Below are 61,289 nucleotides of genomic sequence, written 5' to 3' on the forward strand. Positions count from 1 at the left end.
TGCATGGAACATTAAAAAATTCTTTTTTTTAAAGAAATTTAAAAAAGATTGTTGTATTACTCGCAAGACCTGCTCCCTTCCAGGAGCAAAAAAAAATAATTAAAAAAAACTGACATCAGAGAACAGAGGGTCAGGCTTTTTTTTATACAGTGCATCAGGCCTAGTGGGGCATCTCTCCTTATAGTTTAATCAGGGAAGACTAGTTAACATGAATGCAGAGGCTTTATTTGTATAAATAGCAGTCTACTGTAGATTCCCGTAGGGAGGTGAAGATAGGGCCTTGACATTGGTAGTGGTGGGGTGGTTTAAATATTTTTCAGCTAAGATGATCATACATCAGCTAATAGTTTTATTTTTAACAAAGACATATAAGAGGATGTTCAGGAAAGTAGTATATGCAGTACAACCACTTATCACTTGATGACAACTGAGCAAACCTAATTCAGTTTACATAACTGCTGCAAATATTCAATAAACTGTAAATAAAGTTTTTCTCATTGCGGCACCTTTATTTTTTACATACACACATGTTTTAACTTTTTAACAGGTCAACAAACTACAACAGTCACTACATGCAGTTACTTTCACCTTCCTGAAGTCAAAAACAACTACATTGTGGTTTTACATATTGCGGAAAGACAACCATTATTGAGAAGAAAAAACAATTTAAAAAAAGCAACTTGGTAAAGTGCATGTTTTCACTCTGAAGGAAGTGTTGTACAGCAGCCCTCCTGCTCACTTGGCAACACACAGTCTATGGCTTTATTTTTATAGCATGACCCAATCAACCAAGACTTACATACTGGACAAATCCAGGCACTTCCACTCTGATGTGGTTTCTTCTCTTTCAACATATCCCTGTTTTTTCCCATTCAAAGGCAAATTATTAAATTACATTATATACACATTTTAGAAACCAAAAGTAAAATTTCATTTCATAAAGGGGGATGTTTCTGGAATAAGCCACTCGTACATACCCATTGGATGTAGTTGAGATTTCTACCTCTCTTTTGAACTACAACCATGTGTGACATTGAAAGAAGCAGAGAACAGACCCCAACCCACATATGCATTCAGTGCAAGACAGAAATGTTATTATGAGGTCTCAGATAATTTGTGAATAGTCAACAAAGTCAGGATTCTGAGTTTAATTAGAAAAAGCAGAAATAAAGCTGCACATCCTGATTTTGTTTTTAGTGTACCTGACATAACAAATTCCCTCTAAGCTCCACTTTGATGTTTTAAAAATCAAAACACTTCGTAGTTGGGGAAATAAAAAATAAAAAAATAAAAAAAAAAATCCATGAAAAAAAATCTAATGATATATCAGCTGAATCAGAGCCATTGTTTTACATAAACACATAGCATTGACATTTCTCATAAGAAGCCCTTAAATTTGGTTATTAAAGAATAGTGACCAGGATATGTGCTCAGTGGGACATTTTATAGTGTAAAAATAAACTTCACTGTAATGGAGACTGTTTCTACAAGACCTCAAACATATATTTGGCATTTCTGTACTGACATTTGTTAATTAATAGATGGCATATATGCTGGTACACATATTTGGAGGGTGTCTTTAAAGTGGGAATCCCAAGAAAAGGTCAAAATTCTGAATTTTGACTGGAAATAAAGTCAGATTCTGAGATTTAACTTGGCAGTCTGGCCTCAATTGTTTAACAATTTGCATATGGTCCTATTGTTTTTTTGTAGCCATGCTAAATATTGTGACTGACTAATATAATTTATAATGGGTTCCAGTTAAAAAATCAGTCTTGTGATAATCTATATATACTTCTTGTTAACAACTTATGTGAAAAGACCCAAACCAACAATGAATATCTCCTACTAACAAGTATTGTGTGTGTATCCAAAGCCTGATATATCTTATTTTTCTGTGCCATAGAGCTCCATTATTGCAATTGAATATAGTCCCCAACAAATGCACTTCATTCTCCTGTTTGATTAATGTTTAATAAAGACTACAGTGCCCAGCAGTTGAAAGGAAACTACTCAGACTTTTAAAAGGAAATAAAACTATGTATTTGTGAGGTGTTTTTAAAGATTTATGTCTTTAGTAGGACCAATGGGCTTGGAGCTGGAAGCCACAGAGAAAGTAAGGAAGTCAGAAAGTGGTGGGGGATGGATAAACACATTGATGGTTTGGCTTTGCACATGGAATTTGTTGACAAAAGAAAAATGTAGAATAACACCAGCCTTAAAGTTGCAACATACAGGTATCTTATATTTTCTGCTTCGCTGTGAAACTTGCTAAAATCTATTCACTTAATCCACAGTCTAAATAATCTATCCTCAAAAAAAATTAAATGTATGGTCATTCTCAGAAGGAATATTAAATGGGTAAACAGGTAGTATCTAGTTCAGTTGCTATCAAACCGAACTGCTTGAATAACTACCAATCAGTATGTCAGGTGTCCACTCTGACACTGAACTGTAACAAGAAAAAAAAAACCTTCTGACTTGTGCACAGATAAAATAAGCTCTACTTAGTGCTCATGGAACTAAGCGTTAAGATTGAATAGTAGTTTTCTTTCTTGTCATTTCAACTGTAACCATAAGAGAAAGTGTGAACATGTCAATACAAGTTTCTTTCCCATTGCCATTTCAAATAACCTCCAACTGAACTAAGATCAGTTCTGATTGCTTCATTCTCTGCATCATTCTCTGAAAAAAGGTTACAATTTCCCAATATACTTCAACAGCTGGAGGAATAAATTATTTTGCATCAGTTCACTGAATTATCCTACTAAAATAAGAAAAAGTTTCTTCCACTCGCTCATATGGTCTGCCTGTTACTTCAGCATGGCACTCTTCTAGTTCCCAATGTACAGTATATACAAAACCAAAACTACACAAGTTCTATATGGCAGAGTTATGTGGAATTAAAAAAAAAGGACAGAGTAGAGTTTCTGACAGAAGCCGTATGAGTCACTTAACAATGTCAATAAAGATGCAAGGAGAGCTCAGACTGTACTTCTGTCCTGGAGTCACATCTATCAGCCATATGGAGACCTCAGGTTTATTGTTCATTTGCATATCACCATAAATGATTACATCAGGAAATACACTGAGGCAATGTTTACTTCCCGAGTCTGGCTTTATCTTTTTTCATTTGTGTGATGAGTCACCAGCTGATCACAGTAATCCCATCCTGAACACATGTCCACACATCCATATCAACACCACCCAGTAACTCCTTCCACTCACGTCAGACATTCAAACTATCCATTTTATTTCTACTCTTCTATTGAGAATACTGTTAACTATTTCCTCCCATTATCTTCAAAATACAGAAGTGTGTCTACTAGAGGGGAAACTTCAGGAGGTGTACCAAATGTTCCTCTGATGTTGTTTAATCGTCAGGTGGATGCTCTGTCTGGTTTACTTGCTGTGGTGGAGGTACTGCTGGGTGAACATGTTAAGCTCGCTGTCCAGCCAGCCTGCCTTGTTCCTAACACAGCAAAACAAACACAAACATTAATAATATCCACATTCATGTAATAAAGTGTATGTCTGAAAGTAAATATAGGTTAATGAAAAGAGCTGTGTTGTGTAACTCTACTAATTTAAATGAGTGATCACTGTGAGAGTAAGAGGCAACAGAAAGTTGTCTTCTTAACTTTACCAGCACACAGCTGCCAACCTATTCTTAGCAGACACACACTATTTTGTTGTTCTTTGTCCACACTACAACATGAAGCCAGCATTTTCAGATTAATCCACTCTTGCGACTGTTTTTACAGAGTTCTTTTTTGGGAGATGTTGTTTTGTCTTGGTGTGGATGGTGGTCCAAAACAGAGAGAAAATATGTGCTTTCAAATTTAGCTGGTTTAAGGCTCCTACACGCTGGGTGTGGTGATGTTCTTACCGCAGAAGCTTAGCCTTGCTCTGCAGGCTGTCCAGCAGCTCGATCTTCCTGTTCATGTCAGTGATCTCATCCTCGAGGTTCTGACGGGTGACATCTACCTGCTGGCACAGCTGAGCAAACACACCCGCCAACTCCCTGATAACCACAGCAGCAGCACAAACAGGGTTAGAAACATAATAACAAAGAGTCTGGAAAAAAAAAAGGGTTGACGGTTTAACGTTTTATGAGATTGAAATCACAAAATCTTTCTTTCAAATCACTAATTAAACCAAACATCATACTGCTCTGGGGTGCACAGTTATAGTGTGTGTGGTCAGTTAACATGCTCACTGCTGGACTTGGTGGCTGCAGTTGGATCCTGTGTAGCTGACGATGAGCTGCAGCTTCTCACTGGCATAGTCCACAAACTGTCTCTTAAAGGCTCTCTCCTTGGCTTTGGTGGTCCAGGTGAGCCGCTCGTAGATGTAGAGAAGCCCGTAGAGGCCCACTGAAAGGGCGATCAGACGCCAGCCCACTGCCTTCCAGATCTGCACACAGAAAACAGCTTTAGGTCTGGCTAAACCCTCCCCCATCTGAATGCAGAAACACAAGATACCATAGGATGGATTCAGCTCCATCAAGTTTACGGTTGGATGGCGATTTGTCCTGGTGTCCAAAGACTGTTGGTGGGTAATGGCTTGAACTCAACCAAGCATGTAGAAATAAAGTCAATATTAATGTACTGAGTCTGGAGTCTTCATAATAAGATGCGTATTATATAATAAAAATAGTAACTGAATGTCCATACGTGCATAATATTCATATCAAATCTACAGTCAGGACTCTTGTATAACATACAGTGTGTAGTATAATGATGGATATTTGTACTTTATAAATTATATGATTTAATTTTTTATAAATATTACAACTATATGATACTGTTATTTATATTTATGTTGACAGTGTCAAATACGTAAAAATATCAATGTGATCAGTGTCATTAAGAATATATATCTGACACAGAGTAATAACCACCGATGGAGGTTCTACCATGGTTGAGTAATGTTTAGATAATAGTAATATTTTTCATGTCTGTTGATTATTGTCGACCACTATTGACCACCCAAAGCGCTTTACACTACTGCCACATTCACCCATTCGCACACAAATTCATACAGCGCTTTTCTATACATACGGTGCTTTCTACACACACACGCCAACGATACATTGGTGGCAATTTAGGGTTCAGTATCTTGCCCAAGAACACCTCGACATACGGACTGGAAGAGCCGGGTATCAAAACCAGTGGACGACCCGCTCTACCACTTGGGGCACAGCCATAAGTATACTGTGTATTGGCATTTTTCTTAAATGGGACACACCCGTCTACTACCTGGTGGCACTTGAACACACACTTTAATGCTCAAGACCGTAAGTGTTGGAAAAGATCCCTGGTCTATCTGACCAGTTGTGTTCGCTGAACTAACTTTTCTTCATGTAATCAGATCACATGGCAGCAATCAGATTGCATGTCACTAATGAGATCACATGAAAGAGCAATCAGATAAAATGACACACATGTAAGAACACATGACAGAAATCAGATCACGACAGTCATATGGTTCACATGACACAGGCTGAATCCAAAGGTCCAGCCTCTGGATTTGCAGACCAAGCCCCCGCAAACACAGTGTGTTTCCATGGAGATTAACTGAAATTTCTGACCCTGTAACTCATTTCAAAGTATTTTTCTCTATGGTTCTTAATGCTATGATATTGACAAATGTGTTTGATATGCGCAGGTCTGCTACATTAGTCCATAACACATATGGTCACAATGAGCAGTAAAATATTCCCTTTACATGGGCTGCAAAACACAATATTAAATGAACATTAAACCTTTAACGGAGGTTCCTCACACCAGAGATGGACAAAAAAAAACCTTTGCATGTAATTTGCAGATCAGCCTATTCATATTCTGTATGTGCAATATGAATCCTTACTACATAAATAAATAAAAAAAATGAAAAAAGGTAATGTCTTCAAAATTTATTTTTGGTACATCATATTACTAATATTGTAATTTAAAATTTTACTCTGATTTTTCTACATCCGTAACCATATCACTATGGACAGTCGGCTGAAGTCTGCACCCTAGGCAGACTCTCTGGAGGTCCACAGTAAGTGTGCTTGAGACCCTTTGTGGATTTGATGAATTGTGGATTTGGACAGCACTCAGGGACTTCCAGGGAACGTGTCCATGAAGTCCACAAGTATGAAGTCTGGACATTTGGATTCAGTCACAGTTACATGACAGTAATCACAGCACATGAAACAGTAACCAGATCACATGACACAGTAACCATACTTACAATAGTTAGTATGGTGACAATAGTAATCGGATCACATATAGAGTTCTAATTTATATACTGTTTTCTTTGCTGAATCCAGTGACTGTTTTTTTAAGCAGGGAACACCTAAACAAACAAACAAACAAAAGAACTTAACTCAAAGTCCACTACAAGCTTTCGCCAGAGCACTGAACCAAATCTCCCTTTTTCCTCTTTCACCCATTCCCTTTAGCCAAAGGCTTTTATTATTCATGATTCACATTTCTTCCGTATCGGATCTAATGTGTGTGTCTGTGTGTGTGTGTGTGTGTGTGTGTGTGTGTGTGTCTCCTCACCACGCCGCCAACCACAAGGATGCCCATTGAAGTACGTGAGGTAAGGGAGGCAAGACCTGTCACCATAGAGACCATCAGCTCCTCCTGGGTCATAGAGTTTTGTGGGAATGGAGGCATGCTGGTGCTGACTGGAGTCAGGGCCATGGGGCGAGGGACCTATAGGGAGAACACAGCTGATACAGCACCTCTGTGGTAGTTAGGTTTAGGGTTAGTAGCAATCCGCTACAGTAGGTGTCTACAGGACATTTTGCCATGACGACACACAGACACACACAGACTCAAGGTGAAAACAATACCAGCTCTGCTGTCATGACTGGTAACAAGGGTTGACTAAAGCATGATGCTAAAGCGTGATGCTAGCAAGACTGCTAGCATCACATACTAAATGTACATAGATTAGAGGAATAAACAAAGCTTCAAATACTAAATTTGAAATAGCATCAAACAAATAACTAAATACATTTAACGCACAATTAAATAAATGTAACAAATACTTACATATTTCAGACCGGCCAATTTACTAAGATGTTTGTGAGAGTTTTTTTTTTTTTTTTAATTTTGTTTATTTTTTTGCAGTATTTTGTCATTTACATCTTGTACTGTTCAATGGAAAATTCTCACAGTCCAGCAGCTGCCTCAGGATCTCTAGGCAGGTCTTTGTCCAGGTGAACACTGTCTATTATTAACTCTTGACTACCTCCCATTTTAGTCATTGACCACTTTGCTTAAGCAGGACATTTTCTGTAATGTAATGAGAGCTCACTTTATTTATGTCCCAGTATGATTCCGTAACACAGAACTTGACAGGTTTTCGATTCTCCTAATATGACTATTCACACTGCAAATTTGTACTGTATCTGACTTGAAGCTCCTTTAGAGTTACTGTGCAAATGGTCAAATCACACAATTGCGCACCTATGAATGAACAAGCGGCATGAAATTTAAATGTGATTTACAATAAGTTTGTGTAATTAAATTTATTTTTTTTAATTCAATTTGATTAATCTAACTTGAAACTGTTACGATCAAACCTTATGGAAAATAATAGGTTTAGGAGAAGATTACAAAAATGTTGTTGCATAAGGTCCACTGTGATTTCAGTCCATTAGGGGTGCCATCTGCCAAATAAGCTCTTGAGGGACAAATGTTCTCTACTCTCTAGAGGCTTCACTGACTCAGTCTCAGAAGAAAAATTCAGGTGCTTAGACACTGGTCAGGGAGAGGGTCCTTGAGGTTTTTACCTGGTCGTTGTAGCCCATGAGGGCCCTTCGGGTATTCTTGGGCCCCAGGAAGCGGTTGACCAGCATGGTCCAGCCCAGAGAGAAGTGGAAGCTGATGTCCTCCTGAAAGTCACTGCAAAGCTTGTCACAGGCCAGGTCATAACTGAGGCTGAAGCACTGACGAGGAACCAGCTTATCTACTTGCTCTCTGACTGGGCTGGGCAGCAAAGGCTTCAGACCCTCTGCACACACACATGGACAGTAAACAGCTCAGTGTATGTGTGTCTGGATGAATGATATATATTCAGTCAAATTTTACCACAGATGTCCGTAACTGGGCTTCCATCCGAATGTAGTGCAAACTTTAACCAAATTTTGAGAAGTTTTGCAAGAGAAAATATAAATTAATGCTTGTTTCTACCCACTACTCTTATGAGTATACTAGGAACTGGTTCATCAAGATGAACCGTTGGTGGCGCTAATTCTCCAGGCATGTGCCATTAATCCATTTCAGGAAAAAAGGGGTGCAATAAGATGACATAATTAAAATAGCGCCAATTAAGTAAGAACAATATAGAAACATGATGAAAATATGGCATTTATGTTTGGTTTATGTATTAGTTCAAGAAACGTAAGATTCTACTTATCGCTCCACATATATTTGAAGTTTTATTTTGCCAGGTAGATGTTAGACTCCAAGGCTAAGGAGTTGGTACATCATGTCACATGACCAATTTGTGTGAACTTCATGACCTTACGGGAAATCCACTTCATACTCAGGATTTACTTTCTAGTATTCTTGCTTTGTATGTTTCTGGACTTTACTGACCTCCGGAAAAAAGATCCTGGTAACGTTACATAGCTGTCACTGTGTGGGATCTGAAGCTATATCCGATACTAAAAGAATGCCTCCTTTGCCTTGTTTCTGTTGTCCGTTCTTCTGGGATTCTACCTATCTTATATATATTGGTTGAGTCTATGTGGTCAATAGTAATCAAATTTTTGTACACTGAGAAATAGTTCAATAGTTTTATTCTGTATGTACATATTTCACTACATATATTATTAATATATATAAGGGACAAAGGATCTTGACAGATAAAGCAATACATTTCGATCTATACGTTTTCTGTCAGGGACACTGCTTTTAGTGTTAGTAAAGGGAAGAGTTATAACCACACTAAAATGTGACGTGACACAATATATTAATATGGTCATGTTGTATTATTATATTCATGAATGCTTCTGGAGTTCAAATCATATGGCGTAGTATCATCTTGAATGTGCTCTCACTAGTATTCATATTTAGATATGGTTGTAATGGTCTGGATACATCTTTTTTCAAACATCAGTGCAGCAACATGATGAAGTGGAAAGATTTGAATAGAATTACAGAGAGTTATCTCCATGAAAGTGAACCATCAATAACATCGTCTACATTATAACTAACCATCAACTTAGTGCGCATCTAAATAAAATTTGCAATTGGACATCAAATTATGCTGCATTTGACACCATTGACCATTATATCCTATTAGAGAGACTGGAATATTTAATTGGGAGTAAAGATTCTGCACAAAACTGGTTTAAGTCCTATTTATCAAATCAATTTCAGTTTGTACTGGTTAACAATGAATCCTCCATGTATGCAAGTCACAAGGTTCCGGGGGGGTGCAGTTCCACAAGGTTCTGTATATGGGCCAATTTTATTGTCCTTCTATATGCTTGCATTAGGCAATATTATTAGGAAACACTCCATCACCCTGTAATGTTATGCGGATGATACCCAATTATATTTATCAATGAAGCCAGAGGAAATCAATCACTTAGCTAAACTTCAAGCAATACTGCATACTTCACTGCAATAATCAGGCACATCCTGTCTCAAAAAGTTGCAAAGAAACTAGTCCATTCACATGTTACTTCTATGCTGGATTGTTGTAATTTCTCATTAGCAGGGTGCCCATACAGTCTCTAAAAATTATGCAGCTGATCCAGAATGCTGCTACGCAAGTACTGACGGGAACTAGGAAAAGAGATCATATTTCTTCTGTTTTAGCTTGTCTGCAGTGGCCCCCCTGTAAAATCCAGAATAGAATTTAAAATCATTCTCCTCATCTACAAAGCTTTTAATGGTGAGGCACCATCTTATCTTAAAGACCTCATGGTACCCTATTACCCCAATAGAACACTAAGCTTCCAGAATGCAATCTTAATTGTGGATCCTAAAATTTCCAAAAGTAGAATGGGAGGCAGAGCCTTGAGCTATCAGGCCCCTCTACTGTTGACCCAGCTTCCAGTTTGGGTCTGGGAGGCAGGCACTCTCTCTCTACATTTAAGAGTAGGTTTAAAACTTTCCTTTTTAATAATGCTTATAGTTAGGGCTGGCTCAGGCTTGCCTTGAACCATCCCCTAGTTATGCTGCTAAGGAGGGAGCAGACTGCTCATTGGACTTCCGATGAGTCACCCAGCCCCTCTCTCCTCCTCTTCATCTATAAACAATCATATCCCATTATGAATGGAGTACACATCAAAATGGGAAGTGTTGCATATATCAACAGTTACTTCTATAAGCACAAAACATGTCTCAGTAGTTTCCTATGGTCCACTGAGGCTCTGTGCACAATTTGGTGCCAATCGACCACTAGGTGGTGCTTTTGTTATAAAATCATGAAATATGCTAAAATTGGTATTTCAGACTACTCTTAGGCTGCATGAAAATTTGCACGTAACTTCTATGTACTTTCATGATCTCAAGATATTAAGAGAGTTTTTTATACTCCAAAAAAAAAGCCAAACTTGTAAAGGAAAAACATTGCGGTTCTCTGCAAAATATGGTGTATATTGGCCACTGGGTGCAATTTTAAAAAAAATGTTGAAAAATATGCAAACCCAATTTTTTCAAACTCATCTCAGGTTGAAGACCAATCTGCATAAATTGTTGCACGTAACATCTAAAGGCACTAATGATTGTCGGATAATGTACCCTAAAACTTGGGGTAAGTTGCATTAGGTTCACTCGACCCCCGAGTCCAGGGTTTATGCCAAGCTAGGTTAATCACCCTTTCTGGAATACCCCACTGAAATACCCCTCAGAAAGATGCTAGTTTAACCATGCTTTCCCTGCCAGAAACATTCCAACCTTAATGGAATGTTTTACAATGTCTGCTCTGCTCTCAACCTTAGACTTTCGTTGCAACTAAGGGCCTGCAGGTCCGAATTGCATCGCCTCAATGGTCCGCCAGGTGCAAATAGCACCTTGGACCCTGTTAATACCTGCCTGCAGGTCTAGTTTGTTTTTTTTTGTTTTTTTTGTTTTTTTAATTCTTCTGTTAGTAAAAGTGGTACTGCAGCAGTAAAAGTCATGTAAGTGAAATTTTCAGGAAAGGTACATAATGGTGCACACGTCAGACACCAAATATGACATTGCACATTCAAAAACTTTACATGCACGCATTCCCTGAATTCAGCTGAAATTACATGATATAGCCCATGCCCATTTTCACATTTATTTTTTTTTACAAAACTGCAAAATATGTGAGACCTACTTTGTCAAACTCATCTTAGGTTGAAGTCCAATCTGCATAAATTGTTTCATGTAGCATCTAATGGTCTTTATGATTAAAAGTTATTAAAAGTTTTAGAGTCCACAAAATGCAAAAGTTGTAAAAGATTATCTTCCTCTGGGTAATAAGAAGTGATGTTATTCCTTGGCAATGGTCAGTCAGTCTGATGAACACAAAACTTGGGCCTGTAGTTTGTCATGCCCCACTGAAACCCATTGGTTGGTTATTTAGTTCTATTATCATGAAACATGCAGAATCAATCATTACATTTTCTGCTTATTTTTTTTAAACTTAATAAAAATATAATTCAATATCCTCTTTTTATTTAATTACACTTTATTTATTATTACATTTATTTAATCACTGTGTCATATTAACGCTTTCCCTGACCTGGAGAATCACTAATTTTACTGAAAAACTTGACTTAAAACCTAAAGTTGACCTAACTTGACCTAAAACTTAAAAGGGGTATCACATGGATTTATTTCATCGCTGGAGTAATAAGCTGTTAAGAAACTCACAGGCAAATGTAATTTTGCATCAGTAAGGAAAATACTTGAAACGATTTAACATTAGTTTAAGCCATTTTCTCAAAAAATGTACACGCCTGATTAACAATGTTAGATGGCACATGGTGCAACTATACGTTATCATAGCAGCAGCGGTGCATAAATAACTTATCCGCCTGTTAATAAATATAGGCTATCATCCTGACTTTAGCTGACTTGCCAGACATATTCAGCAGAGGCACTACGGTACATAGTAGGTTTCAGAACGTTGCTCTAATGGATGCTCCCTCTTCAATTTTTCTTTAAGTTGGAGAGAAAAAAAAATGGACAGAGGAGGTTGATGCATTCTCTGCGTTCCAGCGATGGACAGCTGCTCCAGGAGTCTGCAGAGATTCGCAGATATGCAGCAGGTTTATTGCAGGTCTATTACCCCCTTTCCAGCAACGCAAACCTTGTGCTAGTTCTGGGCTGGTGCTAGTGCCGGTTTGGAGTTGGGTCAACTTGCAAACATTCTAAGAACCAGTTTGCTTTTCCACGGGCTTGAAAGCCGCCACAGAGCCAAGTCATTACTTCATGGTATATATCTGTATACCTCTCCACTTTCACAGCAATGCTAGACAGTTACCTCCAGGTACTCTGGTTTCCTCCTACAGTCCAAAGACATACAGGTTAAGTTAACTGGTGACTCTAAATTGCCCATAGGTGTGAATGTGAGTGTGATTGGTTGTTTGTATATGTATGTCAGCCCTGTGATAGACTGGCGACCTGTCCAGGGTGTACCCTGCCTCTCACCCAATGTCAAGCTGGGATTGGCTCCAGCCCCCCTGAAACCCTCAAAAGATAAGCAGTATCCTCAAAAGATATCTTATGGGACGGCCGGGGGTCCCGTTGAGGGGGCAGCCACCCTCCAAGGCAATGGTAGGGGTGTGAGTGGTTCTCGGTTCTAGACCAGCAAAGTGCTGGTGTCACTCTCCAACCAGTTTTCCTGGCCAAAAGCCGGGTCTTTGATTATCAAAAATGCATAGAATCGTTTCAAGATTAGGCACTGGCTCCAAACTGGCTTTCAAACTACCTTGGTGGAAAAGGGGTATATAAGGAATTTTTTCAAACTGAATACACTGAGAAACCAGACATGTTGCTTTCTTTCCTTACTGGTCGCCAAAGGTGTCAGTAAATGCTAACAAGTAGCTGGAGACTGTCATTCCCTGGCAGAACTGTTTGAAGCACTGCGAAACCTAGAAACTGGGAGAGCTCCTGGCCTAGATGATCTGCCGTCAGACTTCTACTAAGCTTCTTACTCAGTGATTGGTGGAGATCTGCTGAGCATTCTCAGGGACAGTCTCGTGACAGGCTGCTTGGAACTGTGTTGCAGTAGCGCAGTCCTCACAATCCTGCCTAAAAAAGGGGACCTGCAGAATATAAGGACCTACCAGTTGGTCGCCCTTGTCTGTACTGATTACAAACTCCTCTCCAAGGTCTTAGCCAACAGGTTGAGAAAGGTGATGGAGCAGGTCATTCAGGTGGACCAGACACACTGTTTACCTGGCAGGTTGATTACAGACAATATAAATCTAACTTAGGATGTTATGGACCTCTTCGGTTTTTTGATATGATTGGGCTGAACAGGCATATCTTTGGCAGATGAACAGGCATATCTGTGGCGGATTTTGGAAGGTTTTGGGTTCATTTCACGTCTTATTGCCAAGATTCAAGCCTTGTATAGAGACATAGAGAGTGTACATAATATTAACAGAGGTTTTAGTGCTCCTTTTAAAGTGCAGAGGGTGTCAGACAGGGCTGCCCCCTCTCAGTCATGCTGTGCTCCCTGGTAAATAGAGCCTCTCCTCCAGAAACTGAGAACAGGTCTCACTGGTTTTAATCTTGCAAACTGTAACTCTGTGTTTAAAATATCAGCGTATGCTGATGTTATTATTCCTGTTAAAAACAGGATGACAGTAACTTTTTACTAAGCAGTGTTCTGAATTTTGCTGCCAAAGTAAATTGGGGAAAATGTGAAGCTCTGAGGATGGGGTATGGGCTGGAGGAGGTTAAACTGCTTAGTGGACTCACCTGGAAAAGGGAGGGTTTAAATATCTTGGGAATTACCTGGGGTATCAAGATACTGTTGACAAAAAATGGAAAAATATTTTAGAAAAAGTAGAAGGGAGGCTCAAGAAATGGAAATTGGTTTTACAGAAAATATCTTTTAGAGGTCTGTTTTAATTATTAATAATTTAATGAGTTCTATGTTGTGGCACCGTTTGTCCTGTGGTGACCCTGCTGGCTAAATTCCAGGCAGTGATTCTGAACTTTTTCTGGGACTGGCTACAAGGGGGTTCCATAAAGTGTCCTGTTTTTACCCAAAGTATAAGGTTCTCAGGGACTCATCCAATCTGACCAGTAGGAGAACTGTTTTCCAGCCCCAGTCCATACAGAGACTGCTGGCCGGCTCTGCAGTCCTGGCATGGAGGCCCACAGCCTGCACTGTTCTAGATCAGTGCTGAGGACTTGGACTAGGGGAATCCTTGTTTTTAACCTTGTTTTTATGGACCTGAGGAATCACAGACTAGGGTGTTTTCTAAGACTTTATCAGTCTTTTTTTTTGTTTTTGTTTTTTAAATCTGAGGACTTCTAATAAAAGATACTGCACAATTTTAACTCACTTTTCTGGATTTTAAAAGAACCTGTCAAGTATGGAACACATTTTAATGTGAGCTGTACTGTGGGTTACTATGGGACCTTCTGTTCTAGAAAAGTTCCTTGCAGCAAACATCACTACACTGGGAGATGTGGTGGACCTGTGTGGACCAAACATACAATGTTGCTGCTCTCTCCTCTGCCATCTTTTCAGTGAGACTAATCATTAAAATGCTGAGAGTCTGGAGGGATCAGGTTGCATCAATAAACGTTCCATCATTGTGTCTTATTCTGAAGGTCTTTTAAAGACTAACAATTCAGATCCCCTTTACCGTAGAGAGCTTGTCTCCTGATTTTAAAGACTGTTCTGGCTCTCTTTTAGAACATGGTGTGTTGGTACCTATAAGTCTGTGTGACTTAGTAGGAAAAAATACGCACAAACTGCTGGTTAAAATAACAGACAAAGACCGATAATTTTGTAAAGAACCTCAGTGTGGCATGGCAAACTAATGGCCTAAGTTTAATGTTAATCGGACAGACCTATATAAAGATACGACATCACTTCCTTTGTATGAGTACAAGTCTTTCCCTTCTAACTTTTGCATTGGAGTATCAAAACCCTTAATAACTTTTGATCATGAGAGTACATAGAAGATACACTGTGAACAACCAAAATCTATTAATTTCATCCTTGAGTCCATGTGATTGTGCTAAATTTCAAGAAATTTTCTCAAGACATTCCTGATATATCCCGTTCACAAGAATGGGACGCACGTGAGGTCACAGTGACTTTGACCTTTGACCACCAAAATCTAATCAGTTTATCGTTCAGTCCAAGTGGACGTTTGTACCAAATTTGAATAAATTCCCTCAAGGCATTCCTGGGATATCGAGTAGAGAATGGGACGGACGGATGGATGAACAACCAGAAAACATAATGCCTCCGGCCACGGCTGTCGTCAGTATGGAGGCATAACTAGGTTAAACATTGATTATAACTACTATAGTATGATGAATTATTTAGAGACGTCTGAGTGTGTCTGGTGTATGGATGAGATTTTCTGTTTTCTGTCTGTTTTCTTTGAAAGAAGGGAGGCTTGTGTTTGGAAAATTATTGGTTTAGTAAATAATTATTTTTCCTTCCAATTTTTTTAATTGAGTTTAAATTGTTTTCTTTTTCACTCATTCAAATATTGTAAATACAGTTTACTTAAATAAAGAGTAGAAAAATCAACCCCCCCCCCCCCCCCTTCTCTCTCAATCAAACTAATTTCATCAAATTCCCAAACTTATTCTGGCTGGAGAACTCATATGCAGTGCAGTATACAGTACATAAAGTAGACTGGACTTATCAGTATAGAAACTTTTGTCATTCAGGAGCAAAGTAAGCAAAGTCTAGCAATGTAACCGAAACAGCAAGAATACTATGAAGCAAATCACAAGCATGATGCAGACAGGCTGTATAGTCATGACCTATGTGTTGGTTGGTTATGTGACTAATGTACCCGCTCCTGAGTCTTGGAATCCAAAGTCTACCCTGTATTTAGTCTTTTCAGTGGAGCAAAAAGCTTCGGTGGACATTCAGGTTATAGGCTTTGTGTACATCACGATTTTTTCAATAAGTCTGTTTTCATTGCACTTTGATATTGAGTATTTTTTTCCATTTCCTGCAATCCCACTAAGGTTTTTGTATGCAGAAATTGAAAATTTGCATGAAAACGGGTAGTTGGAATCCCACCTAGGGACACAGTTGGGCTACATACAGTTAGTTATATAAGTATTTGGACAGTGACAATTTTTGTAATTTTGTCTCTGTACACCTTCTAGAGGAGGTAAGCGTATCATTGTAAAAGCCTACAATCAAGAGACGCCTTCATGAATGTAAATACGGAGGGTTTACTACAAGGTGCATACCACTGGTAACACACAAGAACAGAAAGGCCAGATTACACTTTGCCAGAAACAATCTAAAAAAGCCTGCCCAGTTGTGGAACAAGATTCTTTGAAGAGATGAAACCAAGATGAACTTATACCAGGATGAATGAGAAGAGTATGCAGAAGGAAAGGAACAGCTTATTATCCAAAGCATACCCCATCAACTTTCAAAACATGGTGGAGGCAGTGTTATGGCATGGGCATGTATGGCTAACAATGGAACTGGGTCACTGGTGTTTATTGATGATGTGACTGCTGATAGAAGTAGCAGGATGAATTCTGAAGTGTATAGGGTTATACTATCTGCTCAGATAATGAGGGACTATGTATAAAAATGGCTGTAATTCCTTAACAGTTAATGCGATATTTTCGTAAACCCCTTGAATTGAAGTTGAGAGTCTACACTTCTGTCATTTCTGTGATTGCTTTGTTTCAAATCCATTGTGGGGATGTAAAGCGGAAAAATGACAAATGACAGAAATTGTGTCACTGTCCAAATACTATTATACTATGTACTATGTACTATATACCTTACTGTACGTTTCTACATGAGAAAAACATAATATAGCTCACAAATGCATAAGTTATTAATCATTTCTACACATATACACATGCAAACTACAGTTATAGTAAATAGTGTAACATGCATGTGGCCAGAAGTATTATGCTCGTAGTAAATTTAAGCTCATCAAAGCACATTGGAGCCTGTCCAGTGACAGCCATAGACAGGGTATCTGTGGTCAGAAATCTCAGGTGTAAAAATCAGGAGTGTTACCGATCATGTCCGTCTGTGTGGTCTGCAGGGCACTAGTGATAGAGGTGGAGCACCTCTCTGACATGTTTTTGCCCAGACCCTCTTCTATGTGCCGATGAAGCTCCTAGAAAAAAAGATATTTTAAGAACGGACAGACAAGGAAAAAAAAACAACAAAAAAAAAAACAGCTGCTGCTGCTGCTTAGGTTCCTTATACTTACATCCACACTACTGCTGTCGGATCTGCTTGACCACTGAGCCAGAAAAACATAGGATGTCGACTACAGACTAAATGAAATCTACATTTCTGCCTACCATCACCCAAACCTGACAGCATGTACCGTGTGGGTCAAAGGTAAATATGTGAATAAGGTACTGTGCAAAAGTTATAGGCACTAAAAGTAAAGTGAAGATGCTTTCAAAAATAATGTTGTGAATAGTTTGTATTTATCAATCAATTTTATTTATCAATTAATGTTTTCAAGATACTTGGCAGGTAGGTTGTTCCCAGCATCTTGGAGAACTTTCCACAGGTCTTCCGTGGATTTAGGCTGTCTCAATGTCTTCTGTGTCTTCAAATAATCCCAGACTGACTTCATGATGTTGGGATCAGGGCTCAGTGGGGCCAGACAATCTGTTAGAGGACTCCATGCTCTTGTCGTCTCTGAAGATAGTTGTTTATGACCCTGGCTGTATGTTTGGGCTTGTTGTTATGCTGCAGAATGAATTTGGGACCGATCAGATGCCTCCCTGATGGTATTGTGTGATGGATAAGAATCTAAACATTTCAAGTGCCTAAAACTTTTGCACAGTACTGTATGACAAATTTGACTTACATCTTATGCCTTTATTAGAATGTTAACAATGAATATAACAAGAAATGAGGGAAGAGAGGGGAGTAGTGACATGTTACAAAGGACCCAAACCAGACTGGAACCTTAACTCCTACTCCATCAAGGCATCCCGGCTAAGAATATGCTTCTTACTGATAAGTCTCTTCACTCTCCCTCTTTCATATTCTGAGTAATAATTGACTCCTTGAAGCCTTATGCTAAAACTGTTTTAATTCATTTTTTCCCTCATCAATCTACATTCGATACCGTATAATGGCAAAGCGAGAACAGAATTTTAGAGATTTTTGCAAATTTAAAAATGAAAAACTGAAATATCTCACTCTCATTAGTAATTAAACTTAGATATTTAGATCAGGTGCCTCCCATTTCTCTTGATCATCTTTGAGATGTTTCTACACCTTGATTCAACTGATTGGATATGATTTGGAAAGGTACACACCTGTCTATATAAGGTCTCACAGGTGACAATGCATATCAGAGCAAAAATCAAGCCATGAGATTGAAAGAATTACCCACAGAGGTCAGAGACAGCATCATTCTGTGGGGGTGTTTTCAGCAGCAGGGACTGGGAGACTAGCCAGGGTTGAGGGAAAGCTGAATAGAGCAAAGTACAGGGATATCCTTAATGAAAACTTGGTCCAGGGCACTCAGGACCTCAGACTGAGCCGAAGGTCCACCTTCCAACAGGACAATGTTGGCAGGAAGCCAATGCTGGAGTGGCTTAGGGACAACTCTGTGGATGTCCTTGAGTGGCTTGAACCCAATCGAACATCTCTGGAGAGACGTAAAAATGGCTGCTCACCAATACATCCGCAAGGAAGAATGGCAGAAAATCCTCAAATCCAGGTGTGTTGAACTTGTCGCGTCATACTCAAGAAGACTCCAGGCTGTAATCACTGCCAAAGATGCTTCCACTTAGTACTGAGTAAAGGGTCTGAATACTTATGTCAATGTGATATTTCAGTTTTTCCTTTTTAACAAATTTACAAAAATTTCTAAAATTCTGTTTTCACTTTGTCATTATGGGGTACTGAGTGTAGATTGATGAGGAAAAAAACGAATTTAAATGATTTTAGCATAAGGCTGCAATACAACAAAATGTGAAAAAAGTGAAGGGATCCAAATACTTTCTGAATGCACTGTAAAGAGGGAATAGTCTGACATTAACTTAAAGGCTAAATATATAAACCAAAGTACTCCATGACTAATATGAGAAGCAGTCATGTGACAGTCAGATATTAGACAGGATGATATTACAGCCTATGAAAAGTAATGTTACACTGCCGGTGAAAAAGAGGATACTGGACAGACACCTGCAGAAAGACTGAGGTGGAGAATTTTGCTAACAACTGTAAGATGCTGTGCAAAAAAGGGAAGTGAAAATATAAAATCTAAAAACAGCTATGATGATTTTGATATGGTGAATATAATATTAATTTTACATGAAGTTTTTTTTTTGTCGTACATTTTATTCTATTAATTTCTGTATGATATTTAAACTCATTCAGATTAAGGTACGTGTAATAGCCATGTGGTGAGCAGTCTGTACATGACTCATATGACAGGTCTGGATCACTCATGAATTTTGTTCGTTCCAAAGAAAAACTCGAAGTATGATAAAATTGGCGAATGCCACACAATCACTTGACGTGCCACATAAGAACTAATCTGTGGTTCTTGGATTTGGCCCAATGACTCTAAATGAGTGTGACCTATCAGCATTGCTATGCCTACTAATATGGCCATACATAGTAACTGTCACAGAGTGAAGTGAATGAATGCAAAAATGAATAATCATGACAGTGGATCAACTACTTTCGTCATCCATGGAGCCAAGTGCTTTATATCAAAAATACTAAACATCTAGACTTGGTGCCTCTGTCTGGTTCAGGTTTCCAGCTATTAGACTTTGGGCTTTTTTAAAGTGAAAGGAGAAATGTTTATGCAGGTTAGTCTGACCTCATGTTAACTGGCCTGTACTTTTACTCGTCAGATATGTTATAGAAAAGCTTAGGCAGTATCTGCATTTTTTGCCTGTGTACCCATCAAATGAGATTGCCTAATTGATTGAGTACATCATGACACAGTCTGGACTGCTCTTAAATTACACTTTTTTTTTTAGTTTTTAAAGAAATAGAAATAGAAATCCAGCATTATTCATTATGCATCAACATTAATTATTATTGTTTATTCACAGACCAGGACATTTAATCTTAGAGACAGTTTTGTGCATCACACTTATCTAAAATTACCAGCACTGACACTGGGTCAGTGACACATGACGGGCTTACAAGTTACAACTACGCTACCAAGTTGTCAAAAAAAGTCAAGTGTCTAGAGTAACTTCCAAATTTGCAAAGAGGATACTCAAAAAGTTGAGTGCCAGATATTCAAAAGGAAACAAGCATGTCACAAATCTACAACAAGCTCAGCAAATCACCTGAAAACTATAGCTGCTTAGCCATCTTGCAACTGCTAGAATTCTGTTTTTTCTATTATGGCTGATGTTAGGGTGACCTGCATGCTAACAAAGTATAATGTTGAAGTCCGATTTTTATCCTCGTCTCTTTTGCCCCCCTACTCTACAGTTACCTTTTGGCTAATTGGCTATTGATATGCAATACCCAGATCTGACATGCTTTTAGCAAGCATCTGTCCACAAGTCAACTTGCCTATAAGTATGGAAGGTATGGCAGCTATGAACACACCAGTCTAAACAAAACACATCTGAATGGCCAGCAAAAAAGTGGTGGGTAAAGAGAGATAAAATGCTTGTGCACATTTCTCTGATGTTCACTGAATATGCCAAATGTTGTTGGGCTCCATTCTGGCCGGCCCAGTGAAGTTCACATTAAAGACAAAGAATTCTGTTGAATGTGTATGTTAAACTCACATTCTTGTAGACCTTGAGCACCACTGTTGATGGGTGGAAGTCCATGTGAAAGTCATCCACCAGCACATGAAGCTTCCTGATCTCCTCTGCCATGGCATTAGATACCTGAACAGGAGCAAAGAGTAAAGTGAAAACTTCCTCCCCCTCAATTTTCCCTCTGTTATAATCCGAAGGACCCAGGACAATTAGCAACTGCATGTTTCGTGAAACATGTTGAACTTGAAAATAGACTTGAAATTGAGAGTTTTTTGAACGGGTTAGTTTTGAATTTTATATGATAAGTGAGAAAATAATTAGATCCCATAATTCCATCAAAAAGTGATCACAAATCACCAGGATTTGTGATCACTAAGAGTCAGGGGAGAGCTTAAAGCCCAGCTGTTTCCCTGCAGCTGCTGAGAAGGCAGGTACAGTGCATTCATCATACTTGAGCCACAGTTATGCTTCTCCAGGCTGCATATAATCGAACGTGCATGGGTGTACAGTACAGGACATTTTGAAAGTATTCAGACCCCTTCAATTTTTTCTCATTTTGTTATGTTACAGCCTCATGCTAAAATAAAAGGACCCCCCCCCAATCAATCTACACATAGTACCCCAAAAAGACAAAGACAAAACAGAATTTTAGAACTTTAAAATTTATTAAAGACGAAAAAGTGAAATATCACTGAAATATCATTGAAATAAGTATTCACACTTTTTGATATGAAACTTGAAATTTAGTTCAGATACCTCCCATTTCTTTTGAACATCTTTGAGATGTTTCTGCAACCTGATTGGACTGCCTGCAGAGCTAAGAGACAAGCTTGTGTCGAGGCACAGATCTGGGGAAGGCTACAAATAAATTTCAGCTGCACTGAAGGTTCCTAAGAGCACAGTCGCCTCTCCATAATTCTTCAACGGAAGAAGTTTGGAACAACCTGGACTCTTCCTAGAGCTAGCTGCCCGGCCAAACTGAGCATCGAGGGAGAAGGACCTTGGTAAAAGAGGTGAACCCGATGGTCTCTCTGGCTGAGCTCAATAGACCCTCTGTGGAGATGGGAGAGACTTCCATGAGGACAACCATCACTGCAGCACTCCACCAATCTGGGCTTTATGGCAGAGTGGCTAGATGAAATCCTCTCCTCAGTGAAAGACAAATGAAAGCCGCTTAGAGTTTGCAAAAAAACACCTACAGACTGAGAAACAAAATTGTCTGGTCTGATGAAACCAAGATTTAACTGTTTAACCTCAATTTCAAGCATCAGGTCTAGAAAAACCAGACATGATGCTTGGAATCGGTTGTCCTTCTGGAATTATGTACTATGTATTCCTTATGTTAATGTGATATCTCAGTTTTTCCTATCTAACAAATTTGCAAAAAATCCTTAAATTCTGTTTTCGCTTTGCAACATAACAGAATGTGAAAAAAATTAAGGGGTCTGAATACTTTTCGAATGCACTGTGTTTTATAATGTCATGTTGGGATTCACCTGTCTCTCCACCTCCTCAGTAATCTTCTTGATCTTGGCTTTACAGTCCATAGTCAACAGGTCCAGCTGCTTATCTATAAACTCCAATCGGTCCTGACGGTCCTCCTTGGTTTCAAGGCAATAGGCCCTAAACACCCCAACACACAAACACACATTGTGTTATACAAATTTGTTTATTAGTCTTTGGTTCACATACAGTCTCAGTCCATATTTTTAATTCTTGACTCACCTCTGCTCTTGTGCAGCAATATGTACGGAATCCATAATATGGCGCAGGGCCTCAGAGATCTGCTTGGCCCTCACTGTGTGCTGCTCAAACTTGGTCTTCACTGCTGACTGTGAGATACACTCCTACAAACAGCACTAGGTAACAGTTATTTTTGAATCGAACACTAACTTTTGGGGATAATGCTTGTTTGACATCTTAGCCAAGTCATCGCTGTGTGTCCAGTGCAGAGAAAGGCGCAAAATTTGTTTTTTAACTAGCTTAGCACAAATATTGAAAGCAGGGGAAATCTGCTAGCGTACTTCCATAAATGTGTGTGAGTGATTCTTAAAAATTAAATATAGATACTGATGGAAGTGTTTGATGTGGTGATGACAGCTTTATCATTCCAGTCACAATGATAAATAAAACGGATACCCAGTAAGACTAGGGAAGTAAGCATAACTGATGACTTCATTCATAACTGTATCTGAGTATTCAAATCTCTGACCCATTAAAACCCATTTAAATCTTACTCCTAGCTGTTACATGGATGAGGATCTTACCTCGAACCGCCTCTCAAAGTTCTGGAACTCCAGCATTCTGGCTTGAAATCCCTCTGCAAGAGCTCCACCTGGAACAGGAAAACAAAATGTAATACTGTACAAACCCGGTTTCAGTGAAGGGCTGGGTCTTGGGTATTGTTTGAAACTTTTCAAAACTCATACCGATATGATACTGGTATGATACCTGAGACCAAAACGATACTTTTTCGATACCAAAGTTTGATTAAATAAATATGTTTCTACCAAAAAAATTAAAATTATAAAAATAATAATGACGGGGGGGTTCTTCTGCTGGCCCGTCCTGACTGTCTCCCACTGGTTCACCTGTCCCCTGGACCAGTCTGCCCTCACTCCTCATTGCTTTACAAACTAAATATTAATTAATATAGTAGTTACTATTATATTATATATTATTGTATTATATATAATATTACTGTACTTATATTACTATTAATATAATATATTATTATATTATTATTATAACGATACCGGTGCTACACCATATATAAACTGTCACAATAATAGTTACACTACGTTTTTTTCCATGGATCCCCCACACATGCCATATGCCATATTCCATGCACTAACCTGTCCAGGACCACTATACACGAATGCATATCACTACGTTTCATACAAAAATCCGAACAAAAACACACACATACTCTCAAACACACACACACACACACACACACACACACACACACACACACACACACACACACACAAACACACACACATTTGGATTGTTTGGTCTGATGTAATACATCACAATGAAACACAGTTCATTGCATTAGAAGTAAGTTTGATTGTTTTAAATTATTCCTAATACATATGCCATATTCTGATCAAAAATTCATTAATTATATTATATATATATATATATATACATACACACATACATATATACATATACACATATATATATACACAGACACACACACACACACTTTCACAGTGCTGCCTCTCCATGTTCCAAATGTCAAATATTTTTCCATACAATCCACATTTATACATATGGTCTTTTCAAGGCTAAGGTATGTAGCCTGCGATTTAGAATGCAAGTGACTCCAGACAAAACAACATACTACTGTGAGCTAATGCACCTGTGTTCATATTACTTCAGTATTCATTTGTCTACTTTAGCGTTGCATGATTTAATACAGGTCATGTTTAAGGCAACTATTCACTAAACAGCATTAAAATATGTATGTAAAATATGTATATTTTTTTAAACAATTTTACTAAACCTTTTGTGATTTCACATTCCAAAACTTTTCCAGCCCTGGTAAACAATTTTCCAGGTTTTCATGATTAATGATTCCACACCGACTACCATATTCACCTGCTTCAGGCATTCCTTGAGCTTTCTGCACTCGAGCCTGGAGTACTTCCTTGGCAGAGACGAAGAAGATGCGGTCACTGGCCTGGGTTCGGTCCACCACAGCCAGCTCATCCACCAGGAAATTGGTGCAGCGGTCCATATGCTGCCTACGAACCTGACACAGGAACAGCACACTTTAATGAATATGGTTTGCAACAAATAATGCAGTAAGGGTATAAACCCCACAAGGACAGCAGAATAAACAATGGCATTGTCTAGTTTAGCTCAGGAATACTTTAGCTGACCACACTATAATTCAGCACCAAACCTGAGAGTAGCAGAGTCAACAGAAATGAGGGTTACGGTACATGACGCTGGTTCTGCTGGTTTCCTTCACATTTCTCCCTATTTTTATCATATGTAGGTTTAAAGGTATGTTATATTGAGAAGACATTTTTTTCTAGAAAACTTTAAACCTATGCTGTTTTCCTGTGTTGTTTGGTGTGCTGTGAAGGAAAAGTCCCATGTTTTAACAGACAACATGTGGTTCAAACTAGGTGCTCCTCCAATGATGGATTGAATCATCAAATTTTAGGGTATGAACCTCTTTTCTGAGGTACTGTCAGCTCAAACATAAACGTATTTCACTTTGACTAATTGGTTGGGCCTTATGCCACCTGTCCTAAACTGACACACCAGATTATGAATGCTTAAAATGTTTTTGTCTCACACATTTTATCTAGCAACCTAAAACACTAGTGAGTGTTTCTTGTAACCATATCACCACTTCTGCTAAATCACTGATTGTACCAACTAAGTAAAGCAGAAACTTTAGACTCAGAAATAAAAGAATCATCCAGATTCCGACTGCACGAATCCAATCCATCCAAACAACCAGACTACATTTCACATATACAGGTAACTTCTCATCACGGTTTGGTCCATTTAAAGACTTATTTAGTTAATAATGTTAACCTCAGCAGTTCTGAACATACCTGCACTAACCTTTCATTCATTTTAATAGTTCACAGTAGGAGTAACCTTCTCCTGAAGCAGTCAACAGTTTAAAAAGTCTGATTCTCTCCTCCATTCGGTCGACATGTGTCGCAGATTGGCCATCAGGGCCCTGCATTAAAAGCTGAGATAGACAGTACCGACCAGATTCTAGATAGGAAAGCTAATAATACTTTGTTTCTTTCCTGAAGAGTCTTCTGTCTGTCTTTAGCTTACCATCATGGATATTATTTGGTTATGGTAATTCCTGAATCCTACAATCCACAATGGATTTGAAACAAAGCCATCAAGATGTGACTGAAGTGTAGACTTTCAGCTTTAATTCAAGGGGGTTTAACAAAAGGCTCAAAATTAATTGGACAATTGACAGTTAATCCGTTTCTGGGTCAGTTGTGGCCTGTTCCTTCGTTATTTCACGTCAAATTAAGCAGATAAAAAGGTCTGGAGTTGATTCCAAGTGATGAATTTGCATTTCGTAGCTGTTCATGGACACTCTCAATATGCATTTTAATGAGGTGTTGATGAAAATGAAGGAGGCCATCATTAGGCTGAAAAAACAGGCCATCATTAGGCTGAAAAAACAAAACAAATCTATCAGATGGCAGAAACTTTAAAGTGGCCAAATCAACAATATGGTACATTCTTAAAAAGAAGGAATGAACTGGTGAGCTCAGTAACACCAAAAGGCCTGAAGACCATGGAAGACAACTAAGGTGGATGTTAACAGAATTCTTTCCTTGGTGAAGAAAAACCCCTTCAAAACATTTAGCGAGGTCAAGAAAACTCTCAAGGAGGTAGGCGACTCATTAGCTAAAGTTATCCTTCATGTATGTAAATACAGAGCGTTTACCACAAGGTGTAAACGACAAGAACAGAAAGGCCAGATTAGACTTGCCAGAAACCATCTAAAAAAGCCTGCCCAGTTTGACCAGAACAAGATTCACTGGACAGGCAAAACTGAGATTAACTTGTACCAGCAAAATGCTGCAAAACTGATAGGATGGTGCTGCACAGTACAGGATGGTAATGACCCAAAACATACTGCGAAACCAACCGAAGAGCTTCTTGAGGCAAGGAAATTGAATATTTTTTAATGGCCATGAAAATTGTGTCACTGCCCAAATACTTATGGACCTAATTGTATGCTTGCTTGAGGCAATGTTGTCAGGAAAAACTCCACAAACGCCCACTGTTATGCAGATGATATCCAATTGTATTTGGCAGTGAAGCCAGATAAAAAACGGGTTGGCTAAACTTCAAGCATGCCTTGAACTGGATGACCAGCAATTTTTTGCTACTAAACTCAGACAAAACGGAAGTTATTATACTTGACCCTAAATACCTCAGAAACACATTATCTAAATTACACTTAATCTAGATGACATTGCCCTGGCCTCCAGCACCACTGTGAGAGTTTTCTTTGATCAGGATATGCAACATTGTGAAAATCAGGCACATCTTGTCTCAAAAAGATGCAGAGAAAATTAGTTTATGCATTTGTTACTTCTAGGTTTGATTATTGTAATTCCTTATTATCAGGGTGCCCCAACAAATCTCTAAAGATCCTCCAGTTGAGCCAGAATGCTGCAGCATGAGTACTGACAGGAACTAGGCAGAGATCATATTTCTCCTGTGCTAGCTTCTCTGCATTGGCTACCTGTAAAATCCAGAACAGAATTTAAAATCACTCTCCTCACCGACAAAGCCTTCTTACTTTAAAAGACCTCATGGTACCCTATTACCCCAAGAGAACACTGTGCTTCCAGAATGCAAGCTTAATCGTGGTTCCTAGAATTTCAAAAAGTATAATGGGAGACAAAGCCTTCAGCTATCAGGCTCCTCTACTGTGGAAGCATCTTCCAGGTTGGGTCCGGAGGGCAGACAACCTCTCCACATTATAACAGTAGGCTTCTCCATCTGTACACATTCATATCCCATCAATGCTCGTTACTACCTTGACTTCTCTCTTCTATAGTTCCGTGAGTACTCGGCTCTCTCCTCTCTCCTCCTGTTAACAGGGGTTTCTGCCTCCGGAGCTGCAGAGTTTGGATCGGTGACTGCAGACCACCTACTGCCCCCATGATCCTGCTCAACACCCACTGCTTCAATTATTAGGGGTCCAAGCCCCAAATGCAGTGTGGCTCCCAGTACCATCGGTGTTGGGAGCTCTACTGTATTCGCTCAGATTTTTTTTTTTCCCCTGTGGTACTCCAGCATACATTAAAATTTACGCTATTAAAATTTTCCGGGAAGGCATACAATGGTGGACGCCTGTCCACCACCAGGTGGCGTTATAATCAAGGAAACGGCGTTTTGGCCAGAAACTCCCACATTTTACATTCCACATCAGAAACCTTTCATGCACGCATTCCCTGAATTCAGCTGAATACCCATCAGAAACATTCCAGAATTGTTGAAATGTTTTCCAATGTCTGTACTGATCTCAATCTGAGACTTGCATTGTGCCCGTGTGCCTGCAAGTTTAGTTTTTTTTAGTTTGTTTGTTTGTTCTACCGATGGTGAAATACACACTACACTACGGTATGTAAGTGAAATTTTCAGGGGAGGAATGGAACAGTGCACACATGCGCATTTTGGCCAGTAACTCCCACATAGCATATTCGAAAACCTTACGTGCATATGTTCCCCGAATTTTGCTGAATCTTGTCATACAGGCAACGCCCATTTTGCAAAACTTACTTTTTCACACTCCTCCTAGGCTTTGGGTGTGATCTGCATGAAGCTTTGCACATACAATCTATTTACTCTCGTGATAAAAAGTTATTAAAAGAATTCTGATAATCCAAAAAATGCGAAGTTATAAAAGGAACAACTTTCTATAGTTTGCAGTAAAAACAGGAAGTGTTGCATGTCTTAGCAACAATCACTCCTATTAACACGAAACTTGATCCACTAAATTATCATGCCCTTCTGAGGCTCTGTGGGAAATTTGGCACCAATTGGCCACTAGGTGGAGCTTTTGTTGCAAAACGATGAATAATGCTAAAATTACTTTGCAAAACTACCCTTAGGCTGTAAGTGCGATTTGCATAATGCTTTGCACAGATCATTTATGTGCTTTCATGATCACAAGTTATTAAAATAGTTTTGATACTCCAGAAAATGCTAAAGTTATAAAGGAAAAACTTGTACTCATACAAAGGAAGTGATGTCATATCTTTACATAGGTCTGTCGGATTAACACAAAACTTGGGTCAGTAGTTTGCCGTACCACACTGAGGTTCTGTACAAAATTAATTTGTCCGCTGGTAAAAGTGGTACTGCAGTATACACTGTAAAATTTAAACCAATCAAATTTTCAGGGGAGGTATAGAGTGTTCCACATATGTCAGACACCAAAAATTACATATGTCCATCAGCAGACAGCGCTATAATCAAGGTGAGCACAGTTCGGCCAGTACAAAGTACATCGCAAATTCAAAAACCTTACATGCATATGTTCCCTAATTTTGGCTGAATCCCATGGTATAGGCCGTGCTCATTTCAGCCTATAATTTTTTTGGGCTAAAATGCGAAATATGCAGGCTCTACTGATTCAAACTCCTCCAAGGCTGTGGCTGTAATCTGCACAAAAATTTACAGATGGAGTCTAATGACTCGCATGTTCAAAATTTATTAAGGGAATTTTGATAATTCGAAAAATGCCAAAGTTATTAAGGAACAACTTCCTATAGGTTGCGGTCAAAACAGGAGGTGTAGCATATCTTGCCATCAATCACTCCTCACGAAACTTGGCCCTGTAGTTTTCATTGCCACACCAAGGTTCTGGTCAAAATTTGATGCATATTGCCCACTAGATGGCGCTTTTACACAAAGCTTAAAAATAACCTGCCAGGTGCGAATTGCACAGAGGGTTTGGACCCCGTGAATACCTGCCTGCAGGACTAGTTATTGTCACTACTACATCTTTCCATTATCTTTCATATGTTTTTTTTGACTTGCTATTAGTCACACACACTTGCAGTTATAAACATGGTTCCAAAGCTAAAATGTTAAGCATGTTCAGGAGATATGTGCTATTACTTTTGGTGCAGATATCTATAAGGGTTGATTTTTGATGAATTTCATTGAATGGTTTTCTATAGGGAATAAGCTAAGCATGATGAAACATGATAAATATCTCAAATCCTATAAAGGCTACTATACTGAAACTTGGTGACGCATACTTCAGTGTTTCACATGCTTAAAAATGGTAGCGATAGAGCCACTATGTGGTGAGAAGTGACCTAACAAATATTACAAAATTTTTGGCTAATATCTTCCAACCATTACACGTAGAAAAAAAATTCTGATATCTATGGATTCAGTGGATGATACTGAAGAGATTCAGTACAATCCAAAAGGTCAGCGTCACTGTGACAACTGGGTGATTGATACACCCAATTGCGCCATAAGATTTTTTACGCCATTTTGAATTTCTTGCTTGACATACTTTTGACACCCTATCCTACAGCCTTCATCAACACTTCACCATACTTGGAACATACCATGTTTGGACAACCCTTGAACACGGACCACGTTTGATTTAAGATATTATGTATCGTTTTTCCATGACTAAAGTCAGTCTGTCCAGACTCATAATATATATAGTGAAGTGTTTTAAGGAAATTAAGATCTATCAATCACCACAGTTTCAAGGTGGACACCCAAAATTAGTGTCACCAATTCAGTATCCGAGCAAATGGGAAATATGGACACAATCTCCTTTTCTTTTCATATGGCATGATCCTGGCGTTGAATAATGAAAAGAAAATTGTTTTGCAGAAAATTATGATGTCACAGTGACACTAACCTTTTGGATATAAAATGCCATTACCTCATCATTTTATCCTATTAGACATTTGTGTTGAGTTATGGCCAAAAAAGTGTTTTGTGAGATCACAGTAACCTTGAACTTTGACTACCAAAATCTAATCAGTTCATCCTTGAGTCCAAGTGAACATTTGTGCCAAATATCAATTCCAGAGATATCGCGTTCACGACAATGAGACGGACACACAGATGGGCTTACAACCCGAGAACATAATGCCTCTGGCCATAGCTGACACAGGCATGGAGGCATAAAAATAACTGTGCCCTTAAATTTTCGGTTGTGCCCCTAATGTTTTTCATTTTGGGGCACCAGTGCCCCTAAAAATATAGAAGCACAGAATCCTGCAAAACCTTTTTTTTTAAAACCACATGCCACCTTGACATCTGTCAATGCTAAACAAGGCTAACACAAAGTTTACCTCCTCAAGTAGTGAGAAATAACCATTGTGTGTCCTAAAACAACTGACAGCACAGGTTAAAAGTAAAGAAGCTACCATCACGCAGAGGACTGCAGTGTAAACAGGCAGAGCTTCACTCCTGAGAAAAACAGGATTTAATCAGTATTACTGATTAGACATAGAGGATCGTGAAAAGAGACCGCACACCTGTTTAATTTTTTTCTCTAGAAAATTATATACTTAACGTGACACGTTTTCCATTCAAAGCCATCAGTCTGCTCCTTTATCAGCTGTCACCAATTCCAAAACCTAAACTCTAAATGCACGTCAGACACCTGGTAAACATTAGATATATTCATTCAACAGCCATGAAAACACAATAACAGTGTGAACTATCTTACCTTAAAACTAGTGTTAATTCCTGAGGTTTCAGGCAAACCCATCTCGAGATCTCTGACCATATCAATAGAGCTAATAGCTATTTCTGATGTGAGAGCTAACAGTGACATATCCCACCTGGGATAATGAACATTTTTCACTCATTACTTTTTAGATTCAAGTCGTTTTGGCCATTACAACAACTTTTCATGTTGATCTCCTGATAAACTCTTAGTCGTTTTGACTTGGAAACCTGTCTATATAGTCAGACTACTTGAACATTCTTTTTGAGTAAACTGTCAATCAGATTTATTTGCCTTGTTAATATTGAACAACCTCACACTGTAGTTGGTTTCACAGGCTTTGCTCTTTCTGGGTATCAATAAACACTTAAAAAGGTCCATCATCTGTGAGGGCACTCGTACCTATAAAATCTGATCTTGATTCATAGATACCTATGAATATCAAGATGTGACATAAAAGTACTTCATTTACACATCCCTATTATTACCTGTAGCATTAAGCTGCACACAGTGTATGGTGGTGCAAAAGCAATATACCAGTGGTTTTCATTCCTGCCCAAGTCTATGTTTCAACTATATTGTCTGTGTTTCCTGAGTTTACTGACCTCCTCCATGTATTCAGGTTCAGAGGCTGAGGCATCCCAGCGGTTGTTGAGGATGAAAATGTTTGGACTAGAGAGTCGCTCATTGACCTTGTGAAAGAAGGACTTCTCCTGTAGAAAGACATAATTTAAAACTGTTTTAAAACGCATCAACTAAACATACATTTAAAAAATTAGAGCTTCCATCTCAAACATCTGATTCTTCACAGACCAACTGCTCATATTAAACATGCAAATTCCTTTTAGAATAGAATGCACAGCTATCATGTCTCACCGTCTGCATAAGTGTGGACTCAGAGTTTGCCACCAGAACAAACACATCAGCATCAAGGCAGAACTTGTCGATCCAGCTGTCCAGCTCTGTGGTAACATCGATACCTGGGCTAGAGGGGAAAACGGGATGTAGAATAAGTCAGCTGCAGTCCTTGGCAAGTGAGCTTGGCAGCTTTTGGGTGAGAGAAAACTGAAATAAAAATATTCACAAACAAAGGGGTATCTGTGTTTTTCAATTCAGTCTTAACACTTTAATCATGGTTACCAGTACATGCAGGATCCCCACCTTAGACTTGTTAAAAAAGGGTTTGACTTATCTTTAAAAACCCTAGGAGGAACAACTTTTAATGCAATGAAGAAGATACATTTGCTAAATTCCTGTCATATAAAGTATAGAGAGATCAATGTCCGTAACCATGTGATATTACTACTACTGTAAATTTTAACTTATTAGTAAATGTCAAACATATAATTACATTACAATTTGTAGTTTTACAACCTTTATCACACAATTATAGTGTAAGCATAGTAAGAGTACACTAATAACATACATATACCAGCTTAATAGGAATCATTTGTTTTACATTCAACATTCTGCCTTTTGCCTCAAAAATAGCTCATGTGACAAACAGGTGATAAAATTTAATTTGTTGAATAAATAGTGTTAACTTGTGTCTGACCTGTCCACCAACACCAGATCATCCCTGAGCAGAGCACACTTGGCTTTCGGCCACATGACACAGACCAGGCTGCCAGCATCTAGGTCCTCATCCTGGTGGAGAGCGTGGGCCAGCTGGTTCACCGTCTGTCAACACACACAACATCACCATCGGCTGAGTTTACATTCACTGCAAGACCATCCATCTACTTCCACAGACTGGAGTTGTGGAGACTGGAGACATGGTGTTTTGAAATGGAGGAAATCTCCACAGCATACCTGTATGCATGTAAAGGCACTCAGTGAATTCTGCTGACCTCTATGTTCTTTCTCTCCTCAGAACCTTCAGTGAGGAGGAAGGCTTCGTTGCCATCAGTGCCCTCCACTCTCAGGAAGCAGTTGGTGGTGTGTCCTATTCCAGACGGCAGCACCTTATCACATAACATGGCATTGATGACTGAGCTCTTCCCGTTACTGGTCCTATAAAACAAATGACAAGTCTGTCAGCAGTGCCTCAGCCCATTTAACCTACAATCTCTCCACAGTTTTACTTTTGGTTGATGTTTAATCCTGTAGTTTCAGTTTCATTTTTAATGGCTACACAAAATTAAATTTAAAAATGAAAAAACAAAGGTGTCAAAAAATGAAGAATTTTTGATTAAATATAGATGAAGGAAGTCCTAAAACTAGAGAGAGAGGGTAAGAAACAGATATACATACCTCCCAAAGAAGACCACCTTCATATGCCTGCGGGCGAGCACTTCTCCGATCCCTGCTACCTTGGCGAGGTAACCCCGGACCTCCTGGACTTGCTCCTCTGTGGTAGCCGGGTCCAGCTCATCATTTTTGTAAGTATCTAACATGCGAAAGTAATCAGACAGAAGTCAGTCAATCCTGTCATACTTCCAAGTTTCAATAGACAGCCTTTTATTAGCCTGGCAGTATGTTAAGAAACTGCATCATATTTGGCATTCAGAAGACTTCTGTATGTCAAAATTTGTGCTAGGTGTAGCATTATTCTCATTACCAATGTCTGTTCTTATAATGCCATCCGTGCCAGATGAACAAGCCAGCAGATATGTGAAAAGAGACACGCTGCAAAATAAGTTACACTTATAGGTGCCCTTTGGACTTCTCTCACATCTTACATGTTTTCTCGTGTCTCCCATCAAAACACAGTGTGTATCCTTGAGGTCTAACCAAAGTGCTGAATGTTTTTCCTTCCTCATAAGACATTTGCAGAGACAATTCTTTAAATAATTTGAAAGCTGGACTGTTTATATCCAAGTGTGCTAGCTTCTTCCTCCTTCCCATTGTTGGTGCATTGATGTGCATGTTACCACTACCAACTGTTGATCAGTGGAGTAAGTTATAGTAAGTTATAGCACCTGACAAGAGCAAAATGTCACAAAGCACTTCAATAAAGAAAAATGGCAACAGACATTATTTTCCACTGGTGGTCAAAAACTCCAAAGGGTACCTTTAAAGATTAACTTAATACCAGGCTGAAACACTGCCTATCAGACTAACTGTCTGTTCTGTGCGCTGAAAACAAATCTGGCATTCCAACACAGCCCTGGGTCTGTAACTGGGATATAAACAATGGTAATTCCAGCGCATGCTAACGTGCTACACAACAGAGAAGGAGAAATGGCCTAAGAGAAACAGCCTAAGAGGAGAAGTTCTGAGGAACATAAGTTGAAAATGAAGGGCTACAATCAGGCGAGGGGGACGACCCGCGTTAACATCGATCGGAGAGGCTTTCCAGCGGTGGAAACTGCACGGTCAGACTGGGAAAGAAATTCAGCCCTAGACTTATCTGCTGGGACAAGCCCACATCCCGAATGACAGGCACAAAGAGAGGGCCAGTAAAGAGACTGATAGGGCTGGGGCCAGTAAAAACTTCATGGATTTATTTATTTATTTTTTTTTTAATGGTCCACTTCACCACTGATCCGGCGGCCCACTTGATGGGCCACCAGAATCTGTCCCGGTAGTCCGAATGGCCAGACCAAATACGGTGGAGAGACCTCCAAGAGTTTAAAGGAATGAAGGCAAATGCGGAGGTTGCTCCGTTTCTGCTTGACAGGTGTATAAAACATTAGTTTTGCTATGTTTCACAAAGTCAATAGGTCAGTATTGTTTTTTCCTATTTGCTACTGTTTGTGATAGCTAATCCCAACTGCTTAGTTAGCAAGCAAGTAGCGGTGTCACTGTAGCCACAGTTTGCTTTCTCATTGTTTGCCCTATGTCCGTAAACATACGAAGGGATTTTATAGCCATGAAGACCTAAAAAAAGAAGTTTGCAAGCACAGTGGGATTATTTGGATGGTTGCATAATTTGAAATGCTATGACAGGTAAAGTTACCTTCTTTGTTAGTTTAGCTACAAACATACGGTCCTCTGTCATCGTAGTTCTGTAAAATCAACTTAAAACAACTAACTCTTGCTAGTTTTTACGCTGTTGTGTTTTGGATGCTGTATTTGTCTCCATTTTGTTTGTCTGATGATGTTTTATTTTTTAAGGTTTGTTTTGCTTCAGCTATGAGAAAGAGTATCTAATGCCACACAGTATAAAACGCTCTGGATTCCGCCATTGTGTTGTTGCCTTGGTAATGCGCATCTACAAATTTGGGGGGGTGACACTTCTGAAGGAGCACTGAAGGGAGGGGTGTATTTTTTTTCGCTGTTGAGTTTGAATATCAACAGTTTTTTTCCAGAATCACTTACTCTTCCTTTAACCCTCTGAGGTCTAAGAGCATTTCCTCGATTTTTACAATTCACCTTTTAAAAAAGGTACTTGCATATAACATGATACCCAAGTAATTTATATCAAAATTTGCTGAAAAATCTCATCTCTATCTAAAATGAATTTGTCCTACAGCACAGTGTAAAGAGATAATTTGGCCGTAAAGCTGAAAAAATGGAAGTCAGATTTTTGAAATTCTTCTAATATTTTCTAAAAACACACCTTTACTCATGTGGATGAATTGTTTTGGTGTTTGAAATGGGTTTACCAAAGTCTGAGGTTCAAAAAGTAATGAAATATATGAATAAAATAGTAGATAAATGTATAATAAATGTCTAAAATGAAATTTTGTAATATTGTTTTTTGAGTAGAAGTGTTGTCGGTCACAGTACGTTTACCAAATGTTAGAGGGACTGAGATAAAATGGTACTGAATAATGACTTCATACTACATATCAAGCTTCATGGGATGTGTGCAAATGAAAAAATGATTATTTCAACAGCTTTTCTTTTTCAAACCAAATATTTATTATATTAAAAAAAAAACTGACTATTTACAGTATTTACATATTTACATATTCACATGCGTGGCTGCTAGAGAGATGCTGCATGTGCCTCACTGGGCACTGGCAGCTGTTAATCCTCTCCTTAAAACAAATAAAAATTTAGGAAATTCATTACTACTGAGTTAATGAAAAGAAAATTCTCACTCTCTTTCTTCCTCCAGAATCCCCCAACACACAATAATTCACATCTAAGTGAAATGTGGGGGTCGGGGATACTCTCTCCCATTTCAAAACTCTACACGTGAACAGAGATTTCCAGCAATTTTAAATTCAGTATTTAAAAAAAATAATAATAAATAAATAAATAAATAAATAAATAAATCACACACACACACACACAAACACACACACACACACACACACACAAATAAATACAATTCTACGAACGACAAAGTCTCATCTGCGCAGAACAGTATAATAAAATAGCAAATGGCCAAAACATATCCATTCATCTATACTATTTATTAGTGAAGCTCACTTTTATAAAAGGTAATAACTTTCACACAGAGTAAACCTTTACTAATGGACAGTCAATTTTGTCAAAGTTTATGACTCTTGAGACACAAATCCATTGAAGCAGCATTTAGTGAAGATAGTCACATTTACGCACAAAGCGCACTATTACTGTGATACTGCAAAACGCAGTTTTTGTAAAAATAAATACACTTACCAATCTCCAAATGGATCCCTATTATTACGGTATTTCTCTTCATCTTAGAAATCAAACCCATCAGGCTCTGAAACTCCAACATCCTCATCTCTGCTTTGCAAAACTACTGCAACAACTTTGGCAGCCATAGGCTGTCTCTCCATTCGTCAGGCCCTTCCAATGCTGAGTCACTGAAAACTGCAGTGTTTCTAAGATGGTGTGTTGGTCCTTACTGATTTCCTGAGTGTCCATTGGGTAGTTTCACAGAAAAAGTTGACAAACGAATCCACCACTTCTGCGCGGTGAGAGGCAGATCACGTGAGTGTCAGCTCTCTTCTCGGCCTGCTTGCTCCGCCTGTGAATCACGTATGATCTCACGAAAATAACGACCGGAACGTTGAGAGTCTACAGATGTTGACAAAACTGATGTATTACCTGTGAAACACTAATCTTGATTTAATTTGGGATTACTGGTCACTACAATCCTTAAATTGTCTTAAAATCATTTTTGGCTGGATTGCAACAGCGAGGCTAGCCCTATAAATGCGAATGTCTGTAACTGACTGACTGATAAAGTTACACCATTGGTCATTGCTCTTTCAAAATGAATTGGCGCAAACAGTTTCTATTGCATCATCAGGGGGTCATTTACAGGTAGTGTTCCCAATTTAGCTCCATTGTCGCTAGATTTACCAACTTTTCATCACAAAAGCACCTAGCGACAAATCTGGAAACTTTCTGGACAAATCTTAGCTACTTCCTGTAGTGGGGAGTTGTAAGTATTACCTCACATCGTTGAGCTTTAACTCCACAGGCACACCTCTTAATGTGCCTTATTCAAATGACCACACAGCAGCTGACAGAGACGTGAATGAGCTTCTTACTTTCTCAATAAGTGATCATTTTACAGGTAAATATAGCTGAAACTACAGCACAGCCGTTGTCTTTAACTACTGTGTGTGGTGATTTGGTCAGACGACGTTGTGGTTATATAGTCAGGATTTTAGCAGTGCAGAGCAGCAGCTTGGAAATGGCTTTGAAGTGACTGCTGGATGCTGTAGTCTTAATGGTCTGCATTTCAGTTACTATTTCTTGCTTCTGTTGTCTGACAACAGAAAACAGAAAAACATTTCAATGAGACCAGCTTTATTGGGAATTTAGCTGTATTAAATTACTTATATATATTATATATATATATATATGAGCACAGAGATTAGGAGAGAAGCAAACACATAAAGGGCAGTGTGCATACCTCCTTAACAACAAACTGGCTCTTTCACTGTGTTTCCTAGTTTATCCAAGTGATTTTATTCATGAGGATGAGGATTGAGATAATAAATTTATTACAGTGATGTTTAAAGTTGAAATGCGCATTTCTCTCTCTCTTCCCCTCTCGTTGTGCTGCTTTAGTCGTTTCATTAATCTAATGGCACTGACTTCTGTCATGCTAACTGTTACCTGATACAGAAATGTTACAGGTCCAAGCTAGAAAGACTGCCGCTGTGACTTTTATGTAAAAGGGCGCTTATTCAGACCAGATACCAACAAGTTAAACTGCCTTTATACTATCATTAAGGGATACACCTCTGAAAGGGCTAGAGAGCAATTGGTGGGTGGGTGGGTACCTTCCAGAAAGGAAGCACTCTCCTTGATGTAGGCCCCCAACTGTTCAAAGATCCCATTGATCTTCTTCTTTGCTGTGACAAAGTGCTTGAGCGGCGATGCATTCACTTCCGCCATCAGTCTCTTATCCTTCTTGCTGTGGACTGTGTTGGTGTTGGGTCGTGGGAAAACCAGAGACATGGCACTGTACAGAGAATAAAACATCAAAAACACCCTTATCAGCATGTCTGGCAAATGTTTCGCTGAAATACACTTATAGAAAATGAGACACAAAGGTAAGACATGGACTGACAAACTGCTTAAAGTAGATGTGTCAAAACTATAGCTTGCTGGCCAGGTGCAGCCCAACCCCTTAATTTAAATGGCCTGAGAGTTATTTTAAAAAATTGAAATTAAATTTGATCTGCTGACTATATTAAAACTAAGTTCTTATTGTGAATGCTAGGTGTCCCTATAACCATATGGGAACATCAGACATAGGAAGCACTCTGGTAGACCAGCCTAGCTGGGTGATGAGTGCTGTGGTGAAAGTTATAAATCTCATCAAATCAACAGTGCTTAAAGGATATAATTTTTCAAGTCTGTCTGACAACAATATTAATGTGCTGATATGAACACGAAAACTAGTTTTGCTTGCTTGCCTTTCTTGTAATCATTCCTCCCGTTCATACTGGTCATTAAAAATACATTTCTAATGCCTCTTCAATGTAAGTGATGGGGGACAAAATCCACAGCACAACCTCTGTGCAAAAATGTATTCTGAAGTTTATCCAAAGTTAATAATAAGCTTCAGCAGTCTGACTTGATTTATTTAACTCTGACTCCTGAAGCCCCATATTAGCTTCAGATAAACTTCAGAATACATGTGCGCTGACTCAATCAAGGGTCCGTTCTGTAATAGTTCTATTCTCTGTCTTGTTAGACTCGAGCAGTTAGTAGACCTCACTTTTTTAGTTTCTGTTAACCTGACCATATGAATATTTTGAACAAAATCTTGCAAGAAAAAGATCTGATTCTGTTGCAAATGTATGCACACATAAAACCATTTGTGGTGAAGCACTGTCCTTTTACAGACAAATCAGTGACAGGAATGCTGCACACTTCCCAACTCTGCAGGAAATTATTTCCACATTCTCAAATGCCAGCATTTTGTGCAAATGGGGAAATATGTAGCTGTGCTCTCAAAAACTTTTAGTAGTACATAAAACCGTAGGGAGGGAGCCATTCATTTTTGGTTCTGGTCTCTTCAGGGGAATTGTTCATGATATTAAAAAGATAAAACACTGCTAGCTGTACCCTTCGGTAATTAAAAAGCTTGTATGGGTTTACAATTTAAATATCAAATATTTTAGTATTTTGTAAGTTTTTCGTCTTAGCTTCCTCCTCGGGAATGTGCATGATCTGATTCCTGCACGTTCTTTGGTAATTCATGCACTGACACATACACTGAGTGGACAAAAATAACAGGAACGCCTTACAATATGGCCCTAACCCTTACATTACAAATTGAGGCCTGGCAAACAGCTTTTCGACAAAGCGTCAACAAAAACTGAACATCGGAGGCGAATCTCTTCTAAAACAGTAGCCTGTAAGGCTGTTTTACTGATGGCAATCGACTTTAACGTTCCTGGAATTTGTGACCGTGTCCAGGGCCTGTCTGGGGAGGGCATTACTTGGCTATGACCTTTCACACAGTTTCAAGGTAACAATGTAGGCATATTATAAGTGTCATATTTTACTATTTTAAAAACGGGATAATGCACTACATGTAACACCAACACAAACCGACTCAAAACACATGCGGCTGAAATCTATTACGTTAAATAACACAGCACAGTAAGACAGGCTTTGCTAAGATACATGTAATCATCTTCTAACGTTAAGCCCCTTACGTTAAATATCTACCTAAAGTCTCTTAAATCAGTCAAATGTCCATCAGTCTTTGTCCTCGTATTCCTTGGGCCTGATTTACACGACAACGCGTTAAGTGAGGACAAATCAATGCTAAATAACAAGGTGACTAGCCTTTCAATTAAGTTAACTTTATTCACAGCGAACGTTAGCTACTACAGTAGCCGGCCAAGTAACACACTGTTTAATATTTCGGTTACGTGGCTTACCGTGGATGGGGTCGTTCTTCACAAATACCCCTCTTGCATCCTTGCCCCGAGACTTTTACAATCTCTACAAGCAAATTATCTACTGACGTTATATACGACTGAATGTTGGCAATTAGCGTAAGCTATGCTAAGTAGAGAGTGCGTCACTGGACGTTTCAAGGGAGCGGCGGCTGGATAGCAAGCTGAGTTTCTCCCTTTAATTTGCAGCACTACCAGTAATTCAGACAGCGTAAGTTTGATAGAAATCCCAAAAGATGTTAAGAAATGTAATACAAACTGTTTTTTCTGCTGTTTACCAAATTACTACCGCTATTTCCGTCTGTGTCGCATCACTGCCACCTACTGGCACTGAGATGTTTTCGTCCTGAGTGACGTCGAGCTGTGTCTTTTTCTTTGGCGGATCGCAAACCAACGTAAATGTTGCATACTGCCACCAACTGCATCGGAATGTGTGAAGGCACGACATTCGACCACCTGAATAGTATTTTACGGCGCTGACCCTGGGGGGCTCCGTACTGAGGGGTTAAAAAAGAACACCATTCTACCTTACAGGTAAGTATATATTCCATATATAGTATATAGTAATATGCCTACTTTTAAACTCCATTCCCACTCGTACTATATCTCTTAGTGTCTCCCTGGCTGAATCATATACACTACAGTGTATAATATTAACTGTGCTCAACATCTTCCAGAGTATATTACACTAATGACAAAAACTTGCAGTACCATTTTCCATTGAATATAGTGCTAACTTAAAACCTGCAGGCCAATTCCTTAGCCCTTGAAAGATCATGTCCTCTTTGTCACATAACCTAGATGGATGCTTGCCTATGAAATGCAAAGGCTTATTCAAATTGAATATGATGTTCTGCACTTGGGTGTTTCATCCTGTATCATACCCAATACCTGCTGTATTATGCTTGTTTCCCAATTTTATCACTAATCTTTAGTGATGTTCTACCTTATTGTTTTGCTTCAGCTTAACTAAATGGATTTTTCTTGATAAAACCAGTTACAGAGCATCTTCGGCAAATTGTTACACCATGTAATTTCCTTTACTTTATACCGTCAGATGAAAGGATTGTCCTTATTCAAAGATGGCCTCTGGCATCGGATGTGGATGGCCTCCTTGACCTTTCTCTGGACATGTGGTGTGAGAGGTTGTACCATACATTTGTGTTATTTGGATGTTAATAATAATATTCACAGTGAATCCAACACTTCACAAACCTCAACTTATGTATGTCTGCTGATCTTCAGTCCTAAAACCAGCCTATAAGTACATTACCACCAACAGCTGGACTGGTGTGAAGCAGTAGACCGTGGTGAATTGTGGGATACGCTTAGCTATGAATACTGCTTTGAAGTGGTATTAGGAGAAGAGTACACTTACCTACCTGGCAGTGAATGCTCAAGGCTGCATATGTGTGTATTGAGACAGAACAGCTCCTTCTGTCCACATGTATCCATGAGCTGGCAGGCACAGTCTCTTAGCACCCTTCCAGGTATCTTACTGGGTTCTGATGCATTCCTTATATTCGCTGAGCTGAGCACTCTCCTCATCTCCTGTGCCTATGTAATCACTATAGTGGGGGTGTTACTTCTGTGACTGTCTCTTATGTCTCAAAGTGATTAAAGTGATTAAAGAAGCAGTTGAGATCCTCTGCTAGTTGGGCATTGCTATAATTAGTTTAAGAGTAAGGAGGGTCTGTATAGATCTAATTTGTATCTTTGTGCATGGTTGTGTAAAAACAGTAACTGTAATAACTAATTATAATATCCATTATGCATAGTACTAATAAACTGTATAATAATCATTTTCATTATCATCCTGATAATAATAATAGTAATCATCATCATCACCCTATCAATAAAGTCTGTGTAATGATATTAATCCCAAAAAAAGAGCATGGGCCAGTAGGTAGATAAATGATTAAGACCTGTTAGTTAATGGATAAGTATAAGGGTAACTGACAAGTGATATTGATTGGGGGGGGGGTGACAATCACAGTAGTTCTCACAGGTGTTATGCCAGGAAAGTAATAGTGGAAAGTGGAGGGAAAATGGGGGAGGAAGACAATTAATTGTAACAGCTCAGACAGGGAGGACCCAAATGCAGACCCAAAGACAGGCTGCTGCAGTTAAGTTACTTTAATAAATGAACAAAAATTAGCTTACATGCAAAAAGGTGAATAAACAGTTCAGGCTGGTAAGCAGGAAACTAAGCACAGGTAAGCCAAACACACTTAGCAAAAACAGGAACATAAATTGACAAACTGCATAAGAACTAGTCACAAAGGCAGGAATAAATACTGACTTGGTTGATCAGGAAACTAGAAACGTGTGTAGGGTAACATCTGTGATTACAAATGGACAACAGGGGAAGTGGAACAGGGGGAAAAAAGTCTGGGAACATCTGGTGGGTGGGAGGAGAATGGCAAGTCTAGGGAGAAGCCATGTCCTGGGAGAAATTAACAGGAGCTAGAGACCAGGGCTAAGGGAAATGAGGGAGCAGACTGTCACAAGTTCAACTGAGGATAAATCACAAATTATGTACATAAGGGGGAAGGAGGAATACTTCAATCCAGGATTGAGAACAACTTCTGTGTTACCTTAAAACAAAAGTGCTGAACTGGCAGGAAGAGCCATAAAGAGTGAAAGTAGTCATCTGTGATGTCCTGAGTGCAATGTGAACACAACAAAAACAGAGATAAATGAGAGCGAAAGCATAACAAAGGGGAAAAGGGGACAAACAAGGATATCTATAGAAAATAGTTAGGAAGGGTGGGTGGGAGGACACATAGGGATCACAACTGTCTATTCTCAGGTTTGGAGGGTTCCAATGGACCAACTTAATAGGAAAAATTGGTGTTAGGGGAGGAAAAATTGAATAGTATGTATTTTTGTTAAATTGCTTGGAATACTTAAAATAGCCGTATTGTGGTTGTAGAGTTGCAGTAGAGCTGTCCAGCTACATAGTTAGTCCACCACCATGTATTGTCTTTTGTTTTTCAGTCTGTTATTTCACAATGGGGTACAGGACTTTTCTCCATGCTTTTATTTTTACAGGATATTGATCACTGATGCCAAATTTTGTCCCCTAAAGTTTATTTGCCTTGCTTCTGATGAGTTTTATCTTTGTAGTATTCCAGTTTGGCAATGATGGGTTGGGAGCCTTTTAAGCTGAGAGAGCATGGAGGTTTTGAGCAGGGCTGTTATCCCATATTGTTTAAATATGGGAATTTTCAGACAGTCTCTCCTGGAGGACATTCATAGTATTGCACTCAGTGATTCACATGAAAAGTGCCATAAATAGTTTTAAAGATAAGTGTGAGTGAAAAAATGAGAACTACAAACAAAAGTTTAAATCCCAGCCCCTTTTACACCTCCACACAGCTGACCAATTACAATGCGCAGTTGGTTTCGGAAAATTAAGAAATGGTCAAACACAGTCCCCTAAATTCTGATGTCAGTTCTGATGAAGCATCCTGGCAATGTAAGTCCTGCATGTCATGTTTACAGGGTAGGTTCTGTTTACAGCTGGTGGCAGGGGCATCATAGTGGTGGGAATAGTGGAACTAAATTACAAGGGCCCCATGGGGCAGGGCTCTCACAAAGCCTGAAATGAAATTGTTGCATTGCATTGTTTTTATGTTATTTCAAAATTTGACATTATTAGCACAATAAGCAACCTATTGCTGCTGGCTGAATAAATAGTTTGACAGATTATTTCTTGTATCTAAAATAACAGAGCTTGGTTACATTTTGAGAAAATGCCACAAAATGAATCAGCTGCAGCTCCACCATCAACTCTTTCTCATGTTACTGTAAGGGCAGGTGTGTGTGGATCCAAGTGCAAGAGAGAGAGAGTCAGGCAGAAGTGCAATGTCCAAAATCCAAATCTTTAATCCGAGAGACGTAGCAGAGGTCAAAATACCAGGAGTCAGTTAAACCAGGCAACAAGGCAGATCAGGAACAGGCAGAATCGAGGGTCAAAAAAATACCGGAAAAACAGATCATACACAGAGAATCAATCAGGACTAAATGCGAGAGAGCTTGAACACAAGGGCAACAAAGACAATCTGGCAAGGCATGAGAAATGAGGCGGGGTTTAAATATACAGGAAACAAGACACATATGAAAGACATTAAGATGGAGACAGTAATCAAAACAGGCGGGAAAAACCAGGAAGTAAAACAAACAGTAACAACAGAACCAAGACTTCAAAATAAAACAGGAAAGGAATACAGATCCTGACAGTTACTGAGTATGTCAGTCACATTGAACTCATGGTGTATACTAATTCATTTTTAAACAGTCATTTTTAGCCAGTGAACAGTAAGAGATTTGCAACACTATCAAAGTAGTCTGCAATGGCAGCCTAAAGCTTGTGCTCTCATTGACTTTGGGGTTAATATCTAGTACTCATCCTCAAATGCATTCAGATATCAGTATACTTATGGGTCAAGGTTAATTGTAAACTAAATATGTCAGAAGACTCAAAGTTCGTCTGCTTACAAAGCAAACTTAGCTCAGCCACACAAACTCAATTCCAAGTGTCTACTAGCGCTTGCTTATAAGGTAGAGGGAGCAACTGCTAGCAAAGATCCTGCAGCTAGTAAAGCCATTGAGCACGATATGGCTCGGATTCACAGGATGTTGAGTAATATATTAGAGGAAACTGCAGTTCTTGAAGAAATTTGACCAGATATGTGTTCCGTGGATACGGCGCTATCCTCCCTCATATCTCGCACTACGGAGGTGGAAGAATGAGTGGGTACACTTGCAGACAAGCAAGCTAGCAAGAACGACAATCCTGCGGCTTCAAAAGTGGACATACAACTACAGAGATAGGTTGGCTACTGTTGAAGACAGATCCAGGCGCAATAACCCCAGATTCATTGGGTTGCGGTACAAGCCGGGGCAGAGAAAAACATTATTGCGATTCTAAATTAACTGGTTTAGATGAAACCACCAATTCCGTACAAGGAAATTCCTGACCAATACGGAAGTAAAGTTGGTTTCATCTAAACAGGGTTGGAAAAACAACATACGCGATCGGGACACGTTGGGCAGCTGGGGACAAGAATAACGGTCGATAAATCGTGGCCGCTTTCTGTGTTATAAAGATTTCCAAAACATCCTAGCAGCAGCACGGAATACGAAACGGCTAACGTGGAGTGGTAAACAGGCGATGATTTTCCCAGATTACTCAGAGGAGACGCAAAGGAAGCAAGAAGTATTCTCCCACTTCAACAGAGATCGCGATGGGCGCAAATCGTGTAGAAATCAATTTCTACACGCTCTACCCTGTATATCTGAAGATTTTCACCGATGGTAATACTGCGGGTCACGAGTGTGTGACGATCCAGAGAAGGAAATTGAATTTATCCAGGGTCGTTGAGGTATGCTTAACACAGTACGGAGCTCTTGAAAACACAAGACTTTTCTGACCGGCTTACGGTATGTGAGGTGTGGGGATCAAGATGCTAATTCGCTATGCCCTGTTATGCTTTTGTTAATAGATTAGGTTAGGTTAAGGTTTATTTACAAGGCTACTCGTTGCAGCTATTTTGTACCTGGCATCCAAGTTGATGTTATTTAATAAAATTTACGTGGCCAGAATTTCCTCGTGGTGGTGAATGTTTAGGGATGGGTGATCCTAGTCTGGATAACTTTTCCACTAACAACCCTATACATTTTCCTTAAACGCACAATGTGTAATTTTCTGCCGCTAGGAGTCTCTCATTCAAAACAATAACAAAAGACCAAATTAGTTTGTTGACGTCGTGAAGTAGCGTGGGATCATGGGAATTGGTGTCTTCAGGACCATTGCTTTAATTGCAGTCAGCTTCTTAGGATTCCACTGTTAATCGTTCAGGAGGTTTTTACCGCGAGCCGAATTATCCGAAAAGGTCTCCCCCTCTCCAAAACAAACAGAACAAGTGATTAAATCCGGTAAAAACAATGAATAAAGCAGTTTCACATTAAAAATCCGTGTTTCCCCGACGCCGTTTGACAGACACAGGGCGTCTCGGAGAGGCTGTGAGCCGAGCTGCCGCTAACGTTTGCTCAGCTTGTTTCTCTTACAACTTAAGATCCAGACGTCCGATGACTAAAATCCTTCAGCTGGTTAAAATATTTAGTTAAAAGACAACCAAGTTCTAAAAATTGAACCCTTTTAAAAAATGTGGCATAAAACTGGATAAAAAGTCAACTTTGACCGCCTCTGACAAACAACCACAATGCTGACACATGCGCAAAGGGTATATGATGCCTTTGACAAGCGACCAAATGAAACAGACCATTACCTTGATTAAAATTACAATTTCTCTAGGATTGAAAATTGTTGGAAACATTTGAGATACTGTAAGTACACAACTCAGCATAAATATATAAATTAGGTCTAGTTGTTTTTAGACATTTTAATATGGAAAAGTTATATATTATACCTTTTAACTCTATTATCTAAACACATTTCTGAATATGTAAACCCAGAGCAGAGGGTTCTAGGGCTCCACTTGCTTTGTGAGTCATGGACCTAAGAGAATTATTGTTTTGTGTTTTTTCAATACTGTTTTTGGTTCTAATTTTCTATATGGCAGACTGGTTCGATGTCCGGTGTTTGTGGTTGTCACTGAGGTGTTTGCTTTATGTTTCATCAGTTAAATTTTTGGTAATAACTAAATTTTTTTGTTAATGCATCATGGATTTTAGATAATGGTATAATAATGAACACTCATTCTACAGTCAAATACACTAATACTGTCAATGACTAGCAATAGGCATGGATCAATGGAATGGGAATGGACTGGGATGTGAAATTAAAATGGAGAAGATTTTTAGGGCATTTGAAAACTAAGAAACAACATTGTGTGTTTTTTTTTTTTTTTTTTTTTTTTTTGTAGGAAACACACAGCTCTCCCCAGGAATCAGTTAAATTATGCAGGGACTGGTTGGGAAGTGTATTCTTTAGTGCTGGGTCATCTAGCAGTCAAGGGTTAGCTATATTAATCAACAGATATTTGCAGTTCAGACTCAGGAAAGAAGTTAGGGATGCGGAGGGCAGATTAGTTATAATACTGGCAGATATACAAGGGTCAATGCTGATCCTGGCCAGTGTATACGCACCCAATACAGATCACCCTAATTTCAAGAATAGGCTTTTTTCTTATTTCTAGGTCCTTACTACCCACCCCACTATACTGATCTATTGATAGCACTCTGCTTACAGACCATGCTGTGGTTAGACTAGATATGATCCCATATCAGGAGAGGATGAGATCACAGATGTGGTGCTATAAATCATCGTTACTAGGAGATGCAAGGAGGAGGGTTCAAGGAGGAATTTAGGGCACAGATTAGACTGTATTTGGAGACCAATGTCCCTACAGCTCCCTCTGCCATAGTGACATGGGAGGCCTAAAGATCTTTTCAACGGGATTCATTACTCAATAGGCCTCTCCATAAAAAGAAGGTTAATGCTGCTAAGCTCATGCTACTAATAAATGGAGGAATTTCTGTCTGTCCTTCGAGTTTCTCAACTGCTCATCTGATCGATTTTAAACTTTATGCATGTATTGTTGAGGACCCAAGGAAGTGCAGTGTCGACTGAGAAGGTTTTTGTATGAGAGGTTCTCTAGAAACATTAAACAACACTCAGTTAGAGCTGGGCAACACATCCACAAAACCAATGTCATCGATTAGACAATGGCGCATCGCAAAGATGGCTGGGCTTGTACAGCGCATGGACTCCCCAGAAAACAAGCTACAGCTACAAAACCTCGCACAGGATCGTCCAAAACGTGGGACTACTTTAGAAAGACACCCAAGTTCTGTATATTGGTCAAATGGCTTATCACAGCAGTACAAATGCTATACATGGTCAGTTGAAGCGAAAGCATTCCGGAGCGCTTTGTTTAAGATGCAGCAACAGTAAAACAGCACCGTTCTGTTTACTTTTTATCCCCACCCAAACATAATATATTAGGATTGTTAACAGACAGAACAAGCTGCTGTTATGGTAATGTAAAGTTACATCATGAATCATCTGATCATCTGTTATTTGGCTGATGTATAGTTTCTGTTTCCTTTAACGGCTATGTATGAGTGAGGAAATGGCTTCAACTGACATTTAATCGTTTCAAATATTTTTCTTGCTGATTCAAAAATACATTTGCCAGTGATTTTCATAACAGCATATTACTCCAGTTAGGAAATAAATCCATGTGATACCCATTTTAAGTTTTAAGTCAAGCAGTAAAAATAGTGATTCTCCAGTTCAGGGAAGGGGTTACTATGTCACACAGTGATTAAATTGTTAAAAGTTTCAATAATATCTGCAAAGAGTGTTTTTTCTAATGGTAAATGTCCAAGGATAAATTTTAAAAAGCTTCAAATGCCAACCAGTAAGGGGGGTATGGGTCTGCCTAAACTAGTACTTTATTATTATCCTTTTACCTGAGACATACAGTCCTGGTTCAAATTATTGGCCACCCTTAATTTTAATTACAGAATTTAGAATATCTTCAGAAATAAATGCAAATTAGGCAGTTATGCATTATCTGAATATTCAATAAAAGGTTACTGAACAACAACAAAAAAAATGCTCTAATATAGTGAAATAAAAAATACAGACATAAAATGTTCCTCAAACAAAAAAAAAACAAAAAAAAGACTTAACTGCTTAATTTTCTGTGTTCACATGACCTGAATTAACCAATAAATGATGGTTTTAATGCATAAAAAGGTTTCTAGTTTCTTTTTCACAATGGTGTAGACAAGAGAGCTGTTTGAGAGCATCAGAAATGTTATTATCCAAAAACATAACAATTCCAAAGGTTACAAGGCAATCTGCAAAGATCTTGAATTCCCTATTTCAACAGTTCCTAATGTTATCACAAAGTTTCACAGTCAAAAAACTGTTAAGATGCTTCCAGGACGTAGTGCTGAGAAGAAAATCAATGAGAGAAGTCTGCAAAGGTTGATGCAGATTGTGGAAAAAACACCATGCAAGAAGTCTAAAGGGCTTCAGCCTGACCTTAAGCAATCTGGAGGGATGGTTGCAGCCCGTACCAGACGTGGCACAATAAACCAAAGTAGAGCTCCATGAGCAAAGGCCGAGAATGAGACCACCATTGAAAGAAAGGCACAAAAAGGCAAGACTAATGTTTGGAAAAAAAATCATAGCTAAACCCCAGTCTTTCCTATGGACAGATTAAACCAAAGTAGAGCTCTTTGGTAATGAAGTACATCAGTACTTCAGTACATAAAAGAATCTTCTTTAATCTTCTTAAAGTACATAAACAAACATGTTTATAGGCAACTAAATGAAGCCCATAAGAAAAGGACACAAAGTAAAATACGGTGAATGGAATGATTAAATAAGCAGATTACCAAGGCATTTTAGAGTGAAATGTGTTACCCAGTGTCAGAAAACTAGGTTTGAGGCAAAGGTTTTGTGTCTTTCAGCAGGACAACAACCCAAGGCACACATCCAGCAGCACAAAATAATGGTTGAAAAGGAAAAGGGGGACTGTTTAAAACTGGCCAGAAATGAGTCCTGATGTAAATCCCATTAAAACCCTTTGGAGAGATCATATATCTGCCATTACAAAAAGGACTCCTGCAAACTTAAAAGAGCTTGAATGGATAGCAATGGAAGAGTGGCAGAAACTACCAGCAGACAGGTGCAAGAAGCGTCTAGATGGCTACAAGAAACGTTTAGAGGCATTGTTGAAGTCATTGTTGCCAAAAGTTCTGTAACCAAATATTAGCAAAGGGTGCTAATAATTGTGTCTGTGGGATACATTTTGTGTTTGTATTATTTCACTATTATGCAAGTTTTCTTATTTTCTTTTGTTCAGTAACCTTGGACATTTTATTAAAATATCTTGAATATACAAAATTGGTTAATTTACATTTATTTATGAAGATAATATAAATTCTGTGGTTAAAAATCTGAGGAATCCTGTATTTGGAATAACCCAAAGTTACATATTGGTAAACACTCCTTTTGATGGAAGGACTGGGTAGAAAAGGGAATTATAACATTAGACGGCTTACAATATTAGATTATATAAGGGAGAAAGTCTGAAGTTATTTGAGAGGTTGGTTAATGAATACAATCTGCACAGAGGTAGTTTCTTGAAGTATTTGCAACTCTTGACACCTGCTAATCTACGTTACGTTATAGGGAAAGGAATTTTTCCTCAACAGTCGGATCTTGATAATGGGTCTGGGACATGAGGTTTTTATATTTTTTAATGCCATGATCTTCCAGCAGACAGTTACTGTATCTTGTGCTCTGAAGGTAACTTGGGCAGCAGATTTGAACATTGATTTTACAGAGAGAGAGGGATCATATATGTGAAAACATTATAAGGGTATCAAGAGACATCAAAATTAGTTTAATGCAATTTAAGATTATCTATCGATTCGTACTGGATGCCCTCCAGACTAATTAGGGACAATGCTAGCTGTTGCAAGTGCTGCAGCCCTAAAGGGATGCTCATTCACCTTATCTGGAAATGTCCCATGATTCAGAACTATTGGTTAAAGGTACATGAACGTATAAAAAAAAAAAAAAAAATTTACCTGGACCAACTTTGAGTTCTGCCCGAGGCTATATGTTCTCAGCAATCCACAAATGACATCCCACTTTGGAGCCAAGGGCTTTATTAAGACCAGTATAATGGTGGGAGAGCAAATTATAATGAGAAACTGGAGGAACCCGACTGAGCCCTGTTTCCAAGACTGGTTCACAGAGTTGGCAAAAGTGGCATCATATGAACACATTTTTTGCAGCTCTTAAGACTGAGAAATATGTGGCAAAATGGGGAGACTAATTGGAATACATTATTAATGTGGACAGATCTTGAAGTAAAGTGCACATCATGTATATAATACTCACATTCACATTCTTTGTGTCTGAAAATTAATCTATTGCTTGTGAGTTGGATCAGATTATGGTACATATTAATGTAGGACTATATAGTACATTTGATTTCCCCCTCTGTTATTAAATTAGTTATATTTTGTGTTTTTTTCATACATATAGAAGTCATTTGACTTGTTTAACAAAATGTGATGTTGTAAATAAAATAAAAAAAATCAATAAAATACTAATTACCAAAAATAAAACAAAATATTGTAAGTATATTTAAGTTATCATTTTAAGATGCTAATAATATGGAATGTTTCTAAAGTACTAACTTGTGAAACACGATTAGTTCACTATAGTGTTTTGATGAGTTTTACTGAAAAGTTTGATAAGTCAGACTGACTTATTATTTAACATTACTATCTGTATCAAGATCAGTCAGTCAGTGTGAGAGTAATAGCCGGGTTCAGTTTTAATAGTTGGGCTTCCTATTTTGTATATCTATGGATTGTGTCTTTAGGTTTATAATTTTTTATCATGCTATTTGCAACACACTGGGCTCAGTCTTGTTGGAAAGTAAATCACGTTAATGCTGCAAACAAAACATGACTCTAGTGAGATCTTATTATAAAAAAGTAATCCTTTCTGACTGTAAGATGGCCTTCCACCTTGGTTTCATGTTCAGGGTATAATGAAGACCTAAATAGCTGAGACAATATTCTTAAAACTCTCAGTGAAGCTTCACACAGTTATCACAGCATGTTGAGAAAAGAGACTGAAATATGCTTAGGTTTCTGTTTGTGCAGATTTCCTAAATTAGTTTAAAACACCTTTTTTATTGATTACCATGACAACCACTACAAATGGATGGACTTACACTTGTTGATTTTATTATTCCCACAGGTGTGGCAGTTTATTATCAAATGGGTAAGAGGGCCTACTGAGACAGCATATGTACGCGGCCCAGATTTCTGTGCTACGCCTCTGGCTGGTGGTATGCAGAATGTGCATGAATTGAACAAAGTCAGTTTTGGCATTCATTTAACATAGATTATGATCATCGCTAAGACATGCCTATGTTTGCTAATCACATCTGTAAGGAAATCAGATCAGAGTTTAGATACTAGCCATGCAGGTTGTGTATTGGGCTAAAGACCACATAACTATCATATCACATCATCATATCACATATCTTTAGCTTGTTTATATTGACATAGAAATATTAGGTTGTAGTTGTTTATATAGCTAACTGAATAACAATGTTGTATGTCCCTGTAAGAGTGAATAAAATTGGATAAATATGATCATGTTTAATTGATGAAGTGCTATGACAGCCATGAGTGGTTATTAAAAGCCTTCTATTGGGCTATTAACCTATTTTAATATAACTATGATTATGGACCCTACGCAACAATTGTTTAATTGGTTCAACGAATAAAAAAAAATTAAAATGGCTGGAGTTAATTTGGAATTAAACTTTGGAATAATTTGTACATAAATGTTGGCCTCAGTGCTCATGTTATTTCCTGGATCATGAATTTTGTAACAACAGAACACAACACGTGAAAATAGGTGAACCATTGTCAGATGTAATCATCATTGGTAGAGGCTCTCTTCGTTATGTCTGTCTCTGATTTGTCAGTAACTGGGTCAGCTTGCACATACATTTTTTATTTAATATGCTGATGATACCACCCTACCTAGCCTGTTAACTGGGGAAAAAGAAGAAATGGTCTGTACTGGAAGAGCTTGTACAGTGGTGAAAGGACTCCCATTTAACCCTCAACACTAACAAATGAAGTGCATATTGATTTAAAAAAAAAACTAAACTGCTCACCAGCACAACCTAAAGTCACAAATGGTCAGCCAATTCAGGGTTGTTGAGGAATACAAATATTCTTGGGTTTAGACTGACAACAGATTTTATCTTAAATAAAAGTTAGTAATGGATTTTTTTTTTTTAATTGTTGCACACAAATTGAAAGGAGTGAGCCTTTTAGTCTTGTATTTATTACTGTTGTATAGTATATTAGTACTATTCTTTTAGTGGTCTATATTTGCTTTAAGCTACCTCTCCGTAATAGAGATTACCTCCAGTATCATGGTATTTGAGTTGCTGTGTGTACCAATGTTTTTGGTTGTGCAACAGAAGATTTGTTGGTCCACAAATTGTGTCTGGCAAACACAATTACATCAAAGTATTATAAGTATTACTCACTTGCTTTCTAGTCCTCAAATCAGATTCTGCTGATGATTTAAATCCGGTTGATAGTTCCTGTTTCTATCATTTCTGAGCATATTTTAAAGGGGCACACCAGTGATTTAGTATTGATAGTCAAAACTGAAGCAGCAGATGCCAATATATCTTGATTTTAAATCCCCAGTATGGGTCAAGTTCCAACCACACTGGATTGTAAGTAATTTGTAAACTGCAAGTCCATGCCCATTTAAACACAATAACTTCACTATGACATCATCAGGGTAAGTGTTATTTCTTGTTGATTTGGTTGGGTCAAACATGCGCTGAGGAAGCTCAGTATAATTATTGAGCTTCCTCAGTGCTGCTTTGGCCCAATCCATCTGGAGTCATCAGGAGGTTACAGGATATACAAAAGGTTGTAGCTCTATGAGCTACGGGGTGAGGGTGAATAAATATTTCTGGGTTTACCAGTTTCTTCAACATTTTTCATTGTGCCTACAGGTTAGTATCACCAAACTCTGGTTAATTTTTGACAACCCTCCAACTTGTCAACTCCATTTTAGTTAAGCAACACAAACAACACAGGGACATGGTGGAAATCTAAAGATTTATTTATTTTGTATTACTTTATGATCAGATAATTAGAAAATTACAACTCCTTTTCTTCTCCCTGTATTCTAGTCTATTAAGTGATAATACAAACACCTAAAGCAAAACTTGTCTAAATTAAAGTTGATGAAATCTGCACTCTAGTGGTTCTCAGAGCCGATCTATATGCAGGCAACATGACAGCACTTAATAATCATTTAGTGAAATGAATCCTGGTATCGTGTGGCCTCTGCCCTGTACAGCTTCTCTACGTTCAGTCTGGAATGCTTCACCTTGTTTTTGGTGGTTTTGTACAAACACACTATCCCATCTACATACATGTCATAAAGCTATGCAGCAACAGCAGACATGTACCAATCTAATAATTTAACATGTTAATGACTCAAAGTTCCTGAGTCATAGGTTCACTGAAAACATGGCCTGAATAACTTTCATGAGGGGACCTCTATTGGACAAAAATCTGCTGTCTGCTCCAACTGACTGTGTGTTTGTAGTAATTTTGTTAATTGAAAATTCAAGACAGGTAAATAGCACCTCTATACTAAATGACAAAACAGGTTGTCACTTCATTCCAGAGCAATCTATATGAGATTTTCTCATTAATCACTCCTATCAGCAGGACATTATCTGTCAGTGCCTTCCACAACCATTACAAATAATCATTTTCATCCACCACCCCTAAAGTTTGGTTAAATTTACACCTAAAACTGCTTAATTAAGGTTAAGAAAAGATGATGGTTATGGTTAAAAGACACCACCATTTAGTATTGGTAAGAAACAGAATGGGAACAGCAGTATGCTGTCTCAACATCATACCACAATCCACACTGACATCCTCTCTACAAGATGTTACGGTGCAATGACAATGTAATGCCGCTTTTGCTGTTCCTGACAGACAGCAGTTATTATCTGCACAACCACAACAGGTCCTGTGGAGTTGTGAAACTAGGGTTTGAACGTCTCCCTCAAGTTCTTTTTTTCATTCTTCACATTCTTATTACTGTTACTTTTCATGTCAACAGAGTAAAACGGTATGCAGGTCTACATGTGTAAAAGTATCTTGAGACAGCAAAGAAAAACACGACAGCAGGCCTTTCACCTCGGCTTCCACTGTGGATATTAGAACAGCTAAAAACACTTTGACAATACGAAATAGAAACTAGTTTGTCTAAGGTCATAAGTAATAATGCAAGGCCCATATCAGATATTTTGGTTTAGTGATGCACGTTCCCAAAACTGCATCTCACCAGTTTACAATGTACCAAATGACACACAATGAATAGGGCTTCAAGGGGCCCCAGAGACTGGTAATGTAGCTCTGTGATACTAAACAAGAGGGAATATCCAAGCTATCTTCCCTGAGCCAATAGTGTCTAGAGGCTCCGGCTTCTTAACCCAGCTGAATGCCCCAGCTGGTAATAACACTGATAAAGAGACACAGATAGGGTATGGGTATTTTTGCAAGTACCCCATTAAATGATTAGTCTAGAAAGTAAGAGGAAAATAAGAACAAATGTCCATCATGATTTCCAGAGCCTGAGTCAAGAGTATACAAAACAATGGTATTAAAATTACGATGATTGGCAACAGAAAATCAGCAAACAGTAGCACTGAAGAAGCTTAAAATGCATCACTAAGAGCAGGAACATCAATTTGGAATAGTAAATAATGATGCTGCTTTTAGGTGAAGTGCTCAAAGTTGGTATTCAAAGTACAAAAGTACTGTCTGTACATTCCAACATGCAGCTGTGGAATGCCTTTAGACTGAGGTCCAGATTCTTAAACTGAGTAAACATTCCAGACTGAAGAGGCAGAGACACTGCATTATAACACAACAAATGCAGTGTGAACTGACGGACAATGTGGTATTTGTTAAGATAGACATCATTCTTCTGTGAGCTAATCTCACACTATGGAGCTACATAGTACATGTGCTTGTTCTGACCCAAAAAAAAAAAAAAAAAAAAAAAAACTTAAGTCATTTTCTCTGAAGTTATATGGACAGTCACCTGTCTCTTCTCTGAGGTAGTAAATAAGTCAAAATATTATTAAAGGCAAGTACAGAGAACTATGTTTGACTCTGGAACATACCACTAGGAGTTGAGTATGTACCCAGCCCTCAAAGTTGAATTTTGAACATATCCCCATCTTCAACAGTGGTTAAAACTGCCTAACTGTTACAGGTTGAAACTATTTCTAATGATTTTTCCAGAAACATAAATGACAAGGTAGAGGTAGAAAATTTGACTGAATTATAATGTCAATGTCTGCTGCTAAATAAAGAGTTTAGATTCATAAAATCTACCTTTATAATTTCAATCTAATGGTACAAATAACAGCCAAAATAACTAGAAGCAATTACAGAAACAGAAACCCACAGTTCTGCATGTCTGAGGTACTGATCAAATTCATCCTTTTTTAAAAATGTCCTAAGTGCTTAAACCCAATCAAGAGATTACACACTCTTAGAGAGGCACAACAGTAGCATTTTAAGACATTGGTGCAACACTTTGAGGCTTTTTACAGTCTGAGTGAGAGAAGTCCTTCTACATATGGTTTTGTGGAATTAAGGCAGAAGAGACAGCATCACCTGGCTCTCTCTAAATATATTCTTTCCAATATCACATCAATCACTCGCAATATTCAGCTGGAGGGTCCCTACATCTCAACTTCAATTGATCAATTTCATGAGTGGAGCAGCCATTATTCTTGTCATGCTGCAGTGCGACTCTGTTAAAGGAACCTTGGATCTCCACAGACCAGTTGCTCCTCAACTTCTTCTTCTCTGGCTTTCCTGAGCATCGGTAGCAAAGACAAGGCCAGGACGAGAGGGAGCGTCACCTTTTAGTCCTAAGTACATCAGAACTTCTTGCAATCCAACACCACAGCCTTGGAGAAATGGCTGTAAATACCAACAGTGTCATTGTAAAAGGTAGGAAATAGGTACAAGTGCTCTGGAAGGCATTTGTTGAATTTAGGCTGGCTTCTATTTTTTTTTTTTTTTTAAAAACCTCAAATTCAGAGCAAGCAGGTCAGTTACAACCTGCTCAGATCCAGTGGTACAGTTTGAAAATAAACAGGTAACAGGGAGTGCTTTGAGATTTCCTTTTGCCTAAATTACAATGCCGTTCCAAGTGTCCCTGGTCATGTCATGTAACTAGGGTTGCCACCTTCAACTATAGAAATTATGAAAATGGGGGACAGGGCTGGATGACCTCTACTTCAGACACAAATATAAATAGATTAATATATTGCAATGTACTTCTATGTTCCTTACTATGATGCAGGACTTTCATACTCAAGTCTGAATTATGCTTCTCCAGGCTTTATGTAATCTAACGTCCATGGGAGACCCTCTGATGTTTCCTTTATACTTGTATATACAGTGCATTTGGAAAGTATTCAAATCCCTTAACTTTTTTCACATTTTGTTATATTGCAGCTTTTTGCTAAAATTCATTTAAATTCATTTTTTCCCTCATTAATCTACATGTAATATCCCATAATGACGGTGAAAACAGAATTTTAGAAATTTTTGCAAATTTATTACAAAGGAAAGACTGAAATATCACACTGACATAAGTATTCAGACTCTGTGCTATGACACCTGAAATTTAGCTCAGGAGCAGAGCTCAGAGACAGGATTGTGTTGAGAGACCTGGGGAAGGTTACAAAAAAAATTCTGCGGCATTGAAGGCTCCCATGAGCACAGTCACCTCCATAATTCTTCAATGGAAGAAGTTTGGAACAACCAGGACTCTTCCTAGAGCTCGCTGCCTGGCCAAACTGAGCAATCAGGGGAGAAGGGCCCAGGAGGAAACCACACGACATTTTGGATTGGCTGTCCTTCTCAACATGGGATCTCTGGAACTCAGCCAGAGTGACTATCAGGTTCTTGGTCACCTCTGTTACCAAGGCCCTTCTCCCTCGAATGCTCAGTTTGACCAGAAGGCCAGCTCTAGGAAGAGTCCTGGTTGTTCCAAACTTCATCCATTGAAGAATTATGGAGACAATTAATATGCAGCAGAATTTTTAGTAGCCTTCCCCAGATCTTTGCCTCAACACAATCCTGAGCTCAGCAGGCAGTTCCTTCAACCTCATTGCTTGGTTTTTGCTCTGATATGTATTGTCAGCTGTGAGGCGTTATCTAGTAAAGGGGTGTGCCTTTCCAAATCGTTTATTTTTATTTTATTTTAACATATGGCTACACCATAACATAATACTGAATACTTTCAAATTGCACTGTAGTACGTTTACATTTGTTTTCATCTCTGTTTGGAACCTGACAAGAATTCAACCAACCAGTCAGCTTGTTTGACGCACGTGTTCACAATGTGTTTTTGAGATTCGGAAGGTGTGCATGTTGGCTCCTCTGTGACTTACGATTACCCATAACACCTTTCTCTGCATAGATCTGTTGAGATGTTTACGTGCATCTTTGGAGAAGCATGACGCCATTAAGTGTCGCAGTTCAGGAACATGGACATTCAGTCCTTAATCTGGTCATAAATGTTTTGCTACTTCATACTTTCCTGACATACTTTTTCTCCCACATTAAAATTCCCTAAAATATTGCCTACCACCAGGTAAGTTCATAATTTTCATCATTATTTCCATAACAAATTTGATGAACACCTGAATGTGGGTTCTGTGAGATGGCTATCAGAGATAATTTCATCATGTTTAGGAAAAGAATGTATTTCTATGTACTCTTCAAAAGGGACAGGCAGCAGCCCTGATATCAGTGATATGGTTGGCACAGAGTGTCAGCAACTGAACATTTCAGAATTCCCTGTTTACCATTTAACACAGTAGATTCAAAGGCTTTAAGCGTCATACAGCTAATGCACTGCTCTCAGAAGCCCCACTCAGGTACAGAGGTGCAAGACACAATAAGAAAGCTGACAGCATCGCAGGAGGGGAGAAACAAATTAGTTGTGACTGACACCAAGAAAGCTTAGCAGGGATTTCAAATTGGTTCACCCATTGGGTGCCAGTTCCAGTTAACGGGTGATGTGTATTGTGTCCCAAAAACGGAACTACTTAAATAATAAAGTGTACAGAGTTCAAGAATATTTCATCTTAGCAACACTTATCTGTCTGAACGGTATCTAACGGTATCTAAATGTCAAATGCTCTGGCCCAAATGGTCAGATATTTAGAAAAAGGTTTTAAAAAAAACTTTTACCCATAGACAGCAGTGGAGTGGCAACTTTCTGCTTTTTGTGATTTAGTATGGCTTTGACCTTTAAAGACCTGCAGTGTTGAAAATGAAACATAAGTGCATTTTTATCTAGTGATGCTACATAATATAGAAAAAAAGGAAAAAAGTGGCTATGTAGAATTAGTGTTTGTTTTACCATGCTGATGTAATAACTGCATCTAACACTACTTACGGCTTCCAATGTGGAATTTGAGCTTGAAGAGCCACTTCATTACACTTTTCCAATATATCAGAACTTGAGACTGATGTAACTCAAATGCTTTTGCATTTCAATTCCATTAACGATTAGTGAAATTTTTGATTAACTAGTTGTTCAGTTAACTAATAATAGATTGCATATATAGGTTTAGGGTATTCTCAAAATTTAGTAAATGCAGTCTATTGAATGTACTTACAGATACTTAAAAATAGGCCAAATTCTAACAAGGCTTAATTCTGAATTAAGGGTTAAATTTACACCATTTGAAATAATAGTTCATCATGAAACTTGGTTATTTTATATTTCTATCTGGTGGCGCACTTGGACACATCAGTTGGTGTACTGCTGAATGAGTGGCAGCTCCTTACTGCATGTTTTAGTGCATTGAGCACATACACAAACAGTGTTGCTGAGTTTGCAATTATCAATCACTTTTTGCATGTATTCACTAACTGTGACCAAGTACATCTTACACCAACTTTTCTCCTTCTGTAAGGCTGTTTATGCTCCAATATTCTAAAATGAGAAAAACTCAATTAAGCTTCAGTAAAGAGGGTGACATTTTCTTAAACATGATACATAACTGGATAAAACCTAAAACTGGATGAATCTCAGCATTGTGCAGAACCTGCTACAAGCGTGTTAAGTGCATCCACTGTCGGTAACAAGTCTTATGAAAAGAGATACTCTGTTTTGGTTGTAGTGAGGCCATCTACATTTCCTCAAACGTTCAAGCTTCCTTTTTAAATAATGAGGTAATACTGATGAGGTGATTTGTTGTGTTCAACAAAAAACTACTAAGATTAGCATCATAAGCACCGACAGGATAAAGTAACAAATTTGTTTGACAGTAAAAAGATGTCGTTCTCATGTTTTACCCTTTTCATGAAAAATCCATGAGCGCGTCAAAGGCAACATTTGTGGGGACAGAGTTGCTTACTGCTGAAAGGCCTGATAATAGTGAGGTAGGGAGCTAGAAGTGCTCATAGCAGGACTGCTGTATGCCTGAGGTAGTTGGCTGTGGTTGTGGGCTCCAGGGCCCTGGGGTACATGAGCCTGGGGAGGCTGGAAGAAGGTGAAAGGCCCTGGGGCCTGCGAGGAGAGCCCTGTGGAAGAGGATAGAGAGGAAGTGGTTGTGGTGGCGGGTGGATAGCTCATCACTAACCCTCCCATACCCATGTGAGGGCTGTAGGGTGGCAGGCTGAAAGGCAAGAAACCCAGCAGAGGCCCAAGGTCCATGTTGGTGGTGCAGGACAGCTCAGCTGAGGAGACAGCAGGGCTCCGGCACAGTAGGTGTGGGTCACTACCAGAACCTACTCCTTCACCCAGCACCTCCCTCTGGGGGGAGGCAGAAGTAGAGGTAGAGGAGTTGACAGCACTCAGGTGAGGTGGGGGGGCACTCTGCAGGTCCAGCAGGAAACTGTCCACATCAGTGCGGGAATATGAGGTAGATCCGTGATGGTACCTGGCCATGTTGTTGTAGTGCTGCTGCTGTGGAGCTGCTGGAGGCTGCAGATGATGGTGGTGGGGGTGAGAAGATTGGGGGGGCATGTGGCGACCCACACCCATGCTTGAGGACAAGGAGCCCTGCATGAGGCCATGAGGGTGGCCCATCCCAGGGACAGGATTGGGCATGGGGTAGGAGTTGTACATGTCCCTGGAAAAAGTCTCCATGGGCTCCTTAGAGATGGAGCCCATATCAGAGGTCACAGGGCTGGGCTCCTCCTTTACTGGGCATTGGGTGGCAGGCGTCGGTGTAGGCACACGAGTACTGGGAGTACAGGCTGGCAACAACCCTGATT

At 38.8% G+C, this 61,289-nt stretch overlaps 2 protein-coding genes across 6 annotated transcripts in view; both read right to left on the reverse strand.

Annotated features, from left to right (window-relative positions):
* Positions 1-334: 334 nt before the first annotated feature.
* On the reverse strand, positions 335-40,758 carry mfn2 (mitofusin 2). 3 transcript variants are annotated; one of them, XM_040151820.1, is made up of 18 exons: positions 40,667-40,758; positions 38,253-38,434; positions 33,385-33,520; positions 32,982-33,144; positions 32,687-32,811; positions 32,008-32,116; positions 31,737-31,844; positions 24,507-24,660; positions 23,165-23,232; positions 22,623-22,744; positions 22,394-22,520; positions 20,922-21,026; positions 17,197-17,299; positions 7,796-8,016; positions 6,555-6,710; positions 4,220-4,416; positions 3,890-4,024; positions 335-3,472 (listed from the first exon to the last, which is right to left on the reverse strand). In XM_040151820.1, the coding sequence occupies exons 2-18, from the start codon at positions 38,428-38,430 to the stop codon at positions 3,403-3,405; spliced, it is 2,277 nt and encodes a 758-aa protein (XP_040007754.1). In that variant the 5' UTR covers positions 38,431-38,434; positions 40,667-40,758; the 3' UTR covers positions 335-3,402. The 3 variants fall into 3 exon arrangements, with proteins under 3 accessions (XP_040007754.1, XP_040007753.1, XP_040007755.1); XM_040151819.1 differs by having other exon boundaries at positions 336-3,472; positions 40,371-40,747; XM_040151821.1 differs by lacking the exons at positions 7,796-8,016; positions 17,197-17,299 and having other exon boundaries at positions 336-3,472; positions 40,371-40,747.
* Positions 40,759-58,117: 17,359 nt separating this feature from the next.
* LOC120804120 (zinc finger protein PLAGL2-like) overlaps positions 58,118-61,289 on the reverse strand; it is an 8,438-nt gene continuing 5,266 nt past the window's right edge. For all 3 annotated transcript variants that reach the window (XM_040153339.1, XM_040153341.1, XM_040153340.1), the window contains one exon: positions 58,118-61,289. This exon is cut by the window's right edge and continues 870 nt beyond it. In XM_040153339.1, coding sequence (XP_040009273.1) covers positions 60,424-61,289 — 866 coding nt within the window. In that variant the 3' untranslated portion in view covers positions 58,118-60,423.

Source organism: Xiphias gladius, chromosome 18, assembly GCF_016859285.1.
Source record: "Xiphias gladius isolate SHS-SW01 ecotype Sanya breed wild chromosome 18, ASM1685928v1, whole genome shotgun sequence".
Taxonomy (NCBI): domain Eukaryota; kingdom Metazoa; phylum Chordata; class Actinopteri; order Istiophoriformes; family Xiphiidae; genus Xiphias; species Xiphias gladius.

What these genes read in the sequence shown, in the direction of transcription:
- mfn2 (XM_040151820.1), bottom strand. Translation starts at nt 38,430, where the DNA reads ATGTCTCTGGTTTTCCCACGACCCAACACCAACACAGTCCACAGCAAG. An exon ending in AACCTGAATACATGGAGGAG is followed by an intron (nt 24,661 to 31,736) that starts GTCAGTAAACTC and finishes TTCCTGTGTCAG; the next exon opens with GTTCGTAGGCAGCATATGGA. An exon ending in TCATGGGCTACAACGACCAG is followed by an intron (nt 6,711 to 7,795) that starts GTAAAAACCTCA and finishes TTCTCCCTATAG; the next exon opens with GTCCCTCGCCCCATGGCCCT.